This window comes from Thalia democratica, chromosome 9, assembly GCF_965202585.1.
Source record: "Thalia democratica chromosome 9, ktThaDemo2.hap1.1, whole genome shotgun sequence".
Taxonomy (NCBI): domain Eukaryota; kingdom Metazoa; phylum Chordata; class Thaliacea; order Salpida; family Salpidae; genus Thalia; species Thalia democratica.
Window position 1 is genome coordinate 8565132 of NC_139173.1, and position 60948 is coordinate 8626079.

The 60948-nt window shown below is 25.2% G+C and overlaps 4 protein-coding genes across 4 annotated transcripts; 2 read left to right on the forward strand and 2 right to left on the reverse strand.

Moving 5' to 3' along the window:
* Positions 1-335: 335 nt before the first annotated feature.
* Positions 336-9857, reverse strand: LOC145844702 (dehydrogenase/reductase SDR family member 12-like). Its single transcript, XM_082952118.1, has 6 exons — positions 9769-9857; positions 5453-5669; positions 3682-3921; positions 2735-2848; positions 1553-1769; positions 336-1219 (listed from the first exon to the last, which is right to left on the reverse strand). The coding sequence occupies exons 1-6, from the start codon at positions 9822-9824 to the stop codon at positions 1104-1106; spliced, it is 960 nt and encodes a 319-aa protein (XP_082808244.1). The 5' UTR covers positions 9825-9857; the 3' UTR covers positions 336-1103.
* Positions 9858-28401: 18544 nt separating this feature from the next.
* LOC145844740 (uncharacterized) lies at positions 28402-31611 on the reverse strand. Its single transcript, XM_082952162.1, has 8 exons — positions 31325-31611; positions 30584-30698; positions 29767-29891; positions 29545-29632; positions 29423-29478; positions 29203-29295; positions 28859-28970; positions 28402-28509 (listed from the first exon to the last, which is right to left on the reverse strand). The coding sequence occupies exons 1-8, from the start codon at positions 31597-31599 to the stop codon at positions 28402-28404; spliced, it is 972 nt and encodes a 323-aa protein (XP_082808288.1). The 5' UTR covers positions 31600-31611.
* Positions 31612-31772: 161 nt separating this feature from the next.
* Positions 31773-50287, forward strand: LOC145844741 (adhesion G-protein coupled receptor G7-like). The gene is made up of 16 exons (XM_082952164.1): positions 31773-31787; positions 34345-34490; positions 36383-36471; positions 43623-43886; positions 44366-44489; positions 44636-44784; positions 45165-45376; positions 45505-46128; positions 46362-46471; positions 46680-46858; positions 48148-48246; positions 48340-48527; positions 48810-48983; positions 49165-49314; positions 49820-50017; positions 50167-50287. Exons 1-16 carry the CDS (start codon positions 31773-31775, stop codon positions 50215-50217), a joined length of 2772 nt encoding a protein of 923 aa, XP_082808290.1. The 3' UTR covers positions 50218-50287.
* A 1973-nt stretch (positions 50288-52260) lies between these two features.
* Positions 52261-60517, forward strand: LOC145844742 (trypsin alpha-like). Its single transcript, XM_082952165.1, has 8 exons — positions 52261-52300; positions 52390-52487; positions 52720-52805; positions 53234-53393; positions 53532-53616; positions 54018-54157; positions 54410-54562; positions 60449-60517. Exons 1-8 carry the CDS (start codon positions 52261-52263, stop codon positions 60515-60517), a joined length of 831 nt encoding a protein of 276 aa, XP_082808291.1.
* The last annotated feature ends 431 nt before the right edge of the window (positions 60518-60948 follow it).

Below are 60948 nucleotides of genomic sequence, written 5' to 3' on the forward strand. Positions count from 1 at the left end.
TAAGCATGCTAACTAGCATGAGATATTTTTTTTAAGTTCAAACTAGCTTCAGCTGGCCTTATTGAGTTGCATTCCTGATACTAGTAAAACAAAAATAATTTATCCAACCTAAACTAAATTAACATGGTAATTTAAAAGAAAAAAAATACATTACATCCTCGCTAATCCGGCCATGCTGGACAAGCTTTTTTATTAATTATGACCGAATAAGATAAAAATTTTGTGTTTAATAAAATACCTCTTTTATATTATGTAAACCGCATAGCAAAACGCACATTAAACTTTCTGGTAGTTAAATTAGTTTAATTTTTCTAACGAACCAAACAATTAAAAAAGACTAAAAAAACTGAGATAAAGTTTAAAATTAATTTTGTATGTTGACTGTGTCAAACTTATACAACTTTAAAATAAACAAAAAAAAACGTTTTAATTTACTGAGCGTGTAAACTTTGAATTAAAGCATTAAGTTTAAAAATATTAGATTTACAACATAACTATAAAAAGTCTTAGTTATAGAAACTAAATTAGACATTGTATTTATAATTAGCGCATTAGAGTATTTCATTATAGAATTTTATAATAAAAACATTGATTTTAGCTGAATTTATTAAATCTACTCTCGACTGAAACCAGTCGGATAAGCGAGGATGCACTAAACAGCAAAAACTTTAGTAAAAATTTAATTAAAAAACTGTTAGTAAAATTAGTTCTTTAATTAAAAAAAGGTTGATGAAACACATAAGCAACAGAAATTATTTTAATGGTAATGGCACAATGATTTTAATTAATACAACTTAATACTTAGAGAATATTAAGAATTACTTGATAAATAAATTACTTCGAAAATTATACACAAATCAATGTTCTGTTTAAACAAAAATAAATAAAATAAAGCTCTAAAAATAATTTACAAAGGAATGTGTATAGATCTAAATAAAACATAACATTTTTATATAAATAAACAATTTATGTGCTTAATATACTATTAAAAAAATCATATCTTAAATTGTTTCTTATTCACACAAACTTAAAAAACACGCCAAAACAACCTGAGAACAAAACTATGATAAAAGGTACAAAACTAAATACTGTTGAAATGATAATTAAAATGGCTTTAGAGATTCAGCCAACTTCTGCATTTTTTCCATGAAAATTTTCCGGTCGTTTTCACTGCTTTTAGTCCAAGCTAGCGGCAGATGGGTGGATTGTGGCGACCGATCTGAAATAATTTGTTTTAATTATAAATTTGTAGATGCATACACTTCTAAAACTAATTTATAAAAACACCAGAAGCATATAACTCTATACAATACACAAGCATTCATGTTTTTTTTTATTAACGCCGACTTTGTACTTTTTCATTATTTAAAACCAATACTAGAATGTTTTTAAAACGTGATAAGGTCATACTTTTTGGGTTTAAAAAACAAAAAACTCTACGACAAACTTTAAGGAATTATAAAAAACAAAGTAATTTCATGAAACTAAACTTTGTAAAAACAAGTTGATATGTCAATCGAAATAAAAGCAAAACTAGAAATCAAACAAATACCGAGGAAGAACAGTCCACTCTTATCCTCCATTGTTTTCTTGCAAGCCAGCCACACGATGGTGTCTGCTCCCTGCTCGCTACTCCTCAACTTCCCCTCCATCCTCCGGTGGAAGTCCGGCATGCTGCTCTGCACCGCCGGAGTGTCCGCCCACCCCGGGTGCATCGACGAAAAGTGGACCGACGGGTGCAACTTCGCCCATTCCTCCGTCAGTATCACCTGGGGGGATATTTTTAATGGGCGGGTGGTTGTTTAGGCAAACAGTATATTTTTTGAGTTTCTTTTAGTTCGGTACGTTGTTAAAAATTAATTTTTGTTTGTTTTTTTTGTTTTGTGTTAAAACTCAACCAAAAAGAGTTTTTAAGCAAATTGATTTAAAGTGATCAAAATTGTTACAGGGTTGCCATGCAAAATTTTGTAAATTTAGCCGGAATTTTTCAAGATTTTGAACGTTTAAACCTGACTTTGAACATCCTCCTGTTGTTTATTATGAAACTTTTGAAATACAAAGATAAATAAAAATATCGGCTATTAAATAACTCAAATTTAAATAACTCTGAAAAAAATATATAGAGGTAAACCGTTTACATAAACTTATCACATAAAATACCAAGCTGAGTGCTTAAGTATAAAAGACTTAATAATTTACTTAGACAAAAAATAGTTTGATTCTAAAATTCTGCAAAATAAAGTTTTGTGTATACAAGACAGTTTCAAAATGGAAAAGTCTTTGCCACAGATCATCAATACTAAAAAGTATACAAAAACTGTTTGTTCAAGTAGAGTAACTGTTCAAAATGTTTTTATGAAAACTTTAGTATGACTTTTTGTTAATTTTTACCGTTTGAAACCTAAGGAAACCAAGGAACTTAGTAAATTTCTATAAAAGTTTGGTCTGACTTTAAATTAAATTTAAATAAAATGTTGTTATTTTAACCCAAAAAACTGATTTTTGGCCATGTTGACCCTGAAAAAATTAACTTAACTGACTTTTCCTCTTTTTATAAAAAAACTAAGTTAACTTGACTTTTTCTGATTTCTATAAAAAGACTGATTTAACCTGAACCGTAGCAACCCTGTTGTTATTAGTTAATTTAAAAGTGTTTTACTTACTTTATTCAAGTTTACTTTTTTTGCAAACTCTCCACTATAACTATATATTTTTTCATTTGATTACTACAAACCTGTTGCCTCTTATTTTGAGCGTACACAAACGTGCCATCGAAATTTCCCTTCAAATTCTGAATATTTTCAACATCGAGCTTCTGAGTGTACATGCCACCGCTGCTCACTGTGATCTGCATTAATGTTTGTATTCACTTTCTTTAAAATTGTATCAAAAATAAACTGCTTCATACTGAAACTATTTATATAAATACATCTTCGTAATAACAGCTTTGGTTTAATAAAATCCAACTATAAAGACATAAATAAAAAATTAGAGAACTTTGTTATATAACTTTCAAATTCACTGTGCTACTAAAAAATTTTCTAAAAATAATATATTTATTTTTACAATAATTGAATTTCATCACAATTTTACTAAACAAAAAATAATTTATATTTAAAGTGAGTAGAGCAAAATTATCTCGTAATCCACATGCTTAGTTTAAAGCTGTCGATTTTTCAATACGTCACAAGTAATAAAAAGACTAAAAGTACTACTTTTCTATCTAGTGATTTTGATAGTTATACTCGAATTTTGATCTCTCCTGCTTTAGATGAAGCAACTTGTCTTTTAAAAAACTGAATAAAAAACTTTTATCTGAATCAAAAGGAGTTTTAAATAAAGTCATAAGGCCTTATTTGGCTCTTCTTCCTAGGTAAAAAACTGTTTTTTTTTTATAACAAGATGTTTAACACTTTTATTTTCCTCCTAAAGTTATTACAACAGTGAAATTAGGTTCAGATAAAACAAGTGTTTTTTTATATCAATTAAAGCTAAAGCAAAATAAAATAGTCATGAGCGATAACCAATGGTGCAATTTTTTTTAATTATTTCATAACAATTTTTTTCCGCTTGTTGAACACTTTGATTGAATCTATACAAAAATACAATAAAAATTTAAAAGTTTGCAGTTTGGTGAACAGACAACACAAATAACTTCAATACTCAATGTTAACAACTAACAACTCTGGGCGAGTCGGACCGCTTCAACAGGGGCAGGAGCTGGGTGGTGAGCACGTAGGTGCCCAGCGTGTTGGTGGCGAAGTTGGTTTCAACTTGGTCGCCGACCAGCCTCCTCTCGTGCACCATGCAACCCGCGTTGTTCACCAGCACGTTCAGGTTGGGGTGGTTGTCATGGAAGTTGCGGGCGAACTTGTACACCTGCTGGGTGTCGGACATGTCCACTTGGTGCACGAAGACTTTCTGTGGGAAGTTTTATTATAATTTAATTAATTAATTTTGTATAAGTAAAAGACAAAAACAATGAGCAACTATTAATTAAACACAAAACAGTTCATTATAATCAACAAATTATGTTTTAAGTATAGTAAAATTAAAAATTTAAATAACGGTTCTTGTTTAAATTAACTTTTTTTTATGCACACTTTGAGGGTAACACTAACAGTTTTAAGGTACACTTTCTGTGGGAAGTTTTAAAATATATTTGTACAGTTATTTTTATAATATAGCCTTTGTGCACTTGTGAATAGTTATAAATAATTCAATGATCAAAAATTCTATACCATAGTAAACTTTTTTCTTAATTCTTGGAGCTAGTTGAATTTGATAATGGTATCACAACAATATTTTTTCAAGTAAAATAATTAATTTTTGAGTAAAATCATACATTGTCAATTGCTGTGTTTTTTTTTTTTTGCTTTCAGATTTTAAACAATAAAAAAATAGTCAGGATTGATCTTTCTGAATTATAATAATTATTTTACAGAAAAGACTTTTTGAAACTAAATTACAAAAAAATAAAAAACAAAAGGTATCTCAAGTTCTAAAATACAAATCGTTTAATAAAATTCAATTTAATCTATCAGCAATACTTAATTTTTAAAGTTCATCTGAATTAAATACTATAGCCTTTGTGTATTTCTTTTATAAAACATATAAGTACTAAGCATGATATCTAACAAAAGTTTAGTACAATCATATCTTGTAAAAATCAAAATTCAAGGTTGATCAAAATCTTAGCTATTGTTACAAAAAATTACAAAATATAAACACAAAAAAACTTCATTCAAGAAAAAATATCAAATCAACAAGTAATTAAGGATATAATATAGAGTTAAAATCAATTTTTTGTAAATTTTTGTCCTTATTTTAGAGTTTAGACTTTAATTAAGTAATAATTTAGACTTCTTATTATGTTTCAAAGTAATTTTGAGATTTAAGCATCATAGTAATGAAAATAAATTTATAAAATTTAAAAAACTTAAAATGTCTTAATTAAAATAAATATTTACAATAACTAAAGTTTTTTAAAATTTTAAAACTATTATTAGCTTATTTTCTTTTTTTTTAATACCTATAAAAAACTTAAAAATAAAACTTTCATACAAAGTTACTTTTTCTATTTTATTATAAAAAGCTAAGTATGGTAAAATAATTAAAATTCTTCAAAAACATTTGTAATGCTTTAAATTGAAGAAAATAAAATCTTATAATTTTAGATTTCAGAGAAAAGCAGTAATATGTAAATAAAAATTACGATTTTCAACTCTGTAAAATATTTTTGATAAGTAATTACGAAATTTAATGTGGAAACAAATATTAACACAATACAATAAAATGTTTTTTTAAGTATTACTACTAACTTATTTAAAGATTATGTAAAAAAAAACTTTTTCAAATACCAAGTAAATACTGCTTAGCTCTATAGTCAACATTATTATTTTTTTATAAAATAACCAAACTATATAAAAATCATAGCTATTAATCATAACACCTCATTACTGCTCGCGGACACAATATCTTCCTTAGCAGCGTTCGCACGCTCCATGTTCCTGCACACCATGTGAATTTCAGCTCCTTTCTTGGCAAGTCCGACGGCAGCACACTTTCCAATACCGCTGTTTGCTCCAGTGATTATCACCACTTTCCCACTTAAATCTACTTCCATATCAGCAGGCTTGAATGATTTCGAAGCATTTTCATAACCACCTCTGAAAAAATGTCTTCAATGCAACAAACGTTTATTATGTTTTAAAAATTTTAAAGTTGTTTAATAGCAGTAATTTACTATTTTTGTAATATATAAAAACAGATTGCTTTAAAATTTGTATAGAAGCTTAGTTTTAACAGCAAATATAATTTTTTTACAGTTATTTAAGAAAGAGTTTTGGCAAATTAAGTTATTTTGCTTAGACTAAATTTTTTAATGTTTGATATATCATTACTTCAATCTACAAAGCTGAACAACACTTGTGGTAGGTTAAGCTCTAAAAAATAATCCAGTATAAGGCTTTTGTAAGCAGCATTTGTTTTTTTAATTTGTAAAACTATTTATACAATTTATTATGTACTAATTTCTTAAGCTGGAATCTTAAAAGTTTTTGCCATAATTCTTAAAGATATCTAAAAATATATCTTACTTTAATTGTTTTGAAAACATATAAAAAATGTATATATTTTAAGATTAGTTTACTTAATTGAAACAAAGTTTCATACTTGACATTTTTTACAAAAAAATTGAAGAAGCTTTGAAAGTTCTGAAGGATACTATAAAAAATAAAAGTATTATAACGCGCTTATTAAATATATTAGTATCTTTAGGTAACTTCAGTTACATAAAACTTAAAGAAGACTGCTTTTAATGGACAGTAAAAAGATGTTCAACAAGTTGTTAAAATGAAAGACATAACTTTTATATTCAACACTTTCTATAAATTTAGGATTTTTTTTTAAAGCAAAAATATTTACAAACAAAATCAACATTATCAAGCTAAACAATTCAATCATATATCGATATACGATCAAGTCTGGCCGCGTTTAATATCCACCTGATTTTTTTTTTTTTATTAATTTGTTTTGTATATTTTTCATTCTTTAATTTTTTTTTTATCACTGTTACCCCTAACCCTTACCCTCAATCGGTAAGCGGTTCTCAAATTTAATTGGGTGGATTTTGATCGGGTGGAATTTGAACCTAGGTGGATTTTGATTGTGGGTAGATTTTAAACGTGTCCCCATATACCTCAAAATTCACAAATCTAGTGTTAAAATTTTTTTTTAAATCTAAATAACAATGTGTAAATAAACTTATTTTACTACATTAAAAAGATAGTTATATTTAATAAACTTATTATTAGACTTTTGTTTTACCAGGTTTCTAATAATATAAAGCAGTGGCCGTCAAGCTAATCAAAATCTGTGTACACCAAAATGCAAAAAATAAAACTGGTGCACCCAAAGATCTATTTTTTTTAAGTGCCGCTAGTGGTGTCACTACTAAACACTTTTACTAATGCATTTCTCCTTTAAAGTAATAACTCAGTTTATATTTACACGCAAACCTTTTAACAACTAAAACTAGAATTTATCATTTGATTCTGTTTTTAATGAACCTTTCTATTTGGTTTACCTTGTTTGCACAATGATATTTTATTTATATGGCTTTGTCTTACATACTTAGTAATTTAACACATCTTCCAGTACAGTACTCTTAAAATGTTTTATTCAATATTTTTATGTTGCTTAAACTAGATAAATATTATAATAAAAACAGGATTTTTTGTAGTCTAAAAATTTTGTGCACCCCTAAATTATTTTTGTGTACCCTAAAGGTTTCGTGCACCCCAAAATAAACTTCGTGCACACTAGTGTGCACAAGTGTACACTTTGACGACCAGATTGACAAAGTTATGTTTATTGTAATTTACTTTGTATTTCAACAATCTTAACAACAATAAAATATAACCACTAGAAATATATGATACTTGTATATAGTTAAATATTTTCAATGGGTGGAATCAAAAAAGTGGAGGGTTCTGTGTTTGAGCAGAAATAGGTCTGATTAACATTTATCCATTAGCCACAAACAATCTATGAAACAAGTGCAGTCTTAGTGGACGTGTTTCACAACATTTATGTGAGACATGAAAACAAAGATGAGACATTTACTGTGTTCTAGCTAGTTACAATATTCAGTATGTTTCTTTATGTTAAATCACATCAATGTCTAACAATCTCACCCTTAAAATATTAAAACAGTTGTCAAAAATAGTGCTGTCCTTTTGTTTAAGACACCATGCTTTTTCATTAAAAAAACAAATTTCAGGATTATAACAGCTTTGAATTCAAGTTTATTTACAAAAATACTCCGCTTACTTAAAGTTTGATTTTTTTAAAACTCACTTGCTTCTTGTTCTATAAGAATTTGAAAATTAATGGCTTTATATTTTATTTTAGACTCATTAACTTTTAATATATTTTTATTTCTAACCCATTAAAAAAATTGTTAATTAGGTTTAATTTAGTATTAAATGTTTTAGGAATAATAATATAAACTTAGTGAAAAATACTTTGCTTAGTCTTCAAATAAGACACATTTGGTTTTGAATAAATTAAAAACATTTGACCCACATATTAATAGGAAAGATGTTGTTTCATTTAGAACAGGGTTTCCTAAACTTTTTTTCAAAGGACCCCCTTTAAAGAAATTTAAAAAGCTATGGTCTTCTTCAACAAGATTTCTAAAAATATTACTTTTAAAAAAGCCTAAGACTTTTTTTTTGCTCTTCATCATCAACTCTAGAATATCTAGTGTAAGTTTAAAATTATGACCTCATGGGCCCCCTTTGGCCCCTTTTCTACTCATACCCCATTTGCCTTCTTTAAACCCTTCTGATTTAGAAGCATGAACCCAACTGAAATAGATCAGGATAAGGAGAAAGCATTCAATCCTGTTTTGGTTAAATTTAGATCCTTTGATCAGAAGGTTAAGATCATGAAGAGATGGAAAATCCTAAAGGCAAACACCATAGGTAAAGATGTAAAGAAGGTGAACATCAATGAAAATCTAGCAGCATTTATCCAACCAAAACTATCTTTAATATTTTAGAAGGTTTCAAAAGGCTAATGGATGGAGTTAAACTTGGTCATCTAGTGGAGTTTTATTGATAAAAAAGAAGGAAAAAAGAAAGGTTGTTTTAGTCTGTTTCATCAAGGATTTTACCTAATATTCTAAAAATTGTTGTTAACTATCACTTAACTATTGATTTTTTTCTTTTTTTATAATTGATATGCTTCTGAGTGTGAAACTTTGAATGTTGGAGTACCTCAGGGTATTTTTGGGTGCATATTTGTTTCTTGTGTAGATAAATTCACAATTTTAGCTATAAGTATTAAATTGAGATTGTTTGCAGATGATGCCTGCTTAAGTTATCAAAATTGTTATTCTTATCATGTGAATGCTGTATAAGATATGTAGTTTATGAAAATTTATGAATGGCTGAAAAAAAATTTTTTTTTTTATTAATTGTTCAATGACCAAAGTTATTATTACTTAACAGAACTGCAAAAATGATTAAATTAATTTTTAAAGTAAAAGGTTGGATTTTTGGTGTGAAGAACTTAATAACTTACTTGAGAATCTGAGCTTTATGATTTTCTGTACTTTGTGGTTTTATTGTTGGTATTTTCAGGGTTGCCAAATGTTTTTGGCAAATTTCCTTCAGGTTTTTAAAGTACACATTTGTGGGTCTATTTTTAGTTTAAAATTAAGTTTAAGGTAAGCAACTATGTTAAATAATATCAAAACATTGTGGAGATACTCTAAACCTAAATTACATGTGTTTTTTAACAAAAAAAAGTTTTGATAATGACAAAATATTTTTGTCTATATGATAGATTTTTTGAATCAAATCAAAATTTTATTACTTTACATGTTAAAATTATTTTTCAAGTTTTTTTTTAGTGATTATTGTTCAAAACTCCAGGCTTTTCCAGGTTCAAGGTTTTTTGGCAACCCTGTATTTTAACCTCTTGTGAGTGTTCTCCAAATGGAGTGTAACCAAGTGTTTTTTTGTTGGTTGAAGAATAGTTTTTGTTATTTATTTATACCTTTTGATTATTAAAAATTAAACAATAATAATAATAAGGCAGCTAAAATTACACATGATGTACTTGTTTTTGCCTAAGAAAACATTTTTTATTAAAAAAGGGTAGAGTTTGAGACTGTTGATTTTTTTACAACTTAAAAATTTATAAAAAGAAATTGATCTTATAGGCTTTAGTATATTTAAATTTATTTAATTAACTTACTTTGTAAATTGTTTCAAGCCTTTTATTATAAACACACCATTTCTGTACATAGACATGACTTTTTTCAATAAATTAATCAGTTTTTGAAGTAACTGTTGTATAATTGAGCAAAAGTTGTGTAAATCAAATATTTGTTTGGATAAAAGAGGAAGTCCCTGTGTTAAACATTTTAATAAAGCTTTTAATACGGGACATCATGAATCTAAAAACACAAGTTTTTGCATTTGGAATGGGTCACTTATACACGAAGAGTCTTTTTTGTGCGAAGTATATATGGCATAAGCAGTCAATTTTGCATAAATTCACTTTTGCACGAATGGTTACTTTTGCACAAAGGGTTAATTTTGTAGGTATGACAGTTTTGCACTTGTTTAAGTAACCGCTACAATCGTCAACTGACGCTTACCAAGCCGGCAGAAAAAACAGCTTACTGACCAAGTGTAAGAATTAGAGGTAAGAGTAAGATGAAACAACCGCTAAAATCGTTCTTTACGCTAAGTCGCTTACCAATTGTTTTAAACTGAGTTTAAACCTGTGATTAACTCACGCTGTGCAAAGTTAACGATCAAAATTGTTAAAAAATAGTGTTAAAAGTTTTAGAAAATTCCTGACAGCAGGATTTAGATCAATTAAAACATTAGTTAAAGTTCTACTGCGAAGATTTTTCAACACTTTTGATATTGCTTTTTACTATGTCTTGTAACGATCTTTCGTGCAAAAATGACGCCTTCAAAAGTGACCTTTTTGCATAAGATATATAAATGTTCAACTCTCTTTTAAACTTTATCTTTCTGCTATAATTTATTTAACAAAAAATTTATCATTTTAAAAATTATTTCAGACTAGCTTGGAACATAGTTTTATTATAGAACTAAAACTGTTTACTTTTTTTTATATATGTTAGTTTTATTTTTCTTATTTAAAGTTTTAAATTGTTTAAGAATTATCTTTTTATTGAACTAAATTTTTGAATTCTACTACGTAAGACTTTAAAAATTATCCAAGATTTCTTTTATAAAACGTCATTATTAATATAAAAGTATGTTAATGAAGTGTTAAAAATTAAATTAGTATTTGTTAAGTTAGTAATGGTAAATTTTTGTTAAAAATTTTTTAAAATATTTTTTAATCCAAATTTTACACTAGTTTTTATAACTACAAGACTGATAAAAAACAAAGGTTATTCTCTCTTTTTTTTTAAACTTTTTATAGAAATTCAAAGCTAGAAGCTTGTAAATGAACCATTATTTAGGTTTGTGTATTGGTTAAAGCCTGGTCTGTATCTTAAAAAAAAAACTTTATGTTAATTATGTTGTAGTATTATTGAGATCTATGAATCTTGAATAAACTGATGTAAATCTAATAATGTTCAAAAACAAAAGATTGCTCATCGTCATAAGTCATAAGTTTGTTAAAGAAAATTGGAGCGAAACAAGTTTGTGAAAATATAACAAGAACAATAAGTTACAAGGTATTTGCTTTGATAAACTGATATACATTTCTTTGTGTTAAACTGATAACACAGTTTTACAAGTTTTCCTTTAAGCGTTTTAATAAATGCTTAAGTACCTGTTATTATTTTTTGAAGCAACTTTTAGATATAAATAGCTCAATTTTATTTGTGCTTTAAAAAATTATTGCTCATTTTTTTCATTTAGAGCAAAGTTTAAACAAATACTTACAAGTTAAAAACTTAAAGTTTATATTTATACTAATATATGATTTAAAACAGATGTACAAATAAGTACTCAAACTTGTTTTTTTACTTTCAGACTTGACTTTTGAATTTTTTTTTAATCCAGCTACTCTAACGTTTTTTCAACTTTTTAAACACTATATTACGAGATGTATACAGCGATTTATACAAGTAGTTTTCACTTTTAAAATGTATAGGGCGAAACTTTACTATCTTTTATTAAAACTGCTTCAATATATGTAAAAATAATTATTGAGTTTTTAAAGTTTAATTTCAAATTTTACATTGTTTTAAAGAAAGAATGAATGATTAGTTTATTAAGTTAAGTTAAGTAGTGTTTGAAAAAACATTCTTGCTTTAATTTTGTTTGCAATTTTTACCATCAGTTAAGTATAGTTAAATTTATCCTTATTTGGCTTATTACAACTCGTTTTTAATTTTTTTTTTAAAGCTTCTTAGCCTAAATAGCTCTAAAGAGTTAAATGTGTATAGAATTTTCAACTTTTTTTGATTACTAAGACATTTTATCTTTAACGAAATTATATTAGTTTTTGCTTGTTTTTAAGGAAATTGGTTTTCAAATAAAGAAAATTTTTTAAAGTTCATAAAATAATATAGGTGTTAGTGTCAAAGCAGTCACATACAATTTAAATTAGTTATTAAATTGTTATATATTATACAGACAAGCTTTTTAAAGTGTTTGCCTATTTTATAAACTAGATAAATATTTGGCTCAGGAAAAACGTTTGCTTTAATAAATAAAACATATAGCTATAAACAAAAGCAAATACTCTTTTACGGTTGTTTTTCACTTAGTTTTCAACAATCAAATGTTGAAAACAATAAAACTTTATTGCAAAACCATTAAAAAAATTTGAATAAAGTTTACAAGTATTTTACGTTAAACAGTGTTTGTTTTTATTTATATATATAACAGCTTTACCGAACAAACACTGTAAACAATATATAAACATAAAATTATAAACACCATATATACTTTGGTCATCAATCAATAGCAAAAAACAATAACTTTTAGTTATTAATGTTACTTATAATACTTTTGGTGAGTTTTGTGGCATTTTCAAAGCAAGAAAAAGCAGTAATATCGAAAGTAATGGTTTTTATTCAAACTATGTATCTAACTTTTCAATATTATAGTTGCATAAAAGCATTGACTAGCCACTTTGATTACCTTTAATAAACTATATATAACATTTAAAATAAACCGATTTGTTAAAATTCTTTTTATTATCTAATACGACTTCATTGTTTAGACTTTAGTAACATTTTATGTTTCGTTAATTATTTATTTTAATTACTTAGAAATTATTGTTTTGTTATTCTGTTATAAAAATAGTTAATTTAAAAAAAGTCTAAACAATTACCGTTACAATTTGTATACAATCAATTTTTTTTGTATTATTTATTGTACAAAATACGTTACAGTAAAATTATTAAGATGTAAATCTGTAAAATATACTTTTAATAAATTGTTAAAGTAATTTATATTTACCTTATATATCCAATACAGAAAAAATTATTTACTTAGTATAAACTATATGTCCTATAAAACATATATTTAAAATATCAAATTACTTTATTACTTTTAAGATAAAAAAAAATATTTTTTTTAATGTATAGATATTAAATATATATTTTTTTAATTAAACTAAAAAACTTTGAATAAAAATAAGAAATCAAAATACCTTTTTTTCATTAATAATTAAATTTCATTTACATATGAATACACAAATAAAAAAACAATTTAATAGTTTCTAATAAAACAATTAGTTAAACTTAATACACAACAATATTATTCAATCCAATTATCCAGTATTTAAAATTCTCTTTAAATTTTCTTCTTAGCACGATTTCATTAACTGGCACAACTTCTAAGCAACTAACCTATAATTTTTTGTAAAAATGTAACTTTGTTTTCGCGTAAAAATTTATTTTTTAGTTATAACAGTGAATAAACACAATAAACATAAATATACTTGCTTAAGTTTATCAAAATTAAAAAGACTTATAACTAACAAACATTTTTTTTAAAAGTGAGCAAACGTCCAAAAAGTATTTACATTATATTTTACTGCGAAGTGAAGCTTAATCATAGTGGTTGAAACTTCAAGAGATTCTACTTTTAATTATTATGGTTATTTTTATGTCAGTTTTTTTAAACTAACTACTAATAACTAATTATACTAAAAACTATAACAAAGTAAAAATTTAACTTGCGATAATTTACAATTTAGATTTTAAAGAACAAAATAAAACCTAGCTAGATATATTAGTTGTTTTCAAAATTTTGTTTCAAAAATGTTTTTATTAAACAATAAATGTTGTACCATTTGACTATTTAATAAATCTCATTATTTTTAAAGCTTAAGTATAATTTTTTATAACAATTTTTATCTGAGCTTAATGCGGCTAAAGAAATAACTAAACATAGACTGTTGCAGCTGATATATTAAACAACTTCAGATATAGTTGACTTTTTTAACTTGAAAATTGGGTCCGGTTTGATTACAGGACTTACATACTTCGTTACAAGAAAAAATGTGAATTTTATAAAACTTATAAAGTAAATGATTTATAAGAACTTAATCAAAAATAACTTTTTTTTTAATTTTACGGTATACCAACTTTAACTTACAATCTTTTTGCAATCTGACTGTAAAAGCACTTTGTATCCGATAGCTCTACGTATCGTACCATTCTTAAATACTTTTCCATGTGATTTTGATGAAAATAAGTTTTTTTCAATGCTGTTAAATTGAAAATATTTTTTTCATAATGTAGTAAACCTTGTTACATAAAATGTCATAAAACTAATTTTTGTTGTGTGTTTATAATTTTCTCTTTGTCAACTACAAAAATTTAAATTGTTATGTTAGCAAAAGTGCTTAATAAAATTCCCATTATTTTAAATCTTACATAAATAAAAACTTAAAACTAAATAATATAAGAAAAAAGCATTAAACATAAAGTATTAAAGTTTTAAAGCAAAAAGCAAAAACTAACTAAGTTTTGTCGAAATTCGTTTCTGAAGCTAAATTTCCATTTCCTTTGCAACTTTTGCATTCACGATAAGAATTTCCAAATCATTCATTACAGCTTTGAAAAGGGAAGAAAAATTTAATATTAATATTAAATTTATCTAATTGTCTAATTAGGTTGATTTAAAACAAAATATATCATTGTCATTACAGATAAATAAGCTTAAAGTATGAAAATAATTTACTTTTATTTACCGGTACCATTGCATTCATAACAAATACTCCTTGAAGCGTATGATAACTGCAAAATTATTCATTTTACTTTTATTATATTTTATACAGTTGATAAATCAAACTAACTTCGTAGCCTGATTGATTGCACTTCCAGCAAGCCTTGCTTCCACTTCCGTAACAAACCTCACACATTCCCACGCCTCGACCAAAACACCTTAAAATGTTCAAATAACATCAAATTTTTTGCTCGTTTTACTTAACTAAGTAAACTAGTTTATAATAAACGACTTAAAATATAGTTCATATAAGTAATTTATAAATTTATAGTCTAAAGTGTTTTACTTTTTGCAAGTTATAGTTTCAACACTTTTGTTGTTCCATTCTTGTGTATCATCTGAAAATTTGTTTGAGCAATTTATATTTCCATTTAAACTACTTCCGGGTTGACTTACAAACTTTTCCTTGTACTGTTAATAAGGAACTAGTTGAAACAAAAATTGTAACAATTGATTATTTCAACAATAGTATTAAGTTTGGCTAGGAAAACTAAAGAAACTTACAAGTTTCAAGTTTGTTAACATTTTTGTGATTTATATTACTTTTGTTTTTTAGTTAATTAAGATGGTTTGATTTAAAAAAAAAGATGGTTTGATTATAGTTCTATTTAAGATTGTTTGAAATTTTTGAAAACTCTGAAAAACCTTTTGAACGTATTTATATATATATTTTTATTAAAAGTTAAAAACAATTTGAATAAAATTTAAACAAATTTGATTTTTTAAAATAGTTTTCAAAACTTAAAAAAATAGTTTATGTATTTAAAAGAACACAAATAAAAGTTGCTTTAAAAATAATAAAACTTTTTTTCTCATTTTCTTAAGTAAAGACACTGATGAAACGATTTTTTGTTTATTTAATAGAACATTTAAAATTTTTTTTATTTAAATAGAACGAACAAATATTTAAATCCTTATTTTAATAAGCAGTATTGAAAAGTTTTTTGATAAACGAAAAATTTCTAACTAGTTTTTTTTTTAATAGTTGATACAATTTTGTTCAACAGCTTTTTAACCATTTTTTGTTTGTCAAGTTATCAAAAGCTGTCTAATTCTATTCTAAAAAAGGCATACTATTTGCATAAAACTCATCCTATTTTATTTGCACAAATATAAATGAACTGTTGCAACTTACTTTTATAATGAATGAAGGTTTTATTTGCTTAACTGTAATGTTTTCAAAATGTTCTTCATTATTTATATGCATCAAATACAACAACTTCGCATTATAATCTGAGCAACAGCCGATTCTGTATTAAGTAAAAATTTATTCCGATGAAAATAAAACAAATCAACAATGTCTTTTTAATTTGAAATTTATATTTTATCTTACAACTAATTTTAGCTTTTCTTGTTCATATCTTATTTTTAGTTAGAAATTCGTAGTTAGTTTTTGTTAAAATATATACAGTTTATTTTCTGTGATTTCACAAAGTTGCTGGTTTTTACCAAAACAAATGTCACAATACCTTAAAGTAATTTTCTGAATTTAAACTTAAATATCATTAAACTAATATTATTTTCAAAGCTTTTTAGTAATATAAACAAATCTATAAATCGTAATAGTTTAGTTTACATTAAATTTATTAAACCATTAAAGCATCTTATTACTTAACTTTGCACTTAAATATAAGATTTCGGTTATTATATAAGAAAGGTAGTATGTTAAACCATGACAAAAATTTTATCATTCTTGTACTAATTGGTATCAACACCAGAACACTTTAACAAGATTTAAAGAAGCTCTGATTAAATTATAAATATAAATTTCTTTTTAAACACAAAAAATATTAAACTTATTAGATATAGTCTGCACATTAACTTTTTAAACAAAAAAATATTATTTAATACTTTTGTATTAACAACTATTAAAACAACCTTAAAGTTTTTACTTTTATAAAGTTTTTGTCTTCTTTTAATCTAAGTATTTTCAGTTTTAAAGTTGAATTTTCAACATTATCCATTGCTTCAATAAAAAGGTTATCAAAAATACTTTTTTTACTGTAACCAGAGCAACATTTTTTATTTAACTGGACAATACAGCTTGAATATTTTTTCAACTTTGTATGACTACTGAATTTTTCCTCAATAACTTCTAAGTACGAAGGAGGCTCATCATTATGCTCGATGTTTAGTGTGTTTTCTTTATTCATAATATTTTTTAGTTTGAGTGAAAACTAAAAAAATAGATCGGATAAGTTTACAAAAAATAAAACTCTTTGTAAAAAGACTGTCTTTTTTATTATTATCTATTTAGTTTTGCTCGTGAAAGAATTTTAATCATGCTAATAGCATTTGCATGTCAATTGGTGATGTTAGTTGCAAAAAATCTTTACTGGTACTCAATAATGTTTTACTTTTAGCAATAAAAAACATTCGTTCCTTATCTTAGCTTTTACTTTTAAATATAAGTTTTATCTCTATCTTTTACATTGTAAAAGTTTGAAATGCTTTTTTAAAATATAATTTTAACTGTACTTAAACAAGCGTTTGTTTAAAACAATAAGTTTTTATCTTTTATTTGTCACTATACCAACTAACTGCATGTATTCAAACTAAGGTTTAAAAGTTGCTTACTGAAGTTATCGTTTTTTCTTATAAATTAAAATATTTTTTTTACTGTCTACTATTTTCTTTTACCCTTATAAATATTGCTAAAACTTGATTATAACACAGTACCAAAAACCTAGTATTTAAACAGAAATCGTAAATACTGACTTAAATATGAAAGCAACTTTATTTTATAAAGGTTTCAAAACCACGTGATAACAGAAACTTTTTATAAGGGGAAAAACCATTAAAATTTGCATGGCTGGGAATAAGTTCCAACAAAATTCTCTTCGCGCAACTACTTGCGTTCAGTAGTGTGTCACGTAGAAAAATAAGTAGGTTATAAGTAGTCAACCAAAACTAAATTTGTTCAACTACCAACGTGGTAGAAAAAAACTTTACATCGGTATTAACATTTGTTATGTCAATGCATAATTTCAAATATTATCATTTCCGGTCAAATATATCTCTGTTATACAAAAAGTATTTTTAACATTATTGTTGAGCTAGTTTTAACTCAAATATGTATATAAATAAATGTATATATATATATATACTTTTTCAATTAAAAACAAAACTTTACGTTTCCTTAATATTTCAATATTAAAGCTACGTTTACAAGTTTAAATTGAAATAAGTAGACGCTTTGTGTTTTTTGTACTTTATTATAATAAAAAAATATTTTAATAAAATCTTAAATACTTTCGTAGAATTTAGTAATTGACTTGCAATTACCGTCTTTTACTAAACAACAATTTGTGTTTTAAAAGCAACGCACATATTTTTATCTCAAAAACTTTTTTCAAAACTTTTTTGAAATTAGGTAGTTGAGTAACTTAGTTCCGTTTTTCTGATTTCTATTGTGTTAAGTGAACGAGGTTTTGAACAAAAGACTTTCCGCTCATAAACTGATGCAATACTGCAAAATTTCCATCATATTGTTTTACACAATGGAAATTTTATTTTATTTATCCATTTTTAAGAAAAAAATGAACTCAGTTTTGTTCAAACAAAACTTTTCTGCAATGGAAAATTAAAAAGAGGAACACTGGCACAATTTTTTCATAAAATCTTTAAGTAACTATTCTAATATTAAACTTGAGCTTCGTTTTGACATTCGAACTATTACAAGCCTGGGGATTTTTTTAAGTATGAATATAGTACTTTTAAAAAAGTTCAAATTTTTGTTATTTATTTTTTGCTTAAATATATGAAACTTTGAAACATCACTATTAAACGTTTTACAGGTACTTTAAAAAAAGTTTTTGTAGAAAGAGTTCCTTTTATTATACATTGTTAAACTTTTTAAGTAATAGTTTCTTACTACTTTGTTTAATACTAAATTTAAATAGTAAGTTTTAATGGTTATAACTTTAAACTTTTACAGCATAAAAAAAAAATTATAGTAACAAATATAAGAAACGTATATATCTACGATAAGTCTGTAGCAACTGTTAAGCGCTTTTTTTTTGGTTGTATAATAACAAGAATTTTTAGTTTTTTATGTTTTTTAGGACTCTTCTTTTAAAAACTTGTCAAACACAGACAGAGATACAATTTATTAGGAAATAATTTTTACAATTTTTAATCATTAATTGTTACATTAATTTTTTTTTAAGTTTCTATATAGGTAGTAATTTAACTTTTTATAGTTTATCTTTACTTTTAAAATAAAATTTTCTTGATGTGAAACAACTTTGATCAGTTTTACAGTTTGCGAAGTAAAATAGTATTATTTAATGTACTTTTTTTATAACATTTAATACAAATTTAAATTAAGGTAAATTCAAAAAAAGACAGTTTTATCGTTGGTTTAACTTTACAAAAGCTAAAAAACAGCTATAAATATTTTACACTACAAATGTAGAAACTAAAATATACAATTTTTTTTTTTTACATTTAGTAGTTTTAAGTTTCTAAAACATAACATTAAAATTATGTTCAATTCTTTTTTAATGCATCACATTTATTTAAAATAAATACAACTATATTTTTTTTCAAAGTAAAAGATTATAAATGAAAAGCACAAAATTTTTGTAAGTGTTTTGTGGCAACAATTTTATCTAACGCAAATACTTTTAAAACAAAATTTTCTGTTTATAAAGCTCCGAACATACTCGATAACTTTTAATATTGTATTAAATGATCAAGTATATTTACTACACAAAAGTAAATTGTATTAAATTATAAAAATTTTAACTGTAACGATTCTTCAAATTACAAAAATTTACATTAAATAATTAATTATTTTACATTTTACTTTAAAACTTAATCTTTTAGTTATATTTGCATATTAAACTACAGACTTAAAAAAGATGTTTAATTTTTTTTTTTAATTTATAACAACTTATTAGTCTGTAAGTCTTAATTTTAATTGTTGTGATAAATATTTCAATTTTACTTACGAAGATTACATGTAAATAATTATTAACAAAGTATTAGTATCAAAACAAAACACAAATGTAATTTTTTTTTATGTTAGGTAATTGACTAGACAGTTTTAGTCGTTTTTTGTCGAATTTTGTTAGTGCCGACAGATTGAGGCACAAACAAAAGAGTTTTCAAGGTCTTAAAGTGATGCAATATGGCTTAATTTGAGAAAAAAATTGCATCTACACAATGGAAATTTTATATATTTGTTCCGTTTTTAATATTAAATTATGAACTCAGTTTTGTACAATTACAGACTTGACAATAGAGCGGTTTAAAAGTATTTACACTCTTAAAAAATATTTTTTAAAGTTTTTATTGAAACTTTTAAATTGGATAGGGAATTGTTTTTTAAAACATATTTTAAGAGTGTAAACACTTTTTAAATTTTCCATTGTCAAAGCTTTATTTGTACAAAACTGAGTTTATAATTTAACTTTAAAACGAAGAACAAACATACAGATATGTTTTGAAATAAAACTTTTAAAAATAAATCTTTTTAAAGTCTAAATCGCTAAACATAATAATCCTTATTTGCTTCTTTAAAATAATATTAATTTTTTTTAAACATTGACTCTGATTTACTTTATAAACTTTTGTAAGTCTTAAAACATTTAAATTTAGCGATTTATTCGATATAAAATTGTAATATTTAAAAAGCTATTTTAGTTGCAAATACTTTTTCTTCAACTAATGTTTTAAGCTACTTTTACTTTATACTAAACTATAAGAGATTTATATCTGTTTTCTAACTTAGTTTTTATAAAATATAAGGCATTTAGTTAAATTCTCAAACTTTCCGTGAAAAAGTTTAAAGTTTTTTGAAACTATTATATAAAATTAGTATTAATAAAGTAACCACTACAGTATATAAATTGAGTCTAAAACAATTTTATACATTAAACAGCGATAATTAATATATTAATTGACAGCTTTAAACAAAAATAAGTTATGTGTAAATAATACTTTTAAAACTGTTTTTGGTAAATTATCCGGCCCGGTTATAGTTTACTCGAAACTACAGTTTCCATTTTTAATTGTTTTTATCAACAAAATTACTCAAGTGTGAAGTTCTAAGTATATCCAAAAGTACGTAAATTTTAATTAATAGTAATCAAAATATTAAGTGATAATTTTTCAGCTGACATCGCAAAAAGTATAAAAACTGGAAAACCGTTTTTTTTTTATTATTGCAGCTCCGGTCTCCAGTGTTGGTTTTAGTTTTACTTCGTTGGTAATATGAGCTTTATTTTAAAATAGTGTTAAAGCCATTTCATTATAATCCTTGAAATGGAACAGTTTTGTTTTTCTAAATAAGAAAGTTAACACAAGTTTGTCCGTCTGTAACTTTAAAATAATTTTCGGAATTTTTTACAAACTACTTCAAGTTAAAATTAATCTTAAATTGTTCATTAAACTCCTTAAAGTTATTTTTAAATTGTTAGATTTTTTTTACTTAGTTAGAGAAAATTATAAAAATTAACATTTTCACTTTATATTTAATAAAAAACAGTTTAAATATTAGAAAATAAATAATGAAAAATTGTACACATTGTAGTATTTTTTTGCTAATGTATACTACTATTTTACACTGAATATGTTTTTTATAATACTTATATTATATAAAGACTATTGTTTTTGCATTAAATAAAATTTTCTGTTTTTTATAAAAAAAAGCAGCTGTTTTCTTAGAATTTTTATTTAAGTTTTACTTTTCAAGTACACCTATTTTTTGTTATAATATTTATCTTATCAAAGTAATTTTTACAAGGGTCTTTAAAAGTTTAAAACTAAAAAGAAACCAGTCTTCTAATATTCAAGTTAACTTTAAGTAATATTACAAAGTCTTAAACATGATGTTAAACTGTTCTTGTGTAAGACTCGATAACCGAAAGGTTTTTTCATGCATCAGGATCTAGGACCAAATATTTTAAGCGCTTTTTCTTTAGTTCAACAAACTAGTAATGTAAGGAGAATATATAAGGAAATTATACTATCTATTACTTTTAAAATAATATCTAAGACTTCTTTTATAAAAGTATCTTAATTATTAAATAAGTAAGTTCATAATTGTTGAACATAAATATAAATTTGGTAATTTTTAATTTTAAAACGTTTTTAATTTAATATATCATCAGAATATTTATTCTATTTTCGTAATTATGAGGCTTATCAAAAACAGTAACAAATAAACTTTTTAAACAGTTATTACAGAAATTCAAAGCTAAAAATTAGTAAAAGAATTATTATTTAAGTTCTGTATTGATTGAAGCCTTTATCCTAAAAAAAACTTAATGTTTTTGTACGTATTGTATAACCTAGATAAAAAAATTCTCAGCTTGGAAAGACTTAGAGAACTAAGTATTATTTTGAATCTATATTAAATTAATTCAAATCTAATAAGTGTTCAAAAATATTAGATTGCTAATAAGTTGCAAAACACGTTCATTAAAACATCACAATAACAATATTTTACGAGGTGCTTGCTTTATTAAAGCATTGTACGTTCCTTTGTGTTAAACTAATTACACAGTTACACGGATTTTTCATGAAGACTTTTTAGTAATGATAAACTATCTCTTAGTTCTTTATGAATTAACATTTAGTTTTTTTGTAGTTAAAAGTAAATTGATTTTATTTTTGTTCTAAAACGCCTAACATAGCTTAAAGTTTTCTAGAACTAGTGCATAGTTTTAAAATGTTTTTTTTTTGTTCAAAACTTTTTCTATATATTAATACTAAGATATTGCTTTAATTAGATGTAGAAACGAGTACGAAGAACCTTTTGCACGAAGGGTCACTTTTGCACGAGCAGAAAATTTTGCTCGGAGGCATTTTTGCACAAGTTGAATATGTTTTTTTACTTTCACTATTACCCTTAATCCTCACACTTGGTCGGTAACTTATTTTTTAATTTTATAACTTTTTTTTTATTATTTGTTTTTTTTTCACTAAAACTGTTACCCCCATGCCTTACCCTCGGTCGGTAGCTTTTTTTTCTTTTAAATTAATATATTTTAATTATTTGTTTTTTTTTTAATTTCAAATAGTAATTTTTTTTAATAACACTGTTATCCCTAGTTCTTACCCTCGGTCAGTAACTTTTTTTTTCTTTTTTTTTTTATTGACTTTTTTTTTAGTTTCTTGTTTCTGTTTTTTTATATATATATTTTTCCTGTTTTTTTTTGTTATATCTACTGTCGTGCAAAAATGACCCTCCGTGCAAAATTGTAACTCGTGCAAAAATTTTTTCATGCAGTTTTGTCCCCTTGTGCAGTTTTGTCCCCTCGTGCAAATTTGTGTTCGTGCAAAAGTATTTTGGTGCAATTCAGTCTCTGTGCAATTTAGTTTCCTCGTGCAATTTTGTAACCTCGTGCAATTTTGTCTTCGTGCAATTTTGACCCATTCCCGTTGATTTTAGCTTGCCATTTATTTATATACTTAACTATCTATTAAGAAGTACATCTTTCACTTAATTTTAGTATGGGCATACTAGACAAATAACTATATATATGTATATATATAGTTATTTGTGGAGAGCCTCTCTCACCATCAACAGACTTCAAAAAACAAGTAAGAAGTTTCTCGCTTTTTTAATTAAGCTGAGTCTCTAAAGTTTTAAAGATGATTAAAAGTATACACGACTAAAGACCTATAAACTTCAATTATTCATTAAAGACCATACCAATAAGTAGTAGTAATAAAGAGTTCAAAATTAAAATGTACGAAAAAGTAGATAAACTGATAACTAAAATGAGATGGAAAGCATTCCATTTAAGGGATGAAAACACAGAAGCTAAAGTTTCAGATTATGACAGCTTATTTCCAACAAAAAAACGAGCTCCCGAGGATAAACTTTTAACAAATTTTGAAAACGACCTTTACGAGTTAATAAATAATTTAAAATTCCGAAAATACCAAAATTCTTTTACCCGCATCTAAACAAAGACTTAAAGGAAATAAGGTCCACCAAAAAAGTTTTTGTTTTTGCAGATAAATCTCACAGTCTATACAAAATAAGTCCGGACAAATATAAAAAACTAATTACAGAAAACATTACATCTACATACAAAAAATCGGAAAACAGTCTCATCGATAAAATTAATAATGAAGCAAAGGAAATAGTATTGAAAAACAAAATAAAAGTTAAAATTCCCAAACTTTCTCAACAACAATGTTACATTACTTTAAAAGATCATAAACCAAACTTCCCAAATAAACTAAGTTGTAGAATAATTAATCCGGCAAAAACTTTTATTGGCAAACCTGCAAAAACAAATTTAGATAAAATCAACAATCTTATAAGATCAAAAAGTAATTTAATACATTGGAAAAACACTTATGAGGTATTGAAGTGGTTCAATAGCTTAAGCAATAAATCAACTTCAAGGTTTATCAAATTTGATATAGTGAGCTTTTATCCAGCCATCTCAGCAACAATTTTGGAAAACTCCTTCAAATTTGCTGCAGGCCTAACTAAGATCACGGAGAATGAAAAAAGCTAATCAGACATTGCTGCAAATCAGTACTGTTCCACGAGGGTGAACCATGGACGAAAAAGCATAACAAGAAACAGCTTTGATGTACCAATGGGAAGCTTTCATGGCGCAGAAATTTGCGAACTGGTTGGCCTATATATTTTAGATATATTGAAGAAGGAAAAATCTTTAGAGATGGTAACTTTGGTATATACCGTGACGATGGTTTAGCAGTGGTGGACATTCTACCGGGACCAGATATGGAGAGAAAAGTCAAACATCTAAGAAAAGTCTTTAAGAACATTGATTTTGATGTCACTATCGAAGCCAATCTGTTTGTAACAGACTTCTTAGATGTAACTTTAGATCTTCAAAATGAAAGCCATAAGCCGTATAGAAAACCAAATGCGCATACGGTTTATGTGAATAGCAAGTCAAACAACCCAGAGCATGTTTTAAAACACATACCGGTCGCAGTGAATAACCGCCTCCAGAAGATTTCTAGCAGTCAAAGCATTTTTAAGGAAACAACCCAGCAATACCAGGAAGCTATAAGAGAAAGTGGGTACGATCACGAGTTAGCCTATAGCCACAAAAGCGAGAAGGGTAAGAACAAGAAACGAAGGAGAAGAAATATTTTATATTTCAATGCTCCATTCTGCAAAAGTGTGGCAACACGGGTTGGGAAGCGCTTCCTAGAGGTTGTGGACAAAAACTTTACTGAAGACCATCCATATTGTAAAGTTTTTAACAGGAAGACACTAAAAGTGTCCTATTCCTGCATGCCAAACATGAAACAACTTATAATGGCACACAATCGAAAGATGTTAGACACGCAGGACAAAAAGAGGCGAATGTGTGACTGCAAAAAACAAGAATGCCCGGTAAATGGAAGTTGCCTAATGGAAAATATTATATATAAAGCGACAGTCATAACTGAAAATCAGACTAAGTTTTATGTCGGCTCGACTGGACTATCGTTCAAGAATCGCTACACAAAGCACAAGTACAGCTTCAAACACGAAAAACATAAAAATACGACAACATTATCGCAGTACATTTGGAAACTAAAAAATTACAAGGTCAATTTTAAAATTCAGTGGGAAATATTAACAAGAACAAAAAATAAGTATAATTTAAAAAACGGATGTAAATTGTGCAATGCGGAAAAAATCGAAATTTTAAAAGTTAAAAAATCTGAATCTCTAAACAAAAGAAACGAATTACAAACTGGCTGCATACATTATCGAAAACAATTTATCTAAAATTTCTGTTAATAATTTTGTCAAAAATTAACTATCTATTCTATTATTACGTAATACCTAATTTTGTATAATTTTATTGCTGTACAGTGCTTCCTCGCTAATCCGGCCAAGTTGGGCAAGATTTTTTTGAAAATACGGCCGGATTTGCCATTGGCCGGATAAGAACAAAATATCGCTTTTTTTACAAATTATCTACCTTAGTTATATCATGAATGTATATAACAAAACGTACTATAAAACTTCTGTTAATTTAATTTATTTTACTTTATTCAAAGAAAAAAGAATTAAAACAGACAAAACTAAACGAAACAAAATTTTTTAAGTTCAATATTTTCTTCGAACTTGAACTTTTCTTCGCCTCTCAAAATGTAAATTAAAGTTGACTTACCAATGTTAAACTGGCTCATTATAACAGCTTTAGGCACATTATTGTTTGCCATTTCGCAAACTTATAACTTGTTTTCAATTGTTAGTTGAACGCGTTTTCGTTTCTTTGCTGTCTTATCCATTTTTTAACCAGATATGTTGATTGTAGTATATTAAAGTGTAACTTGCTTAGCAAAGACAGAAAAATTGCAAATGAATAATAAACAAGTTTGTTACAACTGAGCGGGAAAGTATGAATAAAACTTAAGATTATACAAATGATACTTTATTATGACGTAACAATATATTGCTTGCATACTTATAAAACGTAAATTGAATACTTTTTCGAAGTAAAATGAAATTAAACGCTAAAGTAAATAAAGTCGACTTCTCGACTAAAACCGGCCGGATTAGCGAGGAACCGGATTAGCGAGGACCGGATTAGCGAGGAAGCACTGTACTTACAAGTTTGTTTTTCATTGAATAAAACTTGGCTGAAGACGCGTATTAAACGCAGAAACAGCTGTCCCAAGCAAAAGTTTATTTTGTGTATTTTAGTTCTATATATAAATATGTATATATATTAAAGGTTTTATAAAAAGTTCTGATCGATAGTGCTCGACAAATTAAATATGAGCTAAATATTTATCTAATTATATAAAAACTATAATTTAAACAGCTGTTTCAAACATTGAAATGTAAAATTTCATGTGATCGTCAGTAAGTTACAGTTTATTATAATAGTGAACAGAAATTACTATTTTAAACTTTTTTTAATAATTGTGACGTAGTAATGGTACAGATTATTGTACGATTAGCTGAATTTGAAATAATTCGCTGTGAATGTTTTTTTATGCTTTTTAGGAAAGTTTAAAAAGGTTATTTTGGAAAAATGTTTTAAGCTATTGGAAAAATTTTTTTAGACTGTTGGGAAAATGTTATAAAATAATTTTAACAAAATTAAAACCAACTAAATATTAAAACAAAATAAAATCGAAGCGCAAACACGAGTATTTTATAACATTTTTCCCAACAGCCTAAAAATTTTTTCTAATAGCTTAAAACATTTTTCCAAAATAACCTTTTTAAACTTTCCTAAAAAGCATAAAATAACATTGACAGCGTATTTCAAATTCAGCTAATCGTACAATAAACTGTACCATTACTACGTCACAGTTATTAAAAAAAATTTAAAATCGTAATTTATGTTCATTATTATAATAAACTGTAACTTACTGACGATCACATGAAATTTTACATTTCAATGTGTGAAACAGCTGCTTAAATTATAGTTTTTATATAATTAGATAAATAAATATATATATATATGGATATACATAAAGAAATTTGTAAAAATTCTGAAGTTAGTTTGAAATAGTAATCTTAATAAATATTCAAAAGAATAGCCAGATAGAAAACGCTGTAATTTAGACTGAACCACTGTTACTGTAACCAAACAAATCAAATTTTGAACTATTTTTTTGTAATGGATGGCAATTATATCAAACCACTAATAGAAAGGCTCTTTGCAGTGTTTGTCTACTTTGAAGACACTTGTGTCACGAAAACTGTTGTGGTTTATTTAAAATCCACAGTCATAAATAAAACAAACACAGTTTTACGATTGTTTTGCATTAAGTTTTCAACAATCAAGTGTTAGAGCAACAAAACTTTATTGCAAGACAACCGTTTATATAGTGTTTACGAGTGTTTTACGGCAGTATTTGTTTTTAGACAGTATTTGTTTTTATTTATAACTTTAACAACTTTTTTTGCACTGAACTAACACTGTGTACAAAGTATAAACTTTAAGTTACAAACCAATATATATTTCACTATTTAAAAATAATAACTAATTATTGATGCTATTTACAATGTTTTTTGCTAATTATGTAGTATTATCAAAGCAAAGTAATAATATAAAAAGCAGCGATACCGAATTTAAATGTTTTTTTTTTAACTACTTATTTAACTATGCGATAATAGTTACATAGCTGCATTGTAAAACTAGTCACTAAAATTTCTAATAACGTCTTCATTGTATAGACTACGTTCTTCTAACATTTCAAGCCTCCTTGAATTCAAATATTTTTATTACATATAAAATAATGTTTATCTTGTATCTGATTTTTTTCGTAATACGCAACTAAAACATAAGTCTAAAATTTCTTCATTACAATATATAATCAATCAAGTTTTCTAGTTGAATTTATTTATTGTAGACTATACATTGTATGAGTAAAATGATTGAAATATAACTCTGTAAAATAATTTTGATAAGTATGTTATGTTTATCATATATATCTTAAGCATCTATTAAAAAAAAAGTATTAAGCACTTCAAAAAATTGTTAGAAATATAAATTTGCTTTCAACAGATATAAAATTATTCTTTTGATCAATTGTCAATGAAAGTATGTTTATTTAATTAAACTAAAAAGTTATAAAAAAATATAAAGAAGTAAATCTGACTTTTTATTAATAACTAAAATCTGTTTACACATGAACACAAAATGCAGAAAACAATTTGCATACTTTTTAATAAACTAAGCAATGATACTTAATACACAATAATATTATTCAATCCAATTATCCAGTATTTGAAATTTTCTTTAAATTTTCTTCTTAACACGATTTCATTAACTGGTACAACTTCAAGGTAACTGATCTGTTTTTTTTTTGAAAGTTTAAACCTATACAAACTTTTTCTAATCTCAAGCGTAAGTTATTTCTACTTTTAACACTTTTATCCCTGCTTATTTTAATGAAGCTAACAAAATAAAAAAACTTACATCAATTAAGATGATTTATTTAAAAATTTTATTATAATTGGCTATTATTTTACTTAAAATTTGTGCCATGTTTGATTATAAGACTTATCTACTGTCTTAGTCGAAATAAAATAGTAAAACACTTTGTATCTGTTTAATACTTACAGGGTGACTAATTTATTATATCTTAATCAACAAAAAAAGAAAGCTTTTAACTTATATAATTTTAACTCATGTTTTACTTACTATCTGTTTACACTCTGATTGCAAAAGTATTTTGTATCCAAAAGCTCTACGTATTGTACCATTCTTGAATATTTTTCCAATCGATTTTGAGGAAAATAAGTTTTTTTCAATGCTGTTAAATTAAAAACAAATTTTATATAATATAGAAAACTTTGTTGCAAAAAAATCCATGAAACTATTTTTTTCTTGTGTGTTTATAATTTTTCTCTGTGTCAATTACATAAACTCAAATTATCATGTAAATATTTTTTTATCTGATCGTATTAAATCTTACATAAATTAAAGAAAAAAACTTAAAAAATCAACTTAGGCTATAAAAATTAATAAAGAAAACAAAAGCAAACTAGTTATTGTCGAAATTTGTTTCTGAAGCTAAATTTCCTTTTCCTTTGCAACTTTTGCATTCACGATAAGAGTTTCCCAAACATTCATTACAGCTTTAAAATTTAAAAGAAAACATTAGTATTAATATTAAATTTATCTAATCATCCAATTAGGTTGATTAAAACAAAACAAATCATTGTCATTAAAGATGTATAAGCTAAAAGTATGAAAATAGTTTACTTTGTTTTACCGGTACCACTGCATTCATAACAAATACTCCTTGAAGCGTATGATAACTGCAAAATTAATCATTTTACTTTTATTATTTTTTATATAGTTATTATCAACTAAATCAAACTAACTTCGTAGCCTGATTGATTGCACTTCCAGCAAGCCTTGCTTCCACTTCCGTAACAAACCTCACACATTCCCACGCCTCGACCAAAACACCTTAAAATGTTCAAATAACATCAAACTTTTTGCTCGTTTTACTTAACCAAGTAAACTAGCTCAAAATAAACAATTTAAAATATAATTCATATAAGAAATTTACAAATTTATAGTCTAAATCTAAGTTTTTTTACTTTTTGCAAGTTATAGTTTTAACACTTTTGTTGTTCAATTTTTGTATATCATCTGAAAGTTTGTTTGAACAGTTTATATTTCCATTTGAACTACTTCCGGGTTTACTTACAAACTTTTCCTTGTACTGTTAATAAGGAACTAGTTAAACAAAAATTATAGCAATTGATTATTTCAACAATAGTATTAAGCTTGGCTAGGAAAACTAAATAAACTTACAAGTTTCAAGTTTGTTAACATTTTTGTGATTTAAATTACTTTTTTTTTTTGATTAATTTACATGGTTCGATTTTTGCTTTAAAGAAATTTTTGAAAACTCTAAAAAACCTTTTGAACGTATCTATATATAGATTTTTATTTAAAGTTTTAAACAATTTGAATAAAATTTAAACAACTTGATTTTTCAAAATAGTTTTCAAAACTTAACAAAAATAGTTTATGTATTTAAAAGAACACAAATAAAAATTGCTTTATAACTTATAAAACTTTTTTTCTCATTTCCTTAAATAAAGACACTGATGAAACGATTTTTCGTTTATTTGAAAGATCATTTAAAATTTTTTATATTTGAATAGAACGAATAAATATTTAAATCCTTATTTTAATAAGCAGTATTAAAAAGTTTTTTGATAAACGAAAAATTTCTAGCTAGTTTTTTTTTTTAATAGTTAATACAATTTTGTTCAACAGCTTTTTAATCGTTTTTTGTTTGTAAAGTTATCAAAAGGTGTCTAACTCTATTCTAAAAAAGGCATACTACTTGCATACAAATCATTCTAATTTAACTTTAAAAATATAAAAAAAACTATTGTAACTTACTTTTATTATAAAAGAAGGTTTTGTTTTCTTAACTTTAATGTTTTCAAAATGTTCTTCATTATTTATATGCATCAAATACAACAGCTTCGCATCATAATCTGAGCAACAGCCAATTCTGTATCAAGTAGAAATTTTTTCCGATGAAAATAAAACAAATCAACAATGTCTTTTTAATTTGAAATTTATATTTACTTTATAACTAATTTTAGCTTTTTTCGTTCATATCTTATTTTTAGGTAGAAATTCTTAGTTTTTTTTGTTAAAATATATACAGTTTGTTTTCTGTGATTTCACAAAGTTGCTGTTTTTTACCAAAAAATATGTCACAATACCTTAAAGTGTTTTTCTGAATTTAAACTTAAATATCATTAAACTAATATTATTTTCAAAGCTTTTTAGTAATATAAACAAATCTATAAATCGTAATAGTTTAGTTTACATTAAATTTATTAAACCATTAAAGCATCTTATTACTTAACTTTGCAGTTAAATATAATATTTCGGTTATTATATAAGAAAGGTAGTATGTTAAACCATGACTTAAATCTTATCATTCTTATACTAATTGGTATCAACACCAGAACACTTTAACAAGATTTAAAGAAGTTCTGATTAAATTATAAATATAAATTTCTTTTTAAACACAAAAAATATTAAACTTATTAGATATAGTTTGCACATTAACTTTTTAAACAAAAAAATGTTAATTGATACTATTATATTAACAATTATTAAAACAACCTTAAAGTTTTTACTTTTGCAAAGTTTTTGTCTTCTTTTAATTTAAGTATTTTCAGTTTTAAAGTTGAATTTTCAACATTATCCATTGCTTCAATAAAAAGGTTATCAAAAATACTTTTTTTACTGTAACCAGAGCAACATTTTTTATTTAACTGGACAATACTGCTTGAATATTTGTCTAACTTTGTATGACTACTGAATTTTTCCTCAATAACTTCTAAGTACGAAGGAGGCTCATCATTATGCTCGATGTTTAGTGTGTTTTCTTTGTTCATGATAGTTTTTAGTTTGAGTGAAAACTAAAAAAATAGATCGGATAAGTTTATAAAAAATAAAACTCTTTGTAAAAATACTGCCTGTTTTATTATTATCTATTTAAGAATTTTAATTATAAAAATTATAAAATTTCTGCGCGTGAAAGAATTTTAATCGTACTAATAGCATTTGCATGTCAATTGGTGATGTTAGTTGCAAAGAATCTTTACTGGTACTCAATAATGTTTTAATTTTAGCAATAAAAAACATTCGTTCCTTATCTTAGCTTTTACTTTTAAATACAAGTTTTATCTCTATCTTTTACACTGTAAAAGTTTGAAGTGCTTTTTTAAAATATAATTTTAACTGTACTTAAACAAGCGTTTGTTTAAAACAATAAGTTTTTTATCTTTTATTTGTCACTATACCAACTAACTGCATGTATTCAAACTAAGGTTTAAAAGTTGCTTACTAAAGTTATCGTTTTTCTTATAAATTAAAATATTTTTTTTACTGTCTACTATTTTCTTTTACCCTTATAAATATTGCTTAAACTTGATTATAACACAGTACCAAAAAGCTAGTATTTAAACAGAAATCGTAAATACTGACTTAAATATGAAAGCAACTTTATTTTATACAAGGTTCAAAACCACGTGATAACAGAAACTTTTTATGAGGGGAAAAACCATTAAAAATTTGCATGGCTGGGAATAAGTTCCAACAAAATTCTCTTCGCGCAACTACTTGCGTTCAGTAGTGTGTCACGTAAAAAAGTAAGTAGGTAATAAGTAGTCAATCATAACTAAATTTGTTTAGCTACCAATGTGGATAAAAAAAATCGTTAAACTGGTATTAGCATTTGTTATGCTGATGCATAACTTAAAATAATAACATTTTGATCAAATGTCTCTGTTATACAAAAAGTATTTTTAATATTAATGTTGAGCTAGTTTTAATTTAAGTATATATATAAATATATATATACTTTTTCAATTGAAAACAAAACTTTACGCTTACTTTAAAAATTTAATGTTAAAGCTACGTTTACAAGTTTAAATCGAAATAAGTAGACGCTTTGTGTTTTTGTGTACTTTATTATAATAAAAAAATATCTTTATAAAATCTTAAATACTTTCGTAGAATTTAGTAATTGACTTGCAATTACCGTCTTTTACTAAACAACAAATTGTGCTTTAAACGCAACGCACATACTTTTTATATCAAAAACTTTTTTCAAAACTTTTTTGAAATTAGGTAATTGAGTAACTTAGTTCCGTTTTTCTGATTTCTATTGTGTTAAAAGCACGAGGTTTTGAACAAAAGACTTTCCGCTCATAAACTGATGCAATACTGCAAAATTTCCATCATATTGTTTTACACAATGGAAATTTTATTTTATTTATCCATTTTTAAGAAAAAAATGAACTCAGTTTTGTTCAAACAAAACTTTTCTGCAATGGAAAATTAAAAAGAGGTAAACTGGCACAATTTTTTCATAAAATCTTTAAGTAACTTTTCTAATATTAAACTTGAGCTTCGTTTTGACATTCGAACTATTACAAGCCTGGGGATTTTTCTAAGTATGAATATAGTACTTTTAAAAAAGTTCAAATTTTTGTAATTTATTTTTTGCTTAAATATATGAAACTTTGAAACATCACTATTAAACGTTTTACAGGTACTTTAAAAAAAGTTTTTGTAGAAAGAGTTCCTTTTATTATACATTGTTAAACTTTTTAAGTAATAGTTTCTTACTACTTTGTTCAATACTAAATTGAAATAGTTAGTTTTAATGGTTATAACTTTAAACTTTTACAACATAAAAAAAACAGTTGTAGTAACAAATATAAGAAACGTATATATCTACGATAAGTCTGTAGCAACTGTTAAGCGCTTTTTTTTTGGTTGTATAGTAACAAGAATTTTTAGTTTTTTATGTTTTTTAGGACTCTTCTTTTAAAAACTTGTCAAACACAGACAGATATACAAATTAATAGGAAATAACTTTTACAACTGTTAATAATTAACTGTTACTGTTTTTTTGATCTAAATCAACTTTGATCAGTTTAACAGTTTGGGAATTGAAATAAAAGTAGTTACTGTTCTTTAATTAAATAGTATTTAAAAAACTTTTAAATACAGTTTTAAACTAAAATAAATGCAAAAACGAAAATTTTATCTTTGGCTTAACTTTATAAAAGCTAAAGGAAACAGCTATAAACAGCTTACACCAGGGGCGTCGCGTGGGTTGGAACGCTGTAGCTGTAGCTCCACATAAAAAAATGAAAAATTGTAATAATTTTATTTTGATTTTAGAGTTTAAGCCTTTAAGCACGCTGCTTTAAATGGCCCCTGCTTCAGCTGTACAACCCCAAATCAGTCAAAGTAACTTTATTTTCAAGTTGAGCATTTAATCTTTAAAATGATGAAAAATGTTATATATCAGCTTGAAAATAAGAAAGTTATGTTATCATGAATTGTACAAAAAATAGAGTCAAATGTGTACATGAACGTCGTCAAATCCCTGCTAAATTATTTGTTTTCAAATTTTATATTTGATGTTAAAATGTTAGTAAAATTGGAGCTGCAAGCTCAATCTGTGTCAGCTGCATTTTAAATGTTTACACGTTTTCAATACAAAAAATGTTGAAAAGTTGAATTTTGGAGCTGCATGAACTTTCAGCACAATATGAATTAAATCATGATTGTTGTATGAAATTTACTACAACGCAAGAACAATAAGACAAGTTGAACTCGAGCAGAAGAAACTTGTGGAGGGAATACTCAGGCAGGGGCAACTCGAGCAGGAACAACTCGAGCTAAGGCAACTCGAGCAGGGAAAACTTGAGCAGCGAAAACTCGAGCAGGGAAAACTCGAGCAGGAACAACTCGAGCAGGATAAAATCGAGTAGGAGTAACTCGAGCAGAAGCAATTCAAGCAGGAACAACTCGAGCAGGGGCAATCTTGTTTTTTTAAGTCATTTGCATGTTTTCTTTTTTATTACTAGTTCGGCAAGTCATAAAATTAAGTTAGTAAATTTATACCTAAGCAAATACAGAAACTTACATGAACATAAATAAAGATAAAAGTAGCTATAGTTGTTACGAAAGGGTAATGATATACACAGGTATGAGATATGTATTTTTTACATGTTTTATTTATTATTTAAATAAACAAACATGTTCAACTCTTTTTTCTGAAAAGTTTGCTATTTTTTCATATTACTTTTATCATTTTAATCTAAATACTAAGGGATTTTACTAACTAGGGGATTTTTTTATTTGACAATGTCAATCTGCCGCACCCCTAACAAAAAGACCACGCGACGCCACTGGCTTACACCACAGATGTAAAGAATGAAATATGCTAATTTTGTTTTTACATTTAGTAGTTTTAAATTTCTAAAAACATAACATTAATGTTATGCTCAAGACTTTTTTAATATATCACATTTAACAAAAAATAAAACTTTAATAATATGGCTAAAATTAAAAGATTATAAATGAAATAAGCAAATTTTTTTAAATTATTAGAGCAACCATGGCTAGTTTTATCTTTTTACAAATACTTTTAAACAAGTTTGTTCGTGATAAAGAAAAAAAAAACAGTAAATTGCGTTTATTAAAAATATCTAGTTTATTTTCACAAAGCTTAATTATCTAGAGCAGTGCTTCTGAACCTTTTTCTAGTGGCGGAACCCTTTTCCAAAGTTCAACTTTTCCGCGGAACCTTTAATTTAATTTTACATAAAATGTAAAATATAATATTTCTTGCAAAAACAAAAGAATTTCAGTGAAAAACGAATTTTTTAGCAAAACTATATCATTGTTAGAAATCATACCAATTGTAATAGTATTAAGCCGAGTCTCAAAGTGCGCCAAAGGCAATAGGTATTTTATGATTCTATAATAAATAAACGAAAACAAACATGATTTATCGCAACGTCATAAAAATCTTTCCTTGCATAATAAAAACAAAATGAGAGCTACAAACAATAACGAAATGAACATGAACCTAATCAAGTTCACAGATTACCGTAATAAACGGGTATGATGCCTAACGAAAAATAAATAAAAAAAATTTAGTGCGAAACTTGAACTTGTCTTTTTGCAACAAGCATGTCAATGCGCGGCTGAATTTGGATAGACTGAGACGAAGACAGGCAGATAAGGTTGGAGTCAGCATACAGTTCCTTTGCTTCGTTTTAATGTTTGTTACATGCGAAAAGCCGGACTTGCACAGATGAATGATAAAATAAATTTTACTGCACGCTTTGCTAAGACGGGGTACTCTGAAATTGCACATATCAAAAAATCTAAAAGCTCCTTCCCTTTGAAACTCATTTTTAAATTTCTTTCTTCAGATAGTTGCAGCAATTCGTTTTCTGTATCTGTAGGAAGATTCACTTCTTCTGAAGCAATATCACACATAAAAGGATTCAAAATCCATAAATTTCCGATGCGAACATCTTCAGGAAAGTAATCTTGAAACTTTATAGACAAAAGATCAAGGTGGTTGTATATTTCGTCAGAGAAGTTGAATTCTATGCATTTTTCATGGGCCTCATCAAACCGGTGAAACATCGCAAAACAACCATTGCTAACCTTTTACTTCCAAAAATTAATTCTGTTTTTTAATGCCTCAATCTTGTCTGTCATGACAAAAATGGAATTTTGCTTCCCTTGCATGCTTAAGTTCAAAGCGTTCAATTCTTCGAAAATATCGGTGAGATAAGCTAGCCTGGCCAAAAAAACATCATCTTCAAAGAACTTCACTAATTCTGAGCCTTCATCTTAAAGAAAGGTGAACACCTGCTTCTTTAATTCAACGAGACAAACCAGTGTCCGCCCCTTCGACAGCCAGCGTTATGATAAAGAAGTCGCAGATGGTCAGCATCTAACTTTCACATAGGTCTTTGAGACATCTGGCCTTTGTTTTACTTTTCTTTATAAAATTAACAGTTTTAATCGACGCTGAGAGAACTTCTTGTAAACAAGAAGGAAGATGTTTTGTTGCCAAATTTTCTCTATGTAAAAAACAATGTATTTATTTAGCTTCAACTGCTTTATCCTTTATTTTCCTCACTACACCATTTTTGGACCCAGTCATAGACGCTGCACCGTCAGTACGAATGCCGACACATTTATTCTACTCTAAACCCTTGCTGATGAAATAATTTTCGACACATTTCATTACTTCAACAGAAGTTTTTTATAAATGAATATCAAAAAAAAATATCATTGAGTTATAATAATTAATCAGAAAAAGCAATTACTTAAATAACGAACTTTAAAACTTTGCTAACACACAGACATTTAAACATTTTTATCATTTAAATTTAAAAAGTTATTTCAAACTCAATTTCTGTTAAAATTTTAAATACCTAGCCACAACTTTTAAAAATCAGAGTATCATTTTTTATCATGTAAGTTTAAAAAAACTATTTAAAATTTAATTTCTGTTAAAATTTTATAGGCCTGGCCAGATTTTTTGAAAATTATAGTAGCATTTTTTAAGTAAAAAATAAGCTTTTATACATATTAAATTTTAAATCAAGCTAATAGACATCTTTTTAAGCATTTTTACAGCATTTGAAAAAATATAATATACTAGAAATAAGTTTCTGATAAAGATTTTTTATATAGCTTTATTGTGTAAACATTTAGAATTTGTTATGATTGCTCCTACATTGTTTGCTTTAGTGATAATACAAGTATTTTCATGACTTCACTAAAAATAGAAATTCAAAAAAATTGGGCAACCAGGACACCTATTAATAATGAATACCCATTAAAAGTCTAACTGCTAGATACACACTAAGTAGATCAATGAATGCTATAATCATTTATGTTTTCCATTTTATGTGTTCCATTTTTTTCTGAAGTTTTATGATTTTTTTTTTTTTCTTTCAAATTTCTTTTTTAAATTTCGAAAGGCTTCGCGGAACCCCTGAGAGGCGTCGCGGAACCCTAGGGTTCCGCGGAACCCTATTTCAGAAGCACTGATCTAGAGTATTAAAAAAAATTAGACAATACTTTATAATTTTTAATATTGTTATTAAATGATAAAAAGTAAAAATTGAATTAAACTAGAGACTTTTTGACTGTAATGGTTTTTTAAATGACAAAAATTTACGTAACGAAAAATTAATTATTTTGCATTTCACTTTAAAACTTAATTTTTTAGTTATAGTTGCAAAATTGAACTACAAATTAAAAAAATAATAATAATAAATTCTTTTTTAGCTTCTAACGATTTGTAAGTCTTAAGTTTAACTGTTTTACATAAATATTTTAATCTTACTTAGGAAGATTATAGCCAAGTAGTTTTTAACACAGTATTAATATTAAAACTAAAAACAAAAGTTTTTTATTTTTAAGTTGGGTGATTGACTAGACAGTTATAGTTATTTTTTGTCGTATTTTGTTGGTGCCGACAGATTGAGGTCCAAACAAAAGACTTTTCAAGCTCATAAAATGATGCAATATCGCATAATTTCAAAAAACTTTGCTATTACACAATGGAAATTTTATATGTTTGTTCCGTTTTGAATATTAAATTATGAACTCAGTTTTGTGCGAATAAAAGTTTGACAATGGCTCGTTTTAAAAGTATTTACACTCTTAAAAAATACTGTTTAAAGTTTTTATAGAGATTTTTAAATTGGTTATGGAATTGTTTTTTTTTTTTAAGACTGTAAACACTTTTTAAATTTTCCATTGTCAAAGCTTTATTTTTACAAAACTGAGTTCATAATTTAACTGAAAAACGAAGAACAAACATACAGAAATTTTTTGAACAGAAACTTTTAAGAATAAACTTATTATAATTCTAAATCGTTTAAAAAATTATCCCTTTTCGCTTCTTTAAAACAAAATTAAAAATGTTTTAACATTATCTCTGATTTAATTTCTAAAATTTTGTAAGCCTTAAAGCATATAAATCTACTTTTTTATTTACTATACAATAGTAATATTTAACAATATGTTTTACTAGCAAATAATTGTTTTTATTATTTAGTATTTTAAACTACTTTTACGTTATACTAAGTTATAAGAGATTTTTATTTGTTTTCTTATTTATTTTTGTTATAGCATATAAAAAACTTTAGTCGAATTCTCAAGCTTTCCGTGAATAAATTTATATTTTTTCAAAACTACTTTTTAAAATAAGTGTTAATAAAGTAACCACTTCAGTATATAAAATAAGTTTAAAACAATTTTATACATTAAAGGTCGATTATTAAAATGTTAATTAAACGACTGATGAATTAGATTTTATATATACAAAGATAAGATGTGCGTATATAATATTTTCGCAAAAAAAAATTACTTAATTATCCAGGTATAGTTGCTTGAAATACAGTTGCCATTTTTAATTTTTTATCAACAAAATTACTTAAGTGTGGGGCTCCAAGTAAAATCAAAAGTATTAAGTGATCGTTTTCCAATTAGCATGGCAGAAACTATAAAAATTGGGAAAACTATTTCTTTGCAGTCCCGGTGTCCAGTTTTTGTTTTAGTTTTACTCCCGTAGAAATGTGAAATTATTTTATAATAGTATAAAATCATTATGTTATACTCCTTGAAATGAAACTTATTTTTTTATTTGATAATATAAAGCCTAATTTTTACTTTGTTTTAACACCAATCATGTTTAGTAATATTAAGTCTGATCCCGCAAATTTTTCAGCATGATGTTTTATTGAAACTTTCAAGGTTTATTTTTGTAATCTAATAAAATATTTTTTTTATTTCAAGTAAAAATGTTTTATTGATTTTGCTATCATTATAACAACTTCAAATAACTTGATAATAAACTTATCGTTGAATTTAAAATTTAAATAATTTTATTTAGAGGTATTCAAATGCTAACAAGAATATAGTTTTTTTTTGATAGCATCGATTAATACTAACTATACAAGTTATAAAACCTGATGATCAAAGCTTTAAAAACCGTAGACAGTTTAACTACTTTAAGTTTTAATAAAAAATTATTTTTTTAAACAAGTATATTAACATAACAAGTTATTTAATAACAGAAAATTTCCTGTTAAGCATGTGGAAATATGCTTTAACATAATCTCTGTAGTTTAGAATTTTGCTACAGTTTTTTAGATAGTTTTTGTTGGTAAGCAATTTAATTGTTAAAACAACCACAAGTGCAAATAAGTTTTACAATTTTTTAATCTAATAAAAATAAGTTGATATAAGTTCATTCTGGTGTAGAAATTAATGATGTTTACTATAAGAATTGCTGTTATTGTTTTTAACTGATATACAAAAGATTAATCACTCCACAACAAAAAAATATATGTATAGACACTCATTTGAAAAATTAGATTACCAAAAAATACATGATTAACATTTGCAAAAACTCAAAAGCTAAATCTTGAGATTATTGTTTTTTTTTAACAAGTTTATCAAATGCTTCAAGATTCTATCTTTATGAAATTATATCAGATATGAAATTTTACAAAATGTAATTTTTAGTTTCTAAAATATTTATTTTCCACAAAACAGTTAGTGTATTTTATATATTATACGAAAATTTAAAGTAAATTTCTTCTAATAGCTTTCAAACGTCGGAGAGTATTAAAATTTTATAAAAATTGTTATCATTGCCATAAAAACTCCTTTATTTGATTTTTTTCATACACTTAAACTATTTATTTTTAACCAGATAAAGACGTGTACACTACACTTTGAATCTCTTCAAACCGTTTAACAATAATCTTTTTATACTTTTATTTGATTCTAAGATCACACTTAACTTTATTAACAAATATATTGTATATTGAACGATAAAAAAAACCGCTCAAAAATTTTGGTATGAGGATCTGGTGTACGAAAAAGCTTTCGGTTATTGAGTCGTACACCATATGCTTTTAAAATTTCTTACGAGTTCAAAAACAATTAACTTTTTAATCTAAACTTTTGAACCTTAAGAAATAAAACAATCAATAAAATGAAAGAAAAAAGAGTAAATTAAACGAAATTCAACTAAGTTATGTGTTTACTTAAGAAAGTTTTATATATATTAAGGATTATTCATATTATACATTTTACTCAAAAACTTGTATAATAAAATAAAAATAAAACACAGTCTAAGCATAAAACTTAAGTGAAAGAAACAGAAGTAGAGAAAATTTTAGGTGTAAAAATTAACTTTTACTTAATTTATAAAACCAGATAATCAATACTAATGACAGACATGAAAATACTTGAAATATAGGTCAAAGCTTTTTAAAGAATGTAAAATCTTTTTAAGCTGAAATATTTCTACGTTGAATTTTATGAGTATTTTGTAGTAAAAGTTTAACTTATTTTATCTATTATAAAAGTAGGTATAAAAAACTATTAAGAGGTTAAGATTTATCAATAAAAATTTGTAGAAATTTAACCTAAAATAAAGAAGAAAACATCTGTATTTTATTTTTGTTTTAAAGCAACTCTTTTTTATAAAGCATTTTACTTTTTAAAACTATTGTGTTTGTTAAGAAGTTTAGTTAAATAAAAAACATATTTAACTTTATTTATATCTAGTTATACGTATGTAGTGTAAATTAAATTAAAATAATTCTATTTGTCGTTACAATTAACAATGTTTTGCGGTTTTGTACATAATTTTTTGAAAATTTTTGTTTACAACGACTTATTTCGATCATATCACTTCGATCATCAGTTCAAAGCTCTAAGATAGACTAAGAAGCGGGTCTCTTATCATTAAAACTCGTCAGTTAGCTTTAAATTTTGAGCTTGTCTCACTGAAACGAAAAACAAGCTTTAGTGATTTTACTTTTTCGAATCGCAATAAAAATAAAAATTTAGTCCTTTTTCGGGTGAACAAAATAAAGTTTAAAGTCTAAACGTACTTTTTTACAATTCAACTATTTAAGCTTACTTTTTACTTATCTAATACTTTTAGTATTTGTTCAATAAGCTCTTTACATTTCTGTAAATTGAGCAATATTTTTTATTTAAGACAAATAACTATATAATCTTTGTTAAATAAAAACTTTGTGTTTAAACAAACTTATCTAGTGCTTTTGTTAAAAACTATTACGAAAACACTGCGACTACAACAGAAAAACTTTTGCTTCGAAGGAAGCTATTCATATAACTAATTAAAATAAAAAAGTCTTCTAATCACCAAATACTATGTAAAATAGAGGTCGATTACTTTGTTTTATATTAATGAAAAGTACTTTTTTTTAAGTAATTGATAAATTTTGTTTTTTAAGTATTTAAACAAACAACTTTACCTTAATTTTCAAATAAAGTTACTTACACAAGGTTTTTTCTAAATTGAATAATACTTTAATTAATTCTTACAAACTATGTTTTTAGTATTTTTTTTTAATGTTTTTCAACATTTATATATAAAAAGTATTTAAAGCATACATGTTATGGGCGGATGCGGTAAAAACGTTTTTAAAGGTAAACAACAGGATATTCTTAAAAAATCTTAAACTGTAACCGTTTTTAAAGTTTCTGTTTCAGATTTAAAAATTAATCATATATAACTGTTTTTCATTTCTCATAAAAAACTGAAAGCAAATTTAATTTTTAGTAAAGTATACTTTTATAAAACAAAACGTCAGAGTGTTTTTATGATTTAGATAAAAAAGCTTAAAACTAAATGTTTATGATAACACTAATAACAATTAAACGACGAAAAAATTATACTAAGATAAAGTAAAAGTAAACAAAATATTTTTAAATTTGAAAAATTCAATCGTTTTTCAATACAAGTTTCAATTAATCAGCTAACAGTACTGTTATAAATTAATAAGACTATTTTCGTGTTAATAGATTGATTATTTTTAGTTTTTTTTAACTTTTAACAAAAACTTAAATTTAACTAAAGTAAAAATAGAACAAGTTGAACTATAAATATATTAAAACAACTTACTTATTCGCTACAATAAAAAATTTTTAAACTACTTACCTACTTAGTTTAAAAAAGGCTATCGCTATAATTAAAATGTTCTATTAATTTTTTTTATTTTTAAAATTTTATTAAAACGTTTACTAAAAAGATGTTTAAATTTAATTAATCATAGCACATTTATAAGAAATAAAAATCATGGATGTATAAAGAAAAATGTTTAAGTTTACAACGACTTCATTTTTATGAAGAAAATGTCGTTGTAAATTTAAATTTTTTATTTTAAATACCCATGATCTTTTTTTCTTATAAATGTGCTATGATTAATCAATATGACGTAATAAGGCATTTCTTTTGCTTATAGAAAAATTAAAAAATTGTCACAGTTTTTCTACTGATTCTATTAGTAATTTGCTGTATTTTGTTCTAAAAAGTTTAGGTTTTTTTACTCGTAAGAACATTTTTAGAACAGTAGCTTAGAATGTTTTAAAAATGCATTTTGATAATACTGTTTTAGATAAACATAAAAAGCAATTAAAAAAGAATTATTTTTTTTATCAGTTTTAGAAACTTTAATTTAAATCTAGTAGTACTAATTGTAGTTAAATATATCGATGAAACTCGGCAAAAGCAACTTTGTGATTATTAATATAGCTCTGTTAGCTTTATACAAAATTGTTTTAACAAGTAAGCTGATTTAATTTGTTTTACTTTAGCTTATATAATATTATGTATGAAGTTAAATTTTAATAAGAATTATACCAGCACAAACTATTCATAAAAAGTTTTGAAAGTATATTTTATTTTCAAGCACTAATTTCGGTTACTACTTTAGCCTTGTGTACTTTTTACTTTGTAGAACGCAATAAAAGTTTTCGACTTAATGATAAGGAGAATAATCAATTCAAATTTATAATTTTATTAACAAAACAATGTTTCACTGGCTTCAACTTAATCAAACGAGATCATTAGTTGAATAAAACTATATTAAAACTGATTCTATTTGAAAAAAAAATAATTCAAGTAATGATTTCATTTGATTTGGTTCAAGCAAGTAAAACACTGTTTTGTTAATAAAATCTAAAATTTTGAACTACGTTAGCCTTAACAAATGTATAAAACTAATAGCACTTAATTTTAAACAAACAGGCTCCGTGAAAATAAACGAAAAAGAGCTCACAGATACGACAAAAGAAGAAATTCGTAGAAATGTAATATACAACGATGAGGGTGATTTTAGAAGCTCTTTAGTTGCTGGTCATTTCCGATATAGAGTCAGCTCAGATAAATTGTATTTGAACCAATCAGCAGCCGGGAGTTTTTGTCAAAACCGAAAATCTAAACTAGCAGAAATAAAAACCGAGTTTGAAAAGAACGTTGTAAAACTTTTACTCAGAGAAACGACTGCAAGAAGTAAGTGAATCTTATCAAGACAATCTTGATCAAAATAAAACTGACCTATAACTTTTGTTACTATAAGTTTTTTAATTTTAATACCAACTTAAAACTAGTATACTTATTTGATCAAAGTTTTAAGATTTTTTTTCTAATGAATTTTAGAGTTTAAAATTATTTTAATTTTTCAAAAATTTTATCGATATTTTTTAAACGTTTATATTACTAATGTAAAATTAAAACTGATATTATTTAAATGTAATTAGTATTTTAGTATGCTTTAAAGTTAAAGACTTGTATTACACATTTAAACTTTTAAAGCCTTAAAAAGTAGAAAAAGTAATAAGTATTGTGGTTAAAAAATTTTTACCGTTTAGATTATCTGCTCTTTAGTATATGTTTTTTCTAAAATTCTTATCATCTAATCATTAGGTATTAATAAAAGCAATAAGCTAGTCTAAAACGAATAAAACAATAAAAAAAATTTATTAAACTAGGTAATTATAAAAATCAAATTGGATATTCTTTTTGGATAGGCCTTAAGTTAAATAAATTGATGAAAAATGGACGATATCACACTGGAGTTTGGAATAATAATTCATTTTGGAATCAGTCGATTGAGTAGTTTACTTCAATAATATTTTTTATTAAATTTTTAGAAACGTTTTACTATAAATATTACCATGTTATACAATGTACATAGTTGAAACAATGTTTAGAAAAACTATTTTCAATCTTATAAAATGTAACATTGAAATTTATTTCAGCTTTGATGACTTCGCTAAAGACCAGCCTGATAATGTTAATCATATGTGTGTAGATATTTGGAAATCATTGGATTTGAACAATTCTGATTATGAATGGGACAATTGGAGATGCAATTATGAAAGTGGATTTGTTTGTCAAAACTACTACGGTAAACATATCTTTGTTTTTAGTCAAAAGCATATAAAAACACAGTTATAAAACTAATAAAATTTTATTTATTGAAGTTACTATATATTTTTTTACGTATGCTGTACAAACTAGTTCATAACTAAAACTTGAATTGTTTTTACATAAAGCTATTCAGTTTATCACTACATATAAAATAAAACATTTTAGTACTTGTTAAACAAATATCTACACGTTTGAAAACATTTAGATGAATATTATTATATTGATAGTATATTTTTTTAAGTTTAACCATAAAATTCTCATATGGGTTGTAATTGAAGATAGCATTTATCTTAAATTTTCGCAAGTGTGTTAGCATTTCAATTAGTGACGACTTAACGCTTCTAAAAATAAATTCAGATGTTGAAGCAGTAAATCGACAAATTAAATCAATAGTATCAAACTTTACAATTAACAAGCCAACAAGTAAAAAAGAAGTCGATCTGCTTTCAGAAACAGTAAACGAAGTTTTAGAAGTACCATTTGAAGTATTTACAAAAACTTCAGCAATCGATCTGAATAAAAGCCTGTTTGCAATAGAAAACTCTCTTCAAAACTACGATTTTAAAGATGTTTGTAGGAAAATTTAGTGTAAAAGTTTTTTTTCGACATTTTTCTGTTGTAATTTTCTATAAGTAAAATTATTATGTTTACAAGTCACGTTAAGGTGCTTTATAATTAAAAGGTGCTATATATTTAGGATGACTTTAGAATAAACAAACCAAGTGTCAAGCTTGAAGCAAAAAAGATTGATGTTAAGAACATTTCAGAAGACATTACTTTGGGAGAAGAAAAGTTAATGACAAAGAAATCATCGTCAGCCACATTAGACAAGACTTTATTAAATGAGATAAGAATTAAAACAAGATCTGAAATTGACTTATCTTCGGTATTGTACCGTAGACCTGATATTTTCGTTGGTGCAGAAAAATTTGAAGAAAATACGGTTACAAGCTTTGGAACAGTAAAAAACTATCGCAGTGTGGTTATGTCACAAGTTATTTCTGTAAGTGTTGGTGGTCAGCATATAAAAAATCTCAAGTCTCCTCTAACCATTGATAACACAATTAAAGAGGAGAACAACTTGAGTTTATCATCAGTACACAGCAGTTTTTCAAACATAAGTGATGTTGTCAAAAGCAATCCAGGGTCTTACAGAGAAGGAGAAGTATTGTACAAAGTAACTGAAAAATGTGTTTTTTGGAATTTTGAAACCTCAACCTGGTCAACTGATGGGTGTGGAATAATGAAAAACGAACTTATCAATTCTACAAGAAATATAAAATGTTCTTGTACTCACATGACGCATTTCGCTGTTATTCTAGTAAGTTATGTTTATACGTTATTTTTAAAGTACCAAGCATACCTAAAAACATCATTTTAAATCAATGTTTTGATTCCGTGCACATTATTGTTTTGAACGGTAGAAGAAAAGTGCTCAAAAAGTTTGATCTAAAGACCTGGTGTACGTTAAATAAATATTAAAAAATATTGCTTTAGAACTTTTATAAAGTAGCATTTTTTTTTTAATTAACTTAACTAAAAACAAATTTGTAGGACTTAGAACAAGAGTTTTCACCAGTTTATTTAACTGCGCTTACTTACATTGGAATGTGGACTTCTATATTTAGCTTGATTATCACTTTGTGTGTCAACCTTTACTTTTCGTTAGTATATATATTTATCAACATAAAAATAAATGTTTAAAATAAAGAGCTCTAAAAATCAAAAAAAAAAATTTAAGATTAAAATCCTAATATGTTTTTTTTTTGTAATAGTAATCTAGCTTATTGAGAATAGATCAAGTAAATTACTTATTTTTAGTATAGCCAAAACATCATACTGACTTTTTATTTATGAGCAACATTTTTTCAGAAAACTGCGTTCAAAAATAACCCAACAAATCTTGATAAACATTTGCATTTGCCTACTTCTTCTCAATATAATATTTGTCATTGGGATAGATAAAAAAGATAATGAAAAGGAATGTTTTACTGCGACAATATTTCTACATTTTTCTGTTCTTTGTCTTTGGGCATGGTTGTTTGTTGAAGGTAATGGTTTAGATTATTTTGGTTTGGTAATAAAAATTATTAAAAAATAAAAAAAAAAACTTTTGTAAACCAGTCATAAAAAAATAGTTTTTTAATAACTACTTGGGAAGTTCGTTTTATTTTAACTTTTATTAGCTTTGTTACAAACAACAAGTAATTTATCAAAACGATTATTAATAAGTCAGTTTTTTAAACATTTTAACGTTGTAAAAAGGCTGTGTACCTTAAATAACATAGCATATAGCAATACACTTTTAGTTTATTTATATACGTTTGTTGATGTTGTTAGTATAAGTAGGCTTTATAAAATTAACTATAAAAGATTTTTTGGAAATGTATTTAAGAAACAGAAATATTTAATTATAAAATAGAAATCTTTCAAATATATGTATATTACTTTGCATAATAAAAATACCAAAACTTTTAACATAGAGTTAAATACATATTTTATCTGTCTTTTTGTAAGATAACCTTGCTTATTTTATTACATGTCAAGTTTTTAGTTTTTATTTAAAGTTCTACTATTATATGTAAGTTTTTTTTTTTTATTCTTGTTTCAATATAAGTATTTTTTATGCTAGTTATTTTTTTTGTTTAAGTTGGGAGTGCAACTCAATGACTAAGAGGTCTTATTCGTGCACCGAGATACTTGGATCTTTTTTTGAGCATTTTTTTTGTAAAATATGCACAACTTTGAACCAAATGTGATCACTTTAAGATTATATTGATATTGCACTTAACTTTTTTCTGTTTTAAAATTTTTGCACAAAGTAACGGAAAGAAGCTATAAATTTACATTTTTAGGAACAACTATTCAAAAAAACGTTATGTTTTATATCTACGTTAACAATATTTAAAGCTCAATTTTTGATCCTCTGTAATATATCAAAGTATATTTCTTATTTTATATTTTTTTAAAAGACTTTAAAAAGTAAAAAGTTTTATATTTAAGCTGTTTAATTTTAATTGTAATACATTTTTATTCGTATTGAAAATAATTTATTTTTAGTTAAAATGTTTATAATTTGTTTAAAACATTAAAAGGTCATTAAAAGTTCATTGTGTTGATAAGACTAAAAATTAAATAAAATTTATTAAAAAAGACAAATATATCGTGTATACTTGAACTTTTAAGTTTTTAAATATTTAAACTGAAAGTTATATCAAAAGTATAAAAACAGTTCTAAATATTAAGCTTTCAAACTATCTGTTGTAGAACAATTCATTTAAAAAGTAAAAATAAAGGTTTAAAGCTGTGTTTTATACAAATATTTTAAGTTTAAATACAGGGTTGTACTTGTTCAGAACTTTGGTTTACGGAAGATACGTAACAACATCACCTATGAATAACAGCAAGTTTATACTAATTGCTTCGTCATTATGTTATGGTTAGTTAAATAATTTCTAACTAACATTTTTTGTATAAATAACTTTTATGAGTAGATACAAGTATTGAATACAATAGTATGTTTTCGAAACAGGTGTACCATTTATTCTAGTAGCATCAATAGCAGGATCTATGGATAAAAGTTTATATCAAAGTAAAAAATACTGTTGGTTGCACCCTGATGTTGTATATGGCAGTGTTGTTATACCAGTGGCTATTATATTATGTTTCAATTTAATTGTATTTGCTCTTGTGATGTACAGTATTACTTGTGGAAGAACGGTTACTTATTTTTCATTTTATCTTTAATTTTTTATATTACTTTGTTTCAAATAAGATGTATTTGTTTTATATGATTAAACAAAACATCTGTCAACTTAAAGCATACTTATAAAAATTACTTTGTGATACTTAACATGTTTAAAATTTGTTTTAAATCTTAAAACAACAAGCTTAACTTTACAGGCAAAAATATAGAACAGAGTACTAAAAAAGTTTTAAAAATATATTAGTTTAGATCACATTTTTTGCACTGTAAAGTTAAACATAAATTTTAACTAACAGACATTTAAACCTGAATTTTCGATGAAAGAACTAAAAGTGAATTTTAGAAGGGCAATTATGATGATTTCAGTTACGGGTATTCCCTGGATGTTTGGGTATTTTATGTTGTTGTCAACAGATAGAAGCCATAAAGAAGTTTTTGCTGTCCTTTTTACCTTGTTTAATACTTCTCAGGTTTTTGTTATAATACAGATAGTTTTTATTTAATAGTTTTATTGTGCATCATTAGTTTTAAAACTTATAGTTTTGTTTTATTAGCGAAAAAAATAATTATTCAGGTATAAAGTGCACTAATATTTAAACAGTTCTACTATTTTAGAGAAAAATATAAATCAAATAATATATTCTTTTTCAGGGTGTCACGATATTTTTTCTCTACGTAGTTCTGCAGGAAAATATACAGAAAATGATAAAAGCCAAATTTGTGAACACGATCGAGCCGACTTATGCAAAATTCAAAAGCAGTCCGTTTGTCAGAGCAGCAAGAAAAAGTCTCGGTTTCCGAGTCAGTTTCAAATTGTTATGACCATATATTAATTTATAAACTTAATAATTAATTTTATAGTCTGCAAAAAGTTTGGGCAACGTACAGCCTGCCATGCAGAAATTTTAGTGTGTGACGTATTTTTGGCTTTATAGGAACTTGTGAAAATCAAACAAAATTAAACTTTTTTATAACGAACATTTTTATTGTGCTTTTAATTTTACAGAGTTAACATTTGTTGAAGTAAAACTTATAACATTTTTGTTTCTAAATATTTTAAAACTTTTATATGATATTATTTCAAAAATACGTGGCCGGGAAAATTGTTTTATCAAGTCAGCGAAATATTTTTTACTTAACTTGTCTCGCTACCTGGAAAAGGTTTCCCACTTACAATAAATGTTAAAACTACAAAATAAAATAAAAATCAATTTTTTTAAGCAGTTAACACTAATAGTAAATTATTTTATATTTTTATTTTCAAAATTATATTTCAACAAAAACTTATTTAATGTTTCTGATACAGGCGTTGTTAGAAGAAACGGTTAGCAAAAACGCTAAGAGAGATGAAGCACGAAGATCTACTTTAGGTGACGTTGTTACATTGGATTCTTCTGTAGATTTAGGAACTCCTTCGAGATCGGCAAAAACTTCGATAGATTATGGAGCTCCGACTTCTGTAGATTACAGAACACCAGCACAGTATGGAAGCATGCAAAATGAAGTTAATCGAGTTTTTTGATTTTTTTGATTTAAATGATCGTTCTTAAAATAAGGTCTTACTAAATATTACTTAATACTATTTTTTCTTCATAACATCATATGGAATTTAAAAATTAGTTTTTCAATATATTAGTTTATTATACTTAACAGCCTAATGACCCAAAGAAAGTTAGCAAACCTTATAGACCATGGGTCCGATAATAAAGAAGAAAAACCTGAAGTGAAGCACAATATTTGAAAATGGAATACTTTGTATACAATAGCAACTTACATTGTTAAAACATTTTTTAAATGCTTTTTTACAGACAAAATATTTTCAAGTAACTTAAATCTGTCTTTTTTTATCTTATTCAACAACATTATTGTCAAAAGTAGCGTGTCAAAATTGAAACCATGCAGTATGTTTTCATTTGAAATATTTAGTTCTAAACACGGATTTTTTTGCTATTTAAAAGGAACTTGTATTTTTTTTATCATTTTAAAAAGTTCAATTTAAATCTTGATTTTTATTATATAAAGCATAATTTGTTTAATGTATTTGGTTATCACTATGTATTTATTTTTGAAATTATTGTCAATTATTATTAGATTTTGTTTTAAGTGGTTATTTTAAAACTTTTAACACCCGTTTTTGTAATATTACTTTTGAAAAGAAGTTTAAACTCCAAGATTTTTTTAAACTTATACTAATGTTTTATTTTTATAACATTTTAGCAATTAAGCTGTTTGTAATATTTATAATGTATAATGACTTCGTTACATTTAAATACCATGCTTAAAAATTTTTGTAAAGTATAAAGTATATATTGGTAATGTAATGATACATAACATGTTCAAAAAAATCAAACTTTACTTTTCTCTTTAAAACAATTAAAACAAATTGTATAAGTTAAAATCTTATGGTAGCACTATGAGTACCTTTCACTTTCTTTTAACAAAGTTTTTGAATAAACTCAGAAAATTTTTGAGATGAATCATTAGATTACAATTTAACCTTTATGCTTGTATAATACGTAATAACACGGTTAAACAAGTTTGCTTGTTTTATTTTTATAAGTTATATGTTGCTTTTTGAACTGAAGCAGTTCAGTTTTAAGAGGCACTTTGTTTATTATGGTAAAAAATACTGAGGTATAATTTATAAAGTAAAATGTTTGTAATTAAAGCTATATAATTTTAAAAAAACTAATAACTTAATTTATAACTAGATCAAATAAAAATATATACGTTCAGTTAATTTATTAAACTTGAAGAGAAACTGTAATCAATTATAAGTAAAAATAAACAAAGCCTTACTTAAAGAAGAGCTTTTATTTATGTATAACTCTAATCCTTTTTTAAATTAACTTTATTTTTTACAATATTTGAGCAAAATTAGTTTTATAGTTAGTAATTTTTATCACGTATATTTAATGTTAATAAAATATGACAAAAAGTATTTAGTTGTTTTGTTACTTTAAAAAAATAAACTATTTTCCGGTATTCTAATATACCAAAATCGAAGGCTTTTTTAATTTAATTTTTTTTTAATATCAAACGTAAAGTTTTATATTCGAAATTTAAGTACAAAACATATTATTTACAAACAGTTTTAACTACAGTTAAGAAAATTTAAGAAAGGTTAATAAAGCAAACTTTAAACAATTTATTTTCACTTTTATTGTGAGCTTTTGTAAACTTTTAGTTTAATATTGTTTAATAAACTAGAAATCCTCAGAAAATTTACTTAAGAAGAAATTATTTTTTCATTATAATTTTAATATTTTAGTTTTAATTATAAAAACTCTAATTGAGCTAAAAGTTTATAACTACCTAAGAACTTAAAACAATGGAAAAAAATTAACTAACGTTAAAAGTTTTAGTAATTTAATGGTCAACTTAAATAAAACAGAGTTTTTCAACATCCATCAGATAAAACAACTAGCATGTATATTTACCTGTGTAATGTTCTTCAAACTATTTTATTTCTTTAGCAAACTGTTTGTAATTAAAATACTATTCAGCTTTTTTTGATATCTTAAAAGACAAGTGGAAGTTCACTTTTGAACTTGTATACACTATTTAATTTAACTTCATGTTAAATTAAGATATACAAGAATAATATTTAAAAAGTAAACAAGCTTGTTTGCAGCAACAAGTGTTTGCCTAGACTTAAAGTAAATACACTTTTAAGAAATTTAGCATATGTTCATTTAAAACACTATAAAAACAGACAACGAATTAAAAATTAAAAAAAATACTATTATGTGGATCGCAATCGCATTACTGTTTTCAGCAGTGTCAGGTGCTTTGTTTTACACTTTTTGTCTAAAATTTAGAAACATAATATCGAGTTTGTTAACAGAAAATATAACAATTAAATTTACGTTTCAGCTTCACCGCTAGCTGGCGTTGTGCCAGTAAATGAAGCAAATCAGAATCAGAGGATCGTCGGAGGTTCTTCGGCTTACGAAGGACAATTTCCATGGCAGGTTCGTGTGGAACTACTTGCTTTTATATTTTATTGTTGTTAATAAAAACTACTACGGCGAGTTGTAATTTTAAATAGTTTATCTTCACGATTTTCACTTTAAACTTCAAAATGCTTCAAAAAAGCGCACAACAAAACTCTGTATAATATTCTTATAGTAAATAAATGTTTTTGTAAATACAAAAATGTCAAATAATGAACTAAACTTTAACAACAAGTTATACTTGTTACAGGCCTCACTTCAAAGGTACGGAAGTCATTTTTGCGGCGGTTCTTTGATCTCCACCAGGCACGTGATGACCGCTGCTCATTGTTCATAGTCAGTTGTTGTTTCAATAAACATTACGTTTGAAATATAACATTGTTTTAAAAAATACTCGTAGTACTTGAAAATATTTAGAATGATGTTTGTTTTTAAACTACTTATGGTAATTAAGTGCTGTTGATTTTTGTGATTTGTTGTCTAGTGCTGAATATTGGTGAAAAATATTTTAACGTCGGCTAAAACCGTATTATATAAAACAAATAATGTAGATATTTTTTTAGTAAAAGTATAAGTTTTATTTGTGAAAAGTTCAATTTCTGCATAAGGTACGATATTTATTACAAAAAGATGTTTTATACAACATTTTAAGATAAGAAGAAAAGTTATTAGGGTCAAGAACGATTGTGATACACTGGAATTAACTTTACTAAACTTTACACTAATCATTTTGTTGAGAAGACTAAATGAATCATTTTTTAAAGTTCTGGCACCGTGGTTGGTCTTGGTTCGACAAACTGGAAAACCCCCGAACAGAGTATTTCCGCGTCTTACGTCACTTCCCACCCGTACCACAGCTCGTCGACTTACGATTACGATTTCGCCGTCATCACCCTGTCCAAGTCCGCATCTCTAACCGGAAGCGTTAGTCTTTCAGTTTGCTTCATTTTTTAAAAATTCTTTGAAAATAATCAAACACTAGCAGTTTGTTTAGAATCAATTTCAAACTACCCTTGTTTATTTTTTTCTTTTCTTTCAGTTAATTGTTATAACTTTTTAAAGGTTGACACAATTGAAATGGCTTCATACGGTGCCGAATTCACTGGATACGGGTACGCTTCCGGTTGGGGCTACACAACTGAAACACGTAAGAATTATTATAACGTATGTAATTAATAACTTTCTTGTTTGTATTGTTACTCAACTGAAACACGTGAGATTGTATAACAGGATTTTCTAAACTCATTTTTATAGTTACCCTCTTGACAGAAAGTTAAAAAGTATTCGCCCCTCTCGATTATATGTCTCCCGTTTATTAACTACCCTCTTGCTTTTCACCACTTTACTAATTATCGCCAACTTTGATAAAACCTGATCTTATAGCTGATGTTACAAAAAAGCATGTAAAAATTTTATTTTGATATTTTAAGCTTTTATCTAAACTGCTACTTAACATCCTTTACTCTTCAACATATCAGTCAACACAGCTAATTATAATAAAATATGTTTATTTATTATATGACTTAATATAGCTTATCTTATCAACAGATCAGTCGACACCAACATACATGCAGTACGACTACATCAAGCTGGTATCCGCTTCAGATTGCCAGAATGTTTGGGGATCCGTGGTAACCATCACGGACAGAATGCAGTGCGTCGGCGGTCAAGGCACTTCCATCTGCGGGGTTTGCTACGTCGTTAATAAAAATAATAGTATCTGCAATACGTTGTTTTAAATTAAAAAAACTAGGTTAGAGTAGACAATTTTTAATTTCTGCTAACCACCAATAAAGTACTCGTGTTTTTAAATAATAAAACCATATAAAACTATTACTTATAATTTTTTGAACACAATCATTTTCGAACAGCATAAAATGGTTAAGTATTTAAAAAAAATCAACTTTAAACTTAAAAATTAAAAACTTTATTATTGTCAGGGTGATTCAGGCGGTCCACTGGTCGCATTCGATTACTCGACATCGAACTACGTTCTGATTGGAGCAGCCTCCTGGGCCCACGTGACCTGCGATCCCGATTATCCGGGTGCATACGCCAAAATATCGGCAGTCAGATCGTGGATCGACAGCATTGTTGGATATTAATATGTTGCGATAATAAAAACGTTGAATGTTTACTTTTGTTTTTTTGATAATTATAAATAACTTATCTCTAATGTAAAATTTATAATCCTTTGAAATATGATGAATAAGAAATTAAATCGTTTGTTTTGAACAAAAAATTATTACTTTTAAAAACAATAAAGTTTATATCTGCTATTAATGTCAATATACATGGTCATAAGTTAAGTATAAACTTACTAGTTTGATTTTGTATATTTTCTTAAACATATTTTTATTGAAATTACATTTTAATTGGAACATTGTAGTTGCAAAAAAGAATTGAGTTGAGCAAATTACAAACGTTGATTTAATTTAACTTATGAGTAGATTACTTATAAAATTATAAATAAAACAGACTAAAAATACTTAACATTCAGAAAATAGAAGTATAACAGACCTGAAATAAAAAAGGCCAATTAAAATACTGGATTTTATGTGCTTTTAAAACTAATCACTTTCAGTTCCTTGTCAATTTTTAATACCTTTCTTAAGCTCAGTTATAAATTAAAAACAAAAAAATATTCCAATTATGGAATTAATCAAAAAAAAACTTGATTTTAGTTTAGAATAAACACTATTCAATTATTTGTTTTAGTATACTAACTAAAACAGTAACTTACTTTTTCTTATTTTTATAAGTGTTTTTTGTCATTTTATGTCAAACTTTGTTCAAATACTTTATATTTAAAATAAGTATTTAGTTTTCAACAAACGTATTTGTTTTTAATTTTAATAAACTAAGATGGATATTTGAAGTCATTAACTTTTGTACAAATAGTAACTTTACTTATTATTGCTTTTTTTATAAGAAAATAAGTAAATGTTTACATTAAATGTTTTGTTTACAGCCATTTTTTTTTCTATGGTACATTTAGTCAGAGTTATAATAAACCTTTATTTTAAAAAAAGATTTAAAACAAAGTAGACTGTCATAGTGAAAAATAATCAACAACCAGCATATCTACAAAACTAAAATATATTGTATAAAAGTAATGACTGGTATAGGTTATAATATTGAAGTTTAGTTAAAAGATTTTAAAACTGCAAAATATTTTAATATACACAATTCTTTGATGAAAAATCAGTTCGTACGCCTTACAGTAAAACTAAAAATAAAGGGATTTGATAGTTGAAGCCTTTGTTAAGTTGAAATATCATTAGTAGAGTTCTTTAAGTACTCTTTTATAAAACATAAACAGGGTCGCTTGAGATTTCCACTACTAGCAAAATTCCCTCAGATACACAGTAACAAAAACTAATTAAATTTTGTTTTAACCAGAGCGTATTATACGACAAATACTTTGTTTTTAAAACTTTATTATGTCAAAGATCGAACAAGACAAAATTTCAAGACTAATTTTGTGGTAATATATAACTAATAGTTTATACAAGTTGAAGTGAAGCAATTAGTCTAAAGTTAATTTATACAAAACAAAAAGGGATATGTCTTAAAATAATTATTCTAGTGACAGTAACTGATATATAATAAAAAATACATAATAATAATAAATTTTAACACAAAATTGATGTTAGTTATTGAATTTTTAGTAAATATTTTGGACATAAATAAGTGTTTTTGAACTATAGCTGGGTAAAATATTTTATTTAATTTTAAACGTTAATTTTAAAATAAAATTACACATCAAACTAAAGAAAACATTTTTGTTAATAAGTTATTTAACTAGCGATGTACACTAACAAACTATATTTTTGAGTCCTATAAATTGTTTATTATCAATTAAACGACAAAAATACGCACAAAATATCAGTTATCGAGTTGCACACTACTTGGGTACCTTTTAACGTCTTGTCTAACTCTATAATATACATTAATACTATCTTGCTTATATTAATGCTTCTGTAAAAAAAAAATATTTGAATTAAAGGAATCTGATAAATTTTGATTTATTGTAATTGTTCTAATAAAACAAATTTAAACCTTTATTTTAGAGCTTTAATAAACTTGAAATATGCAACCTTGTTCGAATACCAATGATATTGTAACTAAATTAGACTATTAATTCAGTAGTTTTGTTCAAAAGTTGCTTTTATTCATAATTAGTACTAAGATTATATTTCTGTTTCAAAAATTAAATTTTTAATAGTGAAAACAAAACTATATAACTTTGAATATTCTTAATAACGTAAAATATTGTGAACCATTGTTTTTCTCTTTTTTTTTTTTAATTTTGATTTAAAAAAACATATTGCGGTCATTAACCAGCTTGTCTAACTTTTTTGTCTAAACATTTTGAAAACGGGATCTACTTGGTTAGCCAATGACTAACTCGCTGTAAAATAAATTTGGGTAACAACAACAGATCATTAATATGGAAATGCTAAGACTTAATGGTCTCACCCACTATATATTCAACCAAAGCATATTTTTCGTTTGCAAACGCAACTTTGTAAGGGCAAAATTAGTTTATATGTAAATGGTATATGATAGCTGTTTATTAAGTTTTGTACATTAGTTAATAAAATTATAAATTAAACTGAATAGAATTCTTTTTAGCCGCGATATTTGAATTAACTAGTTATTTTTATAACGTTTCACATCTAGGTCAACTGTATTTAAATTATTAACATTGGTAAAGATAAATAAGTAGTTTTATTTTTAAAAGCTAGTTTTTGGATAACGTTAACAAGCTCTAGTATAGTTAGTAGTAACAATTGTAAAAAATTTCAGTTAATGATTTTTGTAAAAGTAACTTATATACCGGAATACATTTTGTTATAGTAATTAGCTTTTTATATTTTTAAACTATTTTTTAAATTAACAATGTCGGTAGCAAAATATCTTCCAGGTTTTAAAAAGCTACACGTTCAAAGGTCTATTTTTGGTTCAAAATTAAGTTTCTGGTAAAAAATTGTGTTAAATAGTATTATTAAATTAAAAAGGTATGTTAAATCTTCTTTAAATGTTTTTGTTTAATATTTTATTTTATGATGAAAGAAATTTTTTTATCTATACAATAGATTTTTTGTATCAAATTTAAATTTTAGTACTTTACATGTAGAAGTTTTAAACTGCAGTTTTTCAATTTTTTTTATTGATTTTTGTTCAAAATGCCAAAAAAAATTTTTAATTTTTTAAATTACAGTTTTTTTTTAGCCTAATTATCTAATAATTTTTTCAATACAAAACTATTATATTTTAGGATTTAAAATATATTAAGTAAATTTTTTTAATATATTTTAAGTTTTTGTAAAACACATAGTAACACGATCAAAAATGCTCAAATTGTGAAGTTTAAAAAGGTGTAAGATATATAAATGCAAAACCCGCGATTCAGGAAAGCGAGCCGTAACGTGGTGGGTAATGTGTCAGATCAAAATTTTTAAGACCTATGGTACCTAGGTTCAAAGCCAGCCAGTTGTAAATTTTTTAATGTGCTCATTTACCATTTCTATAGGATAAAATATTTATGATCTATAACAAAGTTGTATTTTATCTTAAAGTATATTACTTAGTTCAATAATTTTCACACAATTTTGTTGTAAAAAACAAACACTAAAAAATTATTAATTATTTATTTCATAATTAATACTATAGTACAGATAAATAAATATTTATTAAATTAAAACTTTATTTTTTGCACAAAAGTATTTAAATATAACAAAAGTACGAACATGTTTTCATCAAAATGTATAGAAAATAAACAAAATAAGAAACAGTAAAAATATAATAAAAAACTGGTAAAATATTATAAATTTTTAAGTTTGTTTGAAAGAAAAATTTTGCAAAAATATACTCTATTAACTTTTACACTATTAAAAATAGTTACTAACACAAATAGTTTACTACCATCCGGCTTTATAATAAAATAAAAAACTAAGCTTTTAAAAGCATTTTATTAACTATAAATTAGTTGAAAGTTGGTTTGTTTTACTTAATTATTAAAATCAATTAAAGTTGAGCATTTAAAAATCAATGAATTTTAAAATAAAAAAAATTTAAGTAGCTATAGTTTAGTAAATATAAAGAGAAAAATAAACATCAGTAATAATTTTTTGTAGATATAAAGTTGACTTAAAATGTAAAGAAACTTTTAAAGCAATTGATAAAAAACTGCTTCAAACAGTAACTTTTTTTTTAAGACACTTAATAAATTCATCAAAAATAACATCAAAAATTGAAAAACATAACTAAAAAAAGGCAAACCTGTTCACATTTTTAAATTGTAATTAAAAACCAAAAAATAAAAAAGGCAGACATGTTTACATAATTAATAAAAAAACTGTATTAATAATCATTGATAAAAACTGTTTCTAAACTAACATACAAAAGCTAATTTGAATCTAACTAATACACTAGTTAAAATCAATGCAAGCCTGGTCACATTTTAATAAAACAAACTATATGAATTTACAAAATTGAAAACATGGATCAAACTTAATTTGTCTCAGTAGTACACTTAACACAATTCAAAATCAATTTTTTTTTGGTTTGTAAATAAAAAGTAAAATTATACAAACAAAACATAATCAAAAAATAACTATCACTGAAATTTGGTAACGATTAAACTATAATTAACACAATTTTATCTTAATAATAGTTCTAATTAAAAAGAAAACCTAAGACAAGCTCTGCCACCATCTCTTTTTTGATAGCTGAAAGATCAGATGGACAGATTGAAAAATTCATACTATTCTTGATTTAGAAATTTTTTACAAAATTTTGTTGCATAAAATAAACACTAAAAAATCATTTATTTCATAATTAATATTGTAGTATAAATAGACATATAATGATCAAAATGAAGTTTTAATATTTTGCACTAAAAATAACTTAAGTATCATGTGTTTTCATCAAAAACATATAAATAGAATCAGAAACAGTAAAAATATAACAAAAAACTTTAAACAAAATTTATTTAAGTTTTGAGATATTGTAATTTTTGTAGAAAGTTTCCAATACAAACGTATGTACCTCAAACTTTCTGGAAACGTTCCTTTTATAGTTTAAAAGTTTTTGAATTTTGCTATTTTAAAATATTTGAAATAAACAAAATATCTAATTACTGCAAGGAATGTTTATATAACAATCAATCATATAGAATAATTTTTTAATATAATATAAATAGAAACTAACATAAATGTGAAGTATGATGTCCTTTTTCAAAGATTGAGCACTGTCATCCTATTTCTCCCTCTTGTATGAAGCCATTATTTACTTTAATAAATAATATACAAATTTATTTAAATTGTATATAAAAAATTATAAACCTGTAAATAAACATAAGTTAAATAATATTCTGTAGTTAATGATCTTAATAATGTTACAATTTGTGAACAATAAACTTTTAATTATTATTTATATATAATTTTAATACATACAATTATTTTTTTTTAATAGAAAAAGATCAGTCTCACTCAATCTTCAACAACAATAAACGTTCATTTACACTATTACAAAAACAATTAATTGCTTTGTGACTAATAAACTTTATATTTTTAATCTCTTTAGTAAAAAAACCTGCATATAGAAGTTAGACCCACACTTGGGCTTAAACAATCTACTAAACAGCGTTATTGTATTTGGATATATACCGATTAAAACTTTTTTCTTAAAAAGTTTTGTCACATACTTTTTATCATTTAGATCAAAATATTTTTCAAATAAATGTTTTTTATTGTCTTTTTTAAATTGTGACCAGTTATAAAAATAATCAATCTAATCATAATTATTATATATTATATTTTTTTTATTAGATATGTCATTGCTTATAATGTCAGTATTACAAAGAAAATTTGAACAATTAAAAATTAATTCCATAGCTATTTTAGGTTTTAGTTTGTTGGTTAATAAGCTATTTGTAAAAACTTGGTCACCTAAAGTCAACAATATTAAAGGATTTGAAGAAGGTGAAGAATAAGAAGGTGAATAATAAAAAGGTGAAGAAGAATAAAATGGAGAAGTAGAAGAAAGGGAAGAGTTTAAAAGGATTGAACCTGAAGGATTACAAAATTGTTTAACACAAAGGGGTTTTTGTGTTTTTTTTAGGTAAAATAGTTGGTGAAGTCAACAAAGCCATTTTTTTAGAAGGTGGAGAAAGGGAAGAGTTTAAAAGGATTGAACCTGAAGGATTAGAAAATTGATTAACACAAAGGGGTTTTTGTGTTTTTTTAGGTAAAATAATTGGTAAAGTCAACAAAGTCATTTTTTAGAAGGTGGAGAAAGGTAAGAGTCTAAAAGGATTAAACCTGAAGGTTCAGAAAATTGTTTAATACCAAGGGTTTTGGTGGGAAAATTTTTGGATGTAGAAGTTGGCTGTACGGGAACAAATAACGGATCAGAAAAATTTAATAAATTAATAGGTTGTTTTAACAAAACAGGTAAACCGTACTCCGGG

Excerpts from the sequence above, each read along its gene's own strand:
- LOC145844702 (XM_082952118.1), bottom strand. The coding sequence starts at position 9,824 with ATGTCTATGTACAGAAATGGTGTGTTTATAATAAAAGGCTTGAAACAA. Across the intron at positions 5,670-9,768 it reads GGCTTGAAACAATTTACAAA|AGGTGGTTATGAAAATGCTT; the intron begins GTAAGTTAATTA and ends ACATTTTTTCAG. Across the intron at positions 1,220-1,552 it reads GAGTGGACTGTTCTTCCTCG|ATCGGTCGCCACAATCCACC; the intron begins GTATTTGTTTGA and ends AAATTATTTCAG.
- LOC145844740 (XM_082952162.1), bottom strand. The coding sequence starts at position 31,599 with ATGAACAAAGAAAACACACTAAACATCGAGCATAATGATGAGCCTCCT. Across the intron at positions 28,971-29,202 it reads ACAAATTTCGACAATAACTA|CATTGAAAAAAACTTATTTT; the intron begins GTTTGCTTTTGT and ends TTAATTTAACAG. Across the intron at positions 28,510-28,858 it reads AATCAGAGTGTAAACAGATA|ATCAGTTACCTTGAAGTTGT; the intron begins GTAAGTAAAACA and ends AAAAAAAAACAG.
- LOC145844741 (XM_082952164.1), top strand. Across the intron at positions 36,472-43,622 it reads TGATAAAGAAGTCGCAGATG|GCTCCGTGAAAATAAACGAA; the intron begins GTCAGCATCTAA and ends TTAAACAAACAG. Across the intron at positions 46,129-46,361 it reads CGCATTTCGCTGTTATTCTA|GACTTAGAACAAGAGTTTTC; the intron begins GTAAGTTATGTT and ends ACAAATTTGTAG.
- LOC145844742 (XM_082952165.1), top strand. The coding sequence starts at position 52,261 with ATGTGGATCGCAATCGCATTACTGTTTTCAGCAGTGTCAG. Across the intron at positions 52,488-52,719 it reads AAGGACAATTTCCATGGCAG|GCCTCACTTCAAAGGTACGG; the intron begins GTTCGTGTGGAA and ends TACTTGTTACAG. Across the intron at positions 53,617-54,017 it reads GGGCTACACAACTGAAACAC|ATCAGTCGACACCAACATAC; the intron begins GTAAGAATTATT and ends TCTTATCAACAG.